Raw genomic sequence first — 72,089 nt, 5'->3', positions numbered from 1 at the left:
CTTTATAGAAGAACGTGTTGAATTATTGACAATGGGCTAAAAATGAGTCAGGGAAAATGGGATTCCTATCACACTTCAAGAGTGGATTATAACTGACTCAGGAGCTAATTCAGTTGCAGCTCAAAGACAGCTGGATCAGATTCTAACTCGGCTGAAATGAGCAATAAGAATTGTATTTTCATACTGCATTGCATGAGAAAATAAACTCTTTCCAAATATACTCCAAACAGAAACCTTCTGTAACAATCCAAATGCTTTGTTACAATCTTCACCTGTTTTTCCAAACCAGCACCAATTCCTATTGACTGAGGAATCGACTCAGGGCTCCCTGTACTGGAGCTTGTTTTATTCACGCTCTGAATCCAGGAGTATTAAGGAACTACAGAACTACCCTATTTATCAGGCTATTAATGTGTGTCATCAGACCACTCAGAGGCCACAAGTGCCAGGTCCCCATGGTGGTATCTCATACAGGCACAAAGCAAACAGATGGTGCCTCAAGGATAATACACACTCTTGCTTACAAGAACATGCAACAATGAGACATAATGCAAAACTGGGGAATAGGAGCAGGACAAAATGAGTGAGGAGAGCAAAGCAAATTCTCCATGGTTCCCTATGTCTTTATGTAATAAAACACATCTGCATATTAACATGAAATAACAGCTCTGGATGCATTTCTGTTTTCCTCCCTCTCCAATTTCGCCCTAATGTCCCTGTCCCTCTGACATGTGTTGCAACCCCATTGTGAAACCAGTTATTTTCTGAAATGCCTGAAAATAGCAGGTGGGCATGACATGAAATGACTGAACATCCATCACTTGGGACCGATTCCGAAGGAGATGTATATTGCACATTTGAAAAAAAAAAAAAAAAGGATAAAGGACAGTAAACAATGCAGAGTTTCTATTTACTTCTAAGATCTTACATACCCTGAATACTGCATCCTTCTGGACTGTCGCCAGGACAACCCCTGCTCCTGCTCCTCAGAGCTGCTGGGAGCCTGGCTGGTGCCAAGGCAAAGCCAAGGAGGTGTCTGTGCTGTTCTGGGGAACCAGCAGGGCACGCAGAGCCTGACACAATCAGCATAACACAGAGCAAAAGGCTTCGTTAGTGTGCGACAGTGCTGCAAGCTGAGAACCTCAGCTGCCCTCTCACCTGATTTACCCCTCAAAGCCCAGATTTAACCCTGGTGTTTGGCTTGTCTGCTTTTTATAGAGCTCCCTTTCCTTTCACTCTGTGAAACCACCCCATCTTTTGTACTCATTCTCTAAGCCACACAAGAGCACACGTCCAGTCGCGGAACACGCTTGTCTTCACGGCTGACAAAGTCAAAGGCACGGCAATTGCACTTTGGGACGTTGCTGGGAGTGCCATTTCCCAAAGATTTCATTTGTCTGAGGAAAAGTGTAGCACAATAAAGCTGCAACAGAGAAACCCAACATATCATGCAACTGGAAAACTTTGGGGAATTTCATGAAGCAACCAAGTGGGAAAGCTGAAGGGTTTAGCAGAATGCCCATAATTCCAGTCATTTTGTGAAAACACCCAAACATTTATCCTAAACAAAAATAAAAATTGAACAAGACTTAAAAATACTCTATTTTAACTCCAGTACTTCATGTTCCTATGACAGATTTTAAGATTATATAACTTCTCAAGTAACACAGTCCTTATCTTCGTCACACCACACCTGGTTTTCTGTACTAGCAGATGTCATGCGAGTATCAAAACATATGTATCAGGAAAAGAACCTAAAATGTCATCAGCGGAAAGATCAGCATAGTTGAGTCTCATGAGCTGGAAAAAAGTATCTCCAGAGATACTTTGCAAAGAAGCCCTCAGGATTGGCAGTGTGTAAGGACAGTGCTCATGGAGATGTCTGTGTCACCCTACTCTGCATCTGACCCCAAAAAAATCTTCATCCAAAGAGAGGAGTATCACAAAGGGGTTGGTTTTGTTTTAGTTGCTTAAAAGTTACTTTAAGTGACATATAGCATGTCTAATTGTAGATTAAGGAGAAAATAGAGTTTTCTTTCTGGTGTTATCAATGTTAAGCACTTGTCATCCAGGACAAGAAACAGAATACATAAGGAAATCGTGATCTTCTACTGAGGAACATTTTCATTCCTAAATCTCTCAGTTCCTAGTTTAGGCATTGGAGATACTGTTATCCTGGACATCTTCACATTGTAGTCAGCATTGCATGGCACTCACTGCTTTGTAGTCTCACTCCTGTTTTTACCATCACACCCACCATTAGTTCATTCCTGTGTTGTTTCAGCCCTTCTTCTGTTTTATCCAGGAAAGAGCCACAGCAAAGAGTAGGGAAGACTCCAAGCATCAGGACCCTTTAATTTTTCCTGCTATATTCTAAAACTGCAAAATCCTAAATGGAATAGTTTGATGGAAGAGGCCAAGAAACCAGCACGTGTGAGTGCTTAAATGGAGAGACAGCTGAACCTGCAGCATCTCTGCAAATAATTTCCCTGGCATGAAGGGAATGTAGTTTCAGAGATTATGGCTCATTTATTATTCCTATTAAATATATGAGAAACACAGCACCAATGGCCAGCCAGGTAGAATTTATGATTAAACAGGCAAACAAAGCAGTACTTACATTTCTGAGTCTACAACTCTGCTCAAGCACTGCTCAAGTAAGAGTGGCAACAACAAAGCCCATAAAGAAACCTATTCATAGGGAGCAGGGCAGAGAAAAGAAAAGTGGAGATTTTGCTGTCTGATTGGGAAGAAAGGACACAGAAGGCACATGCTCCTGTCCACACCATGCCAACCATGAACTGCCACAACTCCTGTGACAGAACAGGGCTGTAGAGAAACCTTGAACTAGATGTTAAGCAGCAAAATATGAGCTGCATGCTCATGCTATTGACCCAAGAACTCACACATCAACAAATAAGTTGGAGCAGTTAAAAATTCTTTGAGTAAAGGCACATTTGTGGCTCCCTTATTCCAGGAAACAGGAGAGGTCCTGGTTTGTAAAGCAGGCAGCTGAGATCCATCCCAAGGAAAAGCACAGAGACAGCAAGAGGAGATAAACTCGCAGGGAAAAAAAATCACACTCTGCACACACGCTTGCACAGAACAAGCTGAAGGACCAGCAGCTGGCTGGGAGGGGAGATGTTGCATTACAGAGCACCATCTGCACATGGTAGTACAAAAAGCCAGGTGAAAAACACCCTGCCCATGAGCAAGAGGGGCAAGGAGCCTCAATGACCTCCTCTGGTCAGAAGAGGCAGAGGCAGGCATAAAAGCAGGAGAGAGTCATCCTGAAACAACTATAACTTTCTTACTGGGAGGTTTTCTTAACTCAGCACTCCTGGGCTGTGGCCCCTTCTTAGGGGTGTATGGACTGCAATGTCAGGGTTTTGTCCCTCACCAGCAGAAGTCCCAGGTATAAGCGATCACTAGGATCCAGCACCAGCTGAGCCCCAGATACAAACATCACCCTACAGCAAAGGAGCCCCAGCCCCAGGACACTGCACAGAAATGGGAAACCTGAGTCCAGCAGGCACATGATGGAAAAACTGCCAGGTGAGTCTGCAGCAGCACACAGGTTACAGCAGGCAGCCACAGCAACTGCTGTTAGAAGTGAGGGCAACCGGAAAATGAAAACCATGGAGATTGAGCACATAGGCAGGCAGTCTGTGGAAAATGCCAAAGCCAGGGAAAGGCACCCCAGCTGCTCTGGGGTCAAAAGAAACAAGATGCATCAGCAACATGAGAGTTCTGCAGAAGGTGTGTCCTGAATGAAATCACAGCCAGTTTCCCGACCAGAAAAAAGAGAACAGGCAATCAGAAGTCTCCCTGCTGGAAAGAATAGGAAGATTTAAAAGCCCATAACAGAGGCAGAGTAAAAATCCACGTTCCTCAAGTCAACACTGTGCCCAAATACCAGGCAAACAGCAGCAAAGAAAAGCCCAGAGCACTATGAAAATCAGAAAGGTGATTTGAGGTATTTGGTTTTACCTTACTTCTTGCCTTCATTTAAATATTTAATCTTACTGTTTAATAGTCTATTACGGAAACAGTGGTTTTGGATAAGACACTGAACGAGGACTATGGTTCAATTTCTTATCTCTTCTATTGTCTTATAACACAACATTGGCAAAATATTTTCTTCTCTGCACCACTATTTCACCTCCTGAATTTGGCTATTCTTGCACATTTAGATAAGAGAAATTTCCAGGCAAGTTTCCCCTTATTGTGAGTTTTTACAGTGCCTGGTACAATGGGACTTTGACCCTCACTTAGACCTCTAGGTGCTACTAAATTTGAAAATGCTCACTTAAAGATTTTACAACACCTGAATGAATCCACTACTGCAGATGGAGCCTCATATTAATGTAGAAAAAGGAGGTAATTTTACTAAAGAAAGGTTATTTGTAAACCAAGGAGAACTAGGCAGCTGATGTGACAGAACACCACGACATGGGGTCTATCATGACTACATACACTAAAATGGTTATTATAGATTTAGGAGAGAAACTAGAAGCCTAGTCTTCTTCTGCTTGAACCACCATGAGGGTAATGATGTGGCAAAATGTGTTTGATTAAGGGTTAGTCTGTTATTAGTACTCAACTGTTTCCAGAATTGTTAACTTGCTTGTGGCAATAATATAACCTGTGTATTGCAGAAGGTACATGAAGATTTCCACTTACAAAAAGTGATGTCCAAAATCTGTTTTGACTGGAGAGTGGAACTGTTGATTTTAGCTGGTAATGGCCGAGTTGTGGTGGCTTTCTCATGACTTTCCTGCATGAGTGAGACTCCAAAATGCTTTTTGGAACAGAGACCTAATCACTATAAAGAAAAATGCTTTTAAAAATCTAAGTTTGTGTAAATCTTGGCCCAAGTCTTAATAGAGAGAAATAGATAGACAGATAGATAGATAGATAGATAGGTAGATAGATAGATAGATAGATATTCCTGTCAGTGCTAATGACTATTTTTCCACATAATTCTAGGAGAGAAGGTGCCAAGTATGAAACAGAGGGGGAGAGGGGAAGGCAGAGGGATCTGTGTGTTCCATCAGAAGGTAGAGAGGGTGGTACTTCTACCACTTCATTCATTCACCTTTGTGGAAACCTTCTACATAAAGATGTTCAGCAGCACTTCAAAATACCACCATGGAAGTTAGAAAAATGGGTGAGGAAACAAATATGGAATTGGAAGTAATTGGAAACCAGATGAAAAATCAATGTGAAAACACAGTATGCCTGTGGTCTCCACTGTTTCTATTCCTCTTACATATCTGTGACACCAGGTAAACTGATTTACAGTTCAATCTGTTCATTATTAAAGAAAATCAACCAAATTCCTGCTCTTAAAAAAAAGCCACCATCTCTATAAGTTAGGCCACTATAAAGTATCTCACTTTTTCCTCACTTTGGGGTTCATTTGTCTCTGATAAACAGTTATTGATGCAAGACAAATCCTCTATTCTTTCACACCTTTCCTAGATCACAGGGTTGCTGAAGAAAGAGGGGCAAGTGATAGGGCTAATGAACTGCAGCAGGTAAGTGAGCTCTCGTATTATGGCAGAAAGGGTATTTCCAGCTATGGTCCAATAATCAGAAATAAAAAGGGGATTTCTGGCATTGTGGATATCATTTCAAATCACCGTTGCATTTAGTTTTTGAAAAAAAAAAATCAACCACACAAAACTCAAGAGACCTTTAGGGCTGCCAAGGATTTATTCACTGTGTTACTCCAACCAAGTTCCTTCCCTTCCAGGTGCTTCTGTTTGCTTTGTCTTACTCATTTCATTTCTTTTGGGTAGGGAATATTTCCTTGTCTGTGTTTTCACAGAAATTAGAGCAAGGGCACTCCAGCCTTGAGTGATATCCCTTGCTGATATTTTAACAACGATACCTGAGGATTCATTTAGAGCAGATGGCCTCCAAATCTTCAAATAAGCAAGTATGTTAAATGGTGGTTTTGGTTAAGAGCACTTTGAATAAATGCAGGACTCTGAACCCACAGACAGCTCAACAGAACCAATTCAACCACTGGTAGTCTCTCAGGTGAGAAACATAAGCTGCTTCCACAAAAGCAGTTACAGAATTTCCTTCCACACAAAGCAGCCAGTTCTGCTGCCTAAAGCAATTCCTCTCCAGTCTGCACAAAGCACTGCTGACCTACAGATGCTGCCAAGTCTGGGGGTCAAGCAGGGAGGAAAGTGGCACTGAAGCAATTGCATGGAAGAAAAACTAAAAGGAGAAAACAGCAACTAACAGTTCAAGCAAGAAATAAAGATAAAATAAAATAAAATAAAAAACCACCAAAGTCAACACAAAACAAAACCAAAACCAACACCCTCCCCAAAAAAAACAAACAAAAAACCCCCACAAAAACCAACTAAAAACAAACAAGAAAATAAACAAACAAAAAAAAACAACCACCCCACAAAACCAAAACTCAACAAAACATGGACGTGGTGGGAAATGCAACATTCAAAGGGACATGTCCGAAGACAGGTAGAGCACATTCTTTTTTTCTAGTAAGCAAACTACTTCCAAGGATATACTTAAATAGTAACTCAATGCATCCTACATTTACTTGTTTTATGAAGTTGCCAAGCCCATCTATTTTATTCCCAATGGAAAAGTAATGTGATTTTCAACACTTAGTAGTTTTACCTTTAGAGAATAGTCATAGAGGTTTCTTTAAATAAAGTTTTGTGCCTCACAACTGATTCTTTAGCCTATGTAATATAGTCTGTTACTCAATAAATATACTAGTTCACAAATGACCACATATGCAACAAAGGGGGGGGAGAGGAAAATAAGATATTAAAGACCAATTGTCTATTTAGAATTAGTTTTCCTAGCCTAGGTTTGTCTCCCCATTTTCAACTGTTTTCCTTGTATAAATCCCTCTAGTTGCTCATCCCTAATCCCAAAGCAAATTCTGTACCCATTTCACTTAATTTCTTCACGTTTCTTCATTTTAAATACTATTTTTTTTTCACTTCTGACACTTTGCAAGATGTTTTCATTTTTTCAAGTGACATGAATCGTACCATTCATTCTGCTGACCTTTACAAAATAAGAGGAACCTTTATTTTTACAGGCCTCCCATTAACATTCAAAATGTCTGTGCCACATTTCCTATAGCCAGGTAAACGTGGCTGAGAAGATTAAATTGTCTGGTTAATTTGCTGATTCCAGCAGAATCAGTTAGACTTACTTAAGTTATCCACATTTAAACCAAATGATTCATACAGCGACAGTGAAAACCAGAGGAGTTCCTAATTATTAGTTGAAGTGTTAGTGGTAATGTAAAAAGATTATAGATGGTTTCTCTAGGAGTTTCAGCTTGTTGGGTCAGCCTTTTTGGGGGGTTAAAGCATCAAAACAAACCACAGCCAACAACTGTGCTTTATTAGCCACTTCTGGTTTTCAAATGCTGTAGGTTTTAGTCCTCAACATCCTTCCTTGCCCCATAGATTGAGGCTAAGTTGGACACTTGACAGAACAGACATTTACTTTTAGCTGCAGTTTTGAAAGAGTGACTGTATTATTTCCTATTTGTTTGCCTTATTCTGAAGTCCTTTCCTGGTTCTTTATTGGTTTTAAAATGACCAGTTTTTGAAAGAGTGACTGTATTATTTCGTATTTGTTTGCCTTATTCTGAAGTCCTTTCCTGGTTCTTTATTGGTTTTAAAATGACCAGTTTTCTAAAACCAGGTACCTCCATACTTTGGTCTGGAGACTTGCAATATCCCTGAGAATATAAAATACTCCTCAATTCCTATAGCATTTTCACAGGCATTAAAAAAAAAAAAAAAAAAAAAAAGAAAAGAAAAGAAAAAAAGAGCACACTTCACTGCAATATTAAATAAAATTATTATTAAACAGAAATTTGACTTCACTCTCTCCTGAACTTATAAGGAGTAGCTACAGCTAACTGCCCTTTCTTGATATCCACCAGTCAGTCTCTGGAGGATCAGATAACACTTTGGAGAATTATTTTTCTTTCCTGAAATGGTTTAGGAAAAGCTTCTAGGAGAAAGAGACAGACCATAGTCTTTGGTGACTTGATATTATTCCAATCTTATGCCCATATCTCACGCAGACAAACATCCCAGCTGGAAATTTGGCCGAAGTGACACACACAAGCCCCAAAGCCATGTCAATAATCAAGCAGAAATCCCTGGACTCTGTGCAAAGGGACAGCTGAAGCTGAGTGGTGTGTGTTTCACAGAGTCTCAGAGAAGGTGCTCTGATGGTTCAGATGTTCATGAGAAGACTGTATTAATGTCTTCACAGCCCTTTCTTTGAAGACAGGCACCAAATTTCTTGTCCTGGCCCTGGTCAGCTCTCAGGCAGAGGTGGCACATTTATAGGCTGGTGTGCTCAATCTAATAGCAACAAGCACAGACACCCAGCCACACACCCAGGCAGCCCTACATCCATGAAATCAAACCTATGGGCAGAAAAACCTCATTAATGTGAAATCCCACCAGAAGGATTATGAAGATGTCTGGAGTAAGACAGCTGTCACAATATTTACTTTACATATGACAGGAAAAAAAACCCAACACTTTTTAGACATTTTTAAATTGCAACAGCTTAATTTGATAATAGCAATTTATATTAAACATGCTGATAGAAGTTTGAGAACAGGATATTACAGAAAGAATCAGATTGCATCCAACATTACAGTTTCAATAGAAATAAAAGATTATTTAACAAATCTAAAGTAAATCAAGTCAATTTACCACTGAAGCCACATACAGTGTTTCAACAGAAAAAAATTTTCATAACTTCTTGGGGGAAAAAAACAAATTTTAGTAGATGCCCAAAGAGAACTGTCTCTTCTCCAGCACCCCCATTCTGGTTTAGTTTGTGCTAAACACATACATATATTTACAAAATAATACCACTGTCAAATACAGATACATTAAAGAGAATTTTTGGGGGGGAAGTCTTTGAAATACAGTACTCTAATTGAAATTGGTTTTGGCAGAATATAGGCAGGAAGCTTAATAGCACAGTATATACCACACAAGTCACATTTAATAAATTCCTTAAGTCTGGTAGGCAGATTTCAGCCAGTTCAGAATGTCAGCTGAGACAGACTCAGTTTGCTTTCTCCCATTTAACCCTGATGCAAAAACATCGAGACAAACCATTTCCCTGCCGAATATCATATTGGTGTATCTATACAAAGACTGATTACTTTCTCCTGGAAGGGAGTCTTACCACAGAATCAACCTCTCCTGTTTGGACTCATCAAAGAAACACCCAGAAATCGTAACAAGCACAAGCCAAATAAGCCATGTAAAATTGCCACTCTGGAAGTTTCTCATATACGGTTCCGATTTGACCGAGACTTGGAAAGCTCCAGGTTTTGTGCTCTAAAATAACTTCTCATCCAGGAAATATGAGGGTCTATAAATCTATCTATGAGGGTCTATCTATAAAAAATAGTACTTTTCAATACATATCTGTTACATGCATTTTGAAGACAATTACAGAGAAATAAAGACAAAAAGAAGTATTAGTTCCAACTCAGCATCAAGTATCTACCATTTATTCAAAATTTTTAACTTGTGTTTGGGGAAACCCTTCTGAGACAGACTAACCCCTTCCTTCCTTCTCCTGCTTTTCTACTGTCTAGAAGAAACTTCCACTCTGTTTTGCCATTACCAATGTTACTCCCAGGTACCTGAAAGTTCAAATGTTCTCATGCCATGAGATGTATTTTCTTCTTTCATCCCACCCTGAATAAGCAAATCCTTTGTCTGGTCTATAATATTCATTTTGGCTGAAGTTCTTACTTCCTATCTCCCCCTTCAGCACAGACACACTTTTCCTATGTTTCAGGTCTTAAAATCTTCCACTTAACAAAGAGCTGAGAACAGGAGAAAGGAAAGAATAAAAGATGGTTTGTTCCATTGTGGAAGTCCTTCATATTCTGTTCTAAGAGGGTCTCCTGCCTCAGATATTTACCAATTCCAGATGTTTCCGTGAGAAGATTAATCCTGCCCCACTATCCCCAATGAACTTAATTGTTCTATAGCATCCTGCAGGATATGGAGAGGGGAAAAAGAGGGTATTTTCTTCTTGACCCTTGGCTGCAAAACAATTTGTACCCTGAATTTTGGAACAGACAGCTTCTCCAGTGCTCCCATGGTGTAAACACACGAGCTATTCTCTGCCTTCAGACTGTCTCATTTCATTAAAGACATTAAATTGTTGTTATGCAATGATATAACAGGACTGAGCTCCTAAACTGCCCACTTGTGTTGGTTTCTCTCCTGAATTTTCTCAACATGCATTTGGGACATTCTTAAACTTCAGACATCTGCAATTTACTCTGTAAAGCAATAAAAAGGCACAGTAAGACAAACAAAGCAGTATATGAACAACATAAATCCGAGTGGCAGAGCTAGCTGGCAATGCATAATGCATTTTTTCAGCAGGTAGAGTCTAGAAAGCTTACTTCATTTATTTCAAGAATGCACTGTGAACTTATTGAAAGTAGCATGTATCTGGAGACAGAATACACTTCAGGAATAGCTTAAGTAGCTGTGCTGTTCAAAGATACAGATCAGTTCAAGAAAACCTTATGAAAAAAAACCCAGTGGTGAAATTTAAAGCACTAAAGGAAGGTACAGCATGCTTTGGTGAAGGCATTTTTCCCTCTAACACCTAAAGAGCATCATGTGCTGTGATGCCATAAACTGTTTATCACCAGATAATAGCTGAGGTACTTAAGCTACCTTCAGTGTTTTTAAAAACCTAATATCATTCCTCTACCTACAATCTATAAAACTTTGCTACATGCTCACTCTTCTGTGCTTCTTCAGCATACAGCTACCCTGTGTCCCCTCGAGCAGGAATCACACAACCCACTGGGATCACCTGAACTCCACAGGAATTCTTCTGCCAGCACAAATTCAAGATACCCATTTGCAAAACACATTGAAAGATCAGCCATATTCTGAAGACCAAAAAGCGAGCTTGTCACACACAGTAGGGGGTATAAGATCAGACTTCCTCAGTACAGACATTTCCTTTTAAAATTAACCTGCTTTCTACTTCCCAAGCAAGTAACCTGTGAGAAGCACACATGAAGTTATAGAACATGGCTTCTGGGAGAGCATCTGCCCCAGCAAACCACTTCCCAGAGAGTTTCAACTCTCTCACTCTCCCTCATCTGGCCTCCATTATTTCATCGGAATTTGCTTAAATGGAGGTTGATCAGTAATTTATTACCCTAATTTTTTATTCACCCTTAATTTCTCATGAATTAAGTGCAGAACTATAATCAGTTATAACCACTAAAGCATGGAATACTTGAGTTATCTTCTCTTCAAAAAAAGGGTTAGAAATAAAGAACTCAAGAGGCAGGATTGAAGAGTAATTAGTGACTTTGGGTTCCCAAGAGGAAAAAATTTAAAGTCTGTTATCAACTTCTTTTCTCTTTAAATCAGCCTCTTGGAAAATCCATCCAATTAGAAACATACACAGGTGGAAAACCTCCTCTCTTCCAGATTTATAAAAAACCACGCCTAGCTAGATCTACCTGTCTTTATCTCTCACCAGTAGAAACAGCTATTAGAAACAATCCAATTATTAACTAATTAACATAGTAGCTCACCACTAACAGAATTTTTAGTCTTACATTCAGAACTAACGGAGTGGAAAATTATCAGTCTGCTACCAGCAGAGCACCAGGAAGCTCAGTGTGAAATGCAAAAATTTACTTTCTGACCAGAGGGGTGTTTTTTTCCCCTCGCATCTCACGCTAGTCAGTACTGCAGAAGAGATAAACGTCTAAGAAACAGAACCATTATGTGGATGAACAGCAAGCAATCAGGCTGCAACTTCCTCAGTATGTTGCCATTCTACAATTGCATATTCGTGTTCCAGTTCTGATCTCACTGCTCAGGAGAAGCAGAAATGTCGTTAAAACCAGAGAAAATGTCCCAGCACAAACCAGAGAGAAGAACGTCCCTCCCTTGGTACCTAAAGGTACCTCCCTAGGCTGGGTGATGGTGACCAGATTCTCCTAGACTTGAGCACGGACTGTGAAGCGAGACAGCTTGGTGGGGAGTGTGGGCTGTTTTGATTTGCTGTGTAATTTGGAGCCCTTATGTTTCATACTTTCAAGAAAACCTGAGCATTTACATTTTCCTCCTTTAAATAGAAGATAAAATACACAATCACACGATACCACGTTTCTGACGCCATAGGTATCCTATGAAGTCATGAGAGCTGTCAACACTGTGCCATATTTGTACAAAACTAAAAAATAGCCTTTTACAGAAACATCCCACATTTTCACTGCCACCCAGCTCTTCTCCTTCTCTTTTATGAATACTAATATGCATAATTTATTTTTCCTATGCAAATAAATCCTAGCCTTTATTTAACCCCTCTGTTTGCTCCTATTTATAAGGGATTCATCCAAAGAAGTACAGCTTCCTTTTTCCCAATTTCTTGTTCAAAACCTCACTGTAACACCTTCTAAATGACAGCAAATAAGTTACAAAACACCTGCTTTTAAGCTTACACAAATTAAGCAGAAACACTACCACCCCTACAAATTAAACAGAAACAACACCACCTCCACACCTCATATATGTTTTTTTCCCTTGTATAAGGCAAACCCATTCAGCTTCTGAGCTGTCAAACAAGTAGAGTTTTTTGGTTAAGGAAGAAGTAATATAAAGATGCATTGTGTTTTGCCAGGATGGCAAAGCAGTGTGGTTCTCACCCTCTGTAAAACCGCAGTCCTAAAAACACTGTTGGCACTCTTTTTTTAACAGTTTTTAAGCATTTTATGATCAGCTGCTGACCAAAGGTGGAAATCACTTATTGTCTTACATATTTATATTCAACTACATTTTCTCCCTGAGGCAGGATGATCTTTGTAGGAAGTCCAGCAAAAGTCCACACTGGAAGAGCTCCTATATTGGGTTTTAAAGACAGTTTTATTTTCATTATGCCATTTAAATCACCCCTCTATTCGCTGCTCAGATTCTTGGATTACACTCCAAAGGACTCAACCAGTGGCAATAATACTTTGCAGCAATATAGAAGAGATTTGAGTAAACACAAATAAATACATGTTCTAGGAAAAAAAAGATTACTTTCCTTTTAGTTATATGTTTTTCTAATTGCCTGTAAGTGCCTAGGTTTGGAAGACCTGTCCAAGGAGAAGCCATAGATTGCCATCACTGCTGGCTGGGTCATCTTTGCTCCGCAGTCTTTAAAGGAAGTGGTGGAAGAGGACCAATCTGGGAATGATGAGCATTAGGACTTTAAATCAAAAGATGTGGTGAGGTGATTTACTCAATTCAGCTGTGACCCTTTGGATTTTTGCACCCATAATGACATCCAGCCAATCAAAATGGGTCTTGGCCTCATTTACCTCTCAATAGTTCCATTTTGTACCACTGCAAAAAGCCCATTGCTGAGCGATCCTGAAATGCATTTTTCTGGAGCCATTCTCTGCATTAAATCAGGGCTTCCTGGTGAAAAAGAGGGACTTGGGAGTGAAATATTGTAAAAAATACTGGTATTAATATAAAAACTAGTACTAAAACTGGTAGCGCATTTGCAACAGGATGCTCCTTATATAAACCAAAAAAGGCCAACATCATTAGTAACACTTACATTCCTTTTTTCAGAAATGTCTCAAGCCTAATAAATTAGGTGACATTGTTTATTGAATTTGAACAAGCTGAAACTCACCTGCCAATATCTCTGAATTCACAAGGATCATGAAGAACCATTATCTGTGATGTAGATCTTCATAGATGTTGTATATAGGTTGGAGCTCCACTTCTACTTTGCTTGGTTTGACATACTACTCCCCAGTGCTCTCCTGCTTTCTAAGCTGATTAAATCAGCGTGACTGATGGCAAAGGGGTTAGGACAGCAACACAGATATTAGTTAGATGGAGTAAAATTCACTGAAGGAACGTTTTGTGACACACCAAATACTGCCAATAGCGAATGCACACTACACTATGGTGTGAGTTAAAACTTTTAAAGTTGTATTTCTCAAACTTGCACATAAAATAGCTCTATTTCTGGTTGACAAAAAAGTTGGGTGTCATAAAAAGCCATTATAGGAATTATAAGAAGCTAAAGAAAAACATATGGCTCAGAAAAGCAACTCCTCAGACTCGCACAAATTACTGCTTAGGAGCACCAGAAGGGCAGATTGTGAGGAAGGGCAGCACCACAGAGTCAGAATTTGTGCTATTCCTTTACTGCATTATTCACTAACAGCTGAACTGCAAAGTCGAGGCACAGCCAGTGGATCTGTCGTGACACTGTCACAGAGGCTGCCAACACCACTCTGCCTCAGCCTGACGTTGCCAAGCCTCAGGTGAGAGGCAGCAGTTCATTGCACGACAATTCCTGCAAATAAAATAGGTTTTCTGCATCTACTGAAGATCAGGACTATACCCACCCTGCAACAAGCACATCTCAGTGAAGCTGACTGAGAGCATCTGTTTCACGGCCTTTTCATCAGGAATACACGTGTTCATCCAAAACAGTTTTAGTTAGCATTTACCTAAATTGCATGAGATGCAAAGAAAACCATCTGAGCTTCTGTGTAATTCTACTCTCTCTAGAGGAGTATGCAAGTAGAATCTACCTTCCACCACACCAGGTACACTAATGCTGTTTTAAATGGCATTGCCCTCGCTGTTTTTCTAACCCGCTGTCTGAATTTAACACCACACTTACAGCTACCACCACTTCGGCTTTGTGTTTGGATAAACCCACAGGTTATTTTTTTTGTGGTTTGTTTTCTAGTCAGTCTCATACCCCAGCTCCAGGAGGCACTTTGCTGAAAGAACGGAAACCACAAACAGCGGATGCTGCCAGAGACCGGGAGAAACCTCTGCATGTGGGGAGGGCAGACCTGGGGGAAAACTCCTGGGGTACAAGGTATGAGCAGAACTGGACACAACATGCCAGGATCCTGATGAAGATACAGTCTGAAGGAACAAGTTTCCAACAAAAACACAGCAATACAGGACTGGCAGGAACCCCCAACTAGTCAAACTCAGGTGCAGGCACCACAGAACAACACACCACTGAGGGGCCACAGGTCACCAGCTCCCTGTGCCACCCCATATCTGCAATAAAGTGCTAGAAAGGCAGGGTTGGGGTAATAACTAAGTTCCTTGGTGTCCTCTTCCTCCACCGAGGAGAGATCCTGCACACTCAGCATGTTTGCTAAACCTTCTTTTAAGATTCCTGTGAAGGGGATGCCATGGCAGGAGAAGATGAGAGGGCCCCAGTCAGTTGGGATGGTGGTGGTCCATGCAAGCAGCATCTCTATTCAGCCAGCAGGACTTCGACAGTGGGTGTCATAGCCTCCATTTGCCCCAAACACCCAACCGAAAATTCTGGGCTCCAAACCTGAACAGTGGGATGGGCATCCCAGAAGGCACATTCTGAGAGATACCTCCAGGGTTGTTGCAGTTCCCATTGATGGCACTTTTCTCCTTTCTTTTTCAGCCAGATCAGAATTCTCTTATTAGTGCCCAGAGATATCAGAACTCAACTCCTGTTCTCCAGCAGGAAACTAAACTCTTTAGTGGCTCTCCTTCAAACTCGAAGCTGAAGTTTCTCAAAATCTAGCATTTATTTCATGGGAATTTCCATCTTTTTCAACAAAGTTTTACTCCAAAAGGAAAAGGAAAAGAGGATTTCCAAATTTTCCAATGGAATAAAACCTCTGAAATTTTTTTCCTTAACAGAGAATAACTAGGAATTTTCAACTATGTTTTAGAAATCTTTACTGCTTAATTCTTATATACTGTTACTGCTTAATTCATATGTACTGATCTTATATTATTTCATTATATACCAGGAACTGAATATAACTCCCATTAATTCGTAAAACATTTAATTTTTTATTCAGTTTTGAAAATCATTAATGACCGTAGGGATTCAATACACACTGAAGGTTTTGCTCTTCTTTCTACTTAAAACTTCTTTCTCTATGCTGAAAGTTTCATTACATTTTTCTTAACAGAACATACATAAAAGATGAAATCAAACTTCAGGCAAAATATGCGGTTTCTTTTTTAACCTTTTTATTCTTTTCAAACATTTTCCAAAGTGGAAATAAATTTTTAAAAATTCTTTGTGAAAATGCTTGAAAAAGATACTACATGGGTATATTTCCGTATAGAAAATTCATCAGATTTTCCTGACTAATTGCATTTGGATTTTCATGAGGAGGGCCCCTAAAAACCTCACTGAGTTGAATATGGAATTTGGTTTCCTCTGTATACTTCCTTTTGGGATCTTGAGTGTACATACTTGCCCAGTATGGACTTTTCCTTTTAAAATTAACCTGTTCTCCATTTCTCAGATAAACAAACCATTAAGGGACATGTATTAGATCGCAGAAAGTGGTTGCTTTTATTGAAAATTCACATCCAGGAAAGTAGGTACCCCACCACGTCCCTGTACGACAGTTTCAATTCCTCCTCTCATTTGTTACATCCAGGTATTTGCTTCTGTGTATGCTGATCAGTAAGACCACTTCACTTTACTTTACTTTACTCCCAAAGTTTACCAAAGTGTTTATTTGATTAATTTTCTCCTTCTTTCTCTCAACATCAGAACTGGAGTGACCAGAAGTTCATGTTAATTGGCAATAAATTAGATGAAATAAAAATTCCCTGAGTAGAAACTCTCTTACCTGCAACAGTTGCCTCAGTCACTTAGGCTTCTCTGCCTGCACTGGAATTTATGGCAAATAAAACCAGCTTTATAAGCACAGTGAAAAAACAAATAATAATTTCACCAAGTAGATTCTCACCACTCTGCTAATAGCACTAATGTGCATGTGTTAAAATAAAGATTCTAGAGCTTTTACAGAAATATATTTCACAACCACCTACTGTAAACAACATCAGACTCTTTACACTACGACAAATCAAAGTTCACAGGATGCTTATTCTTAAAACAAACAGGTACTAACATTTCTGTCACAGATGATTAAACAAAATAATAGATCTAAACTTGCCACATATTCACATGGAACTATTTTTAATATTTGAACAGCCTTTTCTTACAGACAGAGTTCATTTTCCTACCTCTCTGCTTCCTTACTTGGCATTAATTCATGATCAAACTACCATAACCAACACTAAGAACTCAGCACACAACCAGGAGGCCCATAGAGGACTGAAGTCCAAACTTCATAAATACCATCTTTCATTTAAGGGATCCTGATGGTCTGAAGTCCATATTTGATATGTCAGAAAATCAGACTGCCACACACTGTCAGGCTGAGGACCTTAAAAGAGATTCCATCACCTCAGATCACTTCTCACAGAAGGCTGTCAGACTCAGTTATGTACAAACTGGACCAAAGCTGGAGTCTCCAGGACTGACCACCTGCAATGGATTACCTGCTTACAGGAACAAGGCAGGCATGGAGGAGTGAAGGGTGTCAAAATCTCAACCTATAGGGCAGCAAAAAAAAAAAAATCTTTGCTGCATTTTTTCTGTGCATTTTATCACGGTTACAAAGTTTTGATCAAGGCAGGAGCCTACAGCACGAAACAGACCCCATTGCCACCTCCCTCCTGGTGGCACAGGTTGCCCAGAGAAGCTGTGGCTGCCCCATCCCTGGAAGTGTTCAGTGCCAGTTTGGAAGGGGCTTTGAGCAATCTGGTCTAGGGGGGGCCATCCCTGCTAATGACAGGCAGTTTGGAACAAGATGATTTTTAAGGTCCCTTCCAACCCAAACCATTCTCTGATACTTTAAAAAGGCAGAGCTTGCATGAAGGAATGCTTTAGCTGAAATTTAAAATAGCACAGGTTCCAGGTCGGGACCAAAACAGGATTTCTCCGCTACCTCACAAAAGCTCAAAGATTATTCTGTGCAGGACAGTTCCTCAAGCTGGAAAACTGGATTTCATTTCACTGCAGGGGCATGCACATGAAGAGAAAAGCCCATCTTCCCTGACAGATACAGACAGGAAGAGGGGGAAGGCCATTCATGCAAGTCACACGTGGGTCAGCACAGCAGAGGGGCTGCACTTCCATCAACCACCAATGAGAAACCAAACTTCCACCCTGAACATCAAGCTTGAGTATGAGGTGAGGAAACTGTTCATTCCCATCATTTACACCCATTTATTCACTTTTCCTTCTAACATGAACTCCCCTGAAAGGAAGACACTTCAAATCTTAGTTGTTGGTGTCTAGAGAGAAAAGAGGAGGTGGCAAAGGAAAGGAAGGAAATATTAGTAAGTCAGAGAAAACTCTTCTACTTCCATACAAACTCCTTTATAGATTTCTTGAAAGAATCTTTTGTTAGCAAACTGATGGGTTTCCTACCTTTTTTTTACTGTGCCCTCATGTTTGTTTCTTGTGTTTTAGATGGTACAAAATTAGATTCTGCTTCCCTGGCCAGTAAGGAATTAGCAGACATTAACTGAGTCATGACACTTGTATTTGCTCATTTTTGTCATCAACTTGATATCCTCCCTTCCTCCTCCCATTCTCCAGGTCCATGAAGGAGGCCACTGTGTGGCAGCCCAGTACCAAAAACAGATGGATGACAGGGTCAGCAATCTCTCAATTAAAGTTTATCATGCCATTAAATACATAGGGAGCAAATATTCAACTATTTTTGGTGCGATTACTGATGGCAGCAGTGAGAGAGACATGATTACTTGCACTGTTACTGAAGGAGCCCGCTCCATGTAGGTGCAATCAAGTGCTACTTCAAAGATCTTCCCTCAGTCCCCTTTGCAGGGAAATATTTTGCAGAATAACAGATCTGACAATACTGCTTTGTGAAGTTCAACTTTAAATTGCCTTTTTCAGTACCATTCCTTTCTTTTAACGTGATATTTCCATACTGTGCATTCCCCATAATTCATTATATGACTTTTGCTTTAGAAAGGTGAGTAATGTACTGACTTTTACATAGCCATGAATTGACTTTTAGCACCTTCCACTACTCCCCATGAGTAGCATTGCAGCTGATATGATAACTTAAAAAAAAAATAAACAAGTCCACAAGACCCAAAAGCTACCATTGTGAAGGAGAGTCATGCAGGAAAAACAGCAGAATCTGAGTCAGTCAGAATAGTAGCATAATACTTCAATTACAAGACCCCAAAGTGTACCTCCATCTTCTCATTTCTGAAGTGTGAATGATGATTTCCCTTTAGAAAATTCTAAAAGAAGCATCCAGAGGGCTCCAGATCCAGGTGCCCTGCATCATACTTCCCTCTACATCCTGCACAAACAAGCAATTCTATGAAAATGTCCTTTTTTTCTCGTTACAAATATGCCCCGATGTGACTTTTGCCTCTTTAACTGTGATCTCATCTCACGTAGCAAGCTGAGTGGATTTACATGTCTGATCACTGTTTTGCTGGAGATAGCCAAGGAAAACACTGGCTTGTCCCACAGCTGTGTGGCTGATTCAGTGGATGGTACTTTCTCTTCTGAGTCAGCACTGAGTCACTGGTGGGGCTCAGTGCTGTGGGATGTGGTATTTCCAAAGGAGACATGTTTCGACTAAAATACAAACCAAGGGAGGTCTAAACACAGAACTGAGGACTAAACCCAGTTCTTTTCAGGCAGGACAGTGACTGCAACAGCTTTAAATGTGTAAAAATAAAGATAAACACTTTTTTATTTCTTGCATGACAGAGAAACTAGATTATTTCATCTAACTATGAAAATTAAAACCTTCACATCAAGCAGTAACATTGTTTTGTCTCCCCAGTGGATCAGTCTCCTCCTCACTTCCACATACAGAGAATTAGATCTCTAGTCTTACTCCTCCCACCCGTATTTGCCTTACCAAACAGAGCCATAAATAAGCCTTTTATTCCACCACAGCTCCTCTTCCCTCCCTGCCAAATGGAGCTGGAAGCACTGGATGTGTGTCCCAATGCAAACCCAGTTTTCCTCTAGAAAAGCCTGTGGCCACAGTAATGAGGCAGGATCTGATGTGAGGGCAAAGGTAGGAAAGGCTGCACAGTCTCCAGAGCTCGTTCAGGAGTTAAACCCTTTCCCACTTTACCTCATGTTTTTGTTTCTGCAGAGTTTTCTGAGAAAGAACAGGGTAGAAAGGTCTCCATGTACAAACTCCTGCAAGAGTTCATCTCTCTTTAACTGCCTGGGTGAAAAATTCATCTTTTGTGGGAGTTCAGGTCCCCAGGCACTGAATAGCACACAGATCCACAGACCTTTGTCCATTATGCCCGCCAGGACACCACAGGAGAAACAGCTTCAGCAGTTTTCTGGTGCCTGGGGCCAGACACTCTGTTTCTGCCCTGATTTCACCTAAGCCTCTCCATGTCCTCTCCTCTGGAATACCCAGTGGGAGTTCTCATGGGGCTGAACGTGGGCCATGCTACTCCACTCAGCCCCAAACCTTCCTCCTTCTCCCCACCACTCTGTGCCTCCTGTGGTCATCTGTGCCCATCACCAGCACAGGCTGCACGTTCTGGCACCACAGCAATTTGGCCACAGGCCTCCAAAGCATTGACAGGTCTCGGGAAAGCACAGCCCACAGGCTGCTGAGGTTGCAGCCAGTGCTCAGGACTTTGTGACTTGGTACCGACAACTGATGCTTAAATCCAGAACAGATACCAAGTTCCTTGAATCTTCCAGCTATTGGTACAATGGGATCAAACACACAAGCAGAAGGTTGTTTTAAAAGAATAAATTCCACAGGGAAATGCACAGGACTCACAGCTATCACATTAATTTGCTGAAACCATGCAAAGTTGAAGAGGGTACAGATGTTCTCACCATAACTGGCTTTGGCTTCTGCTTTGTCTGATAACCCATTTCCACACATCCTTGCCCTGCAAAGTAGGGAGGTATCCTGATGGTCTGCTCATTCCAATGCTAGCTTTAGATTGATAGATAACAATGCAAAAGTCCTTAAGGAGACTTTTGGGTCATTCATAGGCCCTATTTTAGGTGTCTGGTGTGGTTGCTTAACTTGTATGTTAGATTGGCATATATTTACATATATTTACAAAGCACATATGACTTGCTCACCACTGCAGCTAGGACTGACTGGAAAGCGTGCTCACCGATCTCCAATTTTAACTCAGTTAAAATCTTTTTCCATAGGAAAATGCCAGTTCCTGAAAAATATGCATATATATTCTACAGGAACAGATTGATTGAATCAGATCTTCTAACGCACTTCCTAGGGAAACCTGGCTGGTTTCCTGCTAGCTCGCTGGCCTCCCTGGAAGCCTCCCTGGTGAGCAGCATGTCTGGGTTCATGGGCTCCCTGCTGTGATCATCATGGGGAGCCCATTTAAAATTGCGAAATAAAATCTTTCTTCCATTAATTAAAGGAAATTTCATATTCTTGCTCTGTGGGAAGTGAAAAATTTCAAAATACCTAATTTCAATACAGAAAGAATGTGAGAGTGGCCATAAACTTGCCCATTTCTCCCTCTACAGGAATTTGAGGTTCTGATGAGCACTTCCTACACATTGGTGCTTACTCCATTGCCCAGCTCTGGCTGGGTAAAGACAACTGGTGGAAACCCAAACCTGATAAATTAACATTTGCAAAAAATTAAACTAACCAATTGCTGTGAGTTTAACAACAAGCAGGAGCCCAACTTCCCAAGAGATCAACCATGTGGAGTAGCTGGCAATAAAACTTGATTGCATGTGGAAGTGGTTAGGAAAACAAAACAACAATACAACTTCAGCACGCAAACTCAAACTTCTAATCTCACCCAGGCCTTGGAAAAAAAAGATAATCAAGTAGTAAAAAGACCAACTCAGTTTTTATGCAGTGCTTTCCGACTGTGAATCTTAGAAAGTTTAATAGAGAAGGTCCTGTTTCTCAAATAGAAAAGCACACATAAAAAATAAGCTCAATTAGCAGGCCAGCAGTAGGTTTTCATACCATCATCCAAATACTGAGCTGATACCAACATAATCATCTGCTTCATTCTAAAAGCCAGTGATATGCACTCTTCCTCTTTAGGAACATATTCTATGGCTGGTATCTGCATCCCTCTGGGTGAAGATGCAACCAAGACATACTTTTGGCCTGTGCTCCAACAGCACATGTCCTACATGGAGAGAGGTTTGTCTTTGCCCATCTCAAAGCACAGCCAGCCCAGAGACCTCCTCCCATAATCCTAAGAGAGCATTTTATCTTCAAGCATTATAACATCTAGGCCAGCCTGAGATAATATTTTGGCTATCTGATTGAGGTAATTTGCACAACAAGCATATGATTCTTTTGTGGCTGGTGTTAACGTTTCAGTTCAGGGCTGTAAAGGGTGTTAAGAGAAATGACATCTGGTCATACTGTAGGAATTTATGTGGGAAGTAAGAGAAGCATCTGCAAACCACTGAAAAACAAGTTTTAAACATAGAAAAGGGGAAAATATCATAGTTTAGCAGGCATGGATGGCAGGTAAGAGGAGGCTGCAACCAACACCACTGCTAGGCAGTGTAAGTGCAAGGAGCACTTACTTCTATATTAATTCTTCTATATTAAAAGATACAGAGGAATTCTCTAAACCACTCATGCAGAGAACAGTGTGATTAGATTTTGTATGGCAAGAAGCAGACTTCCAGAAGACATTAAAACAGCTCTTAATAGAACATAACCTTGACATAACCTTGCTACAAGCATGACACATCCACCCCTCCACGTAACAAATGCATTTGGGTGGGCATTGAAGGAAAGCTTGGTGTCAAAGATGAGCAAATTAATTTCTATCCTGATTTTTTTTTTTCTGCATTGAGAGTAATCACTTTTCAGTTTTGTTGCTGCCATTTCTTTGGTGCAATAGCTGGGAAACTCGTGGGAAGAGAACCCAGACTTTCTTGGTTCCAAGCCAACACATGAGCCACCAGATCATAGCACCTTTCTGCACAGATAGGACAGTTACAGGCACAAGGGAAATGTCCCATATGGAAAACAAATCAGAGAAGAAACTCAACGCTTACGAATTTTGCTGACAGAATTTTGTTGTCCATTTGATGGTAATAGAAAGATTTCTGAAGGAGGAAAATGTGGTGGATTACAAGGGCAGTATCATATATTTTTAATAATTCTCAGTTTGTTTAAAAGCTCAGTTCACACTGCTCAGAAAAGTGACAACTCCCTCAGTAGAGGCATCCTGCTATCCTAGACATTTACTGTAGGCATTATTTGTTGTTTTAAAAGAAAAATGTCTTCCACCAGAGGACATGCTGCTTCTTAAACTGAAGGAAGGGTTCCTCTGCAGCCCTAAGAAAATCTTATTTTTTAAACTGGCAGTACTACACATATCTGAGGTGGAGAAAATTAACCATGAAGACCTGTGCTTTGAATGATGCAGCATTTTCACCTGCAAGAAAACATCTCACACCTTTGGGAGTCACAGATCCAAATTCTTTTTTTTAAAATTAAGACTTGGCATGGCCACCTTTCTCACAAAATGGACTTGCAGGTTAGATAGCCAACACTAATAATTCTCAGACAGAGAAAAAATCTAGCACTTATAAAGCACTTAGGGTACTTCGAGAATTGAGTGGTCAGATCAAGCAAGAGCAGCCAGTAGCCATGAACTGTGAACAATGCCCAGTCAAACTGAAGACCAAAAAAAAAAAAAAAGTAGGCAGCAGAACATCTTATCTTTGCAATTTCCAATGAAATTCCAATTTCCCCAGTGCCAAAAGTGAGAGCTTGCAAAACTTAATATAAGAATCCTTTTCACTTTCCTATTTTACGGGGAGTTCCTGCTTTAGGAGCAGATGAATTTTGCAGATTTAAATCTTCGGGGTTTGACTGCTTAAGGTGCAGTTAAATACTTCCCACTGCTACTATTGTAATGAGCATATTTCACCAGTTAATAAGGTAACAAGCTTTGAAATGTAGGCATATGGGCAGCGTGGGAATTCAAGTGAACTCCTGTGTTTCTGTAGGATGGAACAGCCTTGTACCATCAAAGGTGAAAATTGCTAATGAGTAGAAGTCCAACAACTGTTACATCACCTTTACACACTTCCACGTGAAAACATACTCCATATGAAACCCTGGTAGGAAGCACGGCCTCGTGAGCTCTGTTCAGGCTGATGGGATGCCCTGACCATCCCTGCCTGGCACATGCCCAGCCTCCAATTTCACCTGTCAAATGAAGTAGTGCTGCACAGTACTTCAGTAAAACACCAACCTGACACCATCACAGAATCTTATACTTTTCCTGCTTTTAAGCTGCATCATTATTTAATATTTTAGGGAAAGACTATTTTTTTAATTAATATTGGTTTCTATTTTTCACTTATTACAGTAGAAAATTTTGAAAATGAGGCTGTTGCTGAGACATTTTGCTTTACCACCACTTGCTTTACCACCACTCTGTTTTATAAAAGATATTTGTTAAGAAAAAAAATCAGCTGTTTTGAATTTTATATCTATTCACTCTGATAACAATAGTCGAAATCTTCAACAAGCAGAAACAGATCCCTCTCACCCTGAAAAATTTGTATCAAATTTGCAACAATTTTTCTTCCAAGAACATCTACACTTTTTAATATATAAAGTAAACATTACAAACCCCTTGTCCTAATTAGAAAGGACCCTACCTCGCATCCCTTCATATTTTAGGAAGGGGAATTGTTAAAACTTGCACACTCTGGTGTCCTAATGAGGCTTAAGCCAGAGGTCAGTCCTCCAGCTGAGGTGACTGTAGCAGTCAGGGTATGTAAATACTTGCACAGATGTGTTGTTTGAAAACTTTTTGTGACATTTTAGTGCAGCCTCACCAGTGCTGGCCAGTTGTACAAATGTGCCTCCCTCCCACAAGGAAGAAGAAACCACACCTACATAACTCTGCTGGTTAAAAAAATCACCATACCCCTAATTAGTTCAAAAAAACATGCAAAGGCCAAGCCCCAGGAGAGAGCTGCAGAAACTGGGTTAACTAGTATTTGCACAGATAAAGTTCATCTTGAGTGTATATTCACTAAATAAATGTTGTGGGGTTTGGTCACCTGAGTCAGCATAGACTCTTCCATTCATGCTGTTGCCCAAGAACTATGTTATGATGTACTGGGAGAAACAGGTGCCTCTAGGATACAAATTCTCTCCTCCCAAGGCAGAAGGATAAAAGACATAAGGTGAATCACACCCTGCAATGCCTGTTCTCTCCACTGACTGTAACTGGAGCCCAGTAAGATCAGCTCTGATAAAGGCATCCTTTGCAAATGCCTGTAGACATGAAGAACATGCAAGATGATTCTCACCCCAGCTAAAGGCTCCAAGAGACCACAACAAAGCAAGTGTTGGTTTAAAACAGAAATGCCATACTTTAAAGCAAGAGCTACACCAATAATCAGCTGAAGTAGAGTTACCAGACTACTTGCTACATTCATAGGGCACAGCTCCTCCTGTTCCACAAGTAATCCCAAAGGCTTCTTACCAGACTGAGTGTGTGGCAAAAGGTTGGATGACTCCTGGTGTATATACCACATCCTGTCACTGGTGAGGAAGAAAACTGAGGACTTCCAAGTCCCTTGAGGACAAATTACTCAGAGAAAAATTTTTTAAGGGTTTTATTATTATTATTATTATTATTATCATTATCATTATTATTATTGTAATTTTAAATACTTAGTGCCTTAAAATAGCATGACCAGGAAGGGTGGGCTCAGGGAGCTGACATCTGACAGATGTTGGCAGTTAAGAAAAACTCTTGAATGCAGCCCAAAGACTCACTGACTGAAACAGGCTTGACACCCAGATCTAACCAGGGAAACAAATGCCCAAATCTGTCCATCCTCCAGTGCCTGGGTGCCAGATGTGTCAGTGTCTAGTCAACAGCACTGAGGCCACAAAGTACTTCCTCACCCTTATGGACAAAACCCAGTCCTGGCATGTGTCATTTAATAAATGTGCCTTTCAGTGCTTAATGTTGTGGTTCCCAAAACAGCCCCAGCAGCAGGAAAGGAAGATTAGTGTCTTTCCAGAAAGGATGCAGCAGTGAGTCACGATCTCAGCACTTCTGTGAGTCACTTTGACAGTGCTGCTGACTGGCTCAGCTATGAACATAAAGTGACAAAACATTCCCTTTGCATTAGAGATCACGGGCAAACCCCCAAATCCAGATTAGAAGATGTCTATGGTCCAACTCTGAATCCAGATAAGAACATCCCCTCTGCTTCTGCTCATTTTTGTGATGATAGGAAGTAGAGAGGAGCTGAAACATGAGACAACTGGACCACAGCTGTATTTGCAACTCTGCCCCATCACCCACTGAAGCAACGAGCTGCACCAAAGTCCTGACTTTTCACTTAGTGAAGTAGGTGCTGCTTCCTAAGATACAGCCTGTGGCAGTCCTTGACAGTCATCCCTGCACCTTCCTGGGAGGTGGCTTGTGTCAGGACAACCCTTCTCAGGCACAGGCTTATAGGGAACAGGCAGGATATTTTCCTTGCCTACCAGTGGGCAGCAAAAGCCGTCCTCATTGGGACAAATCCATAATAAATATCTCTTGGCCTAATCTCGGTAAAAACATTATACTGCAAACAGCTGACTTCCCTGATCAAAGGTTAGACCTTCACTGGAAAGCCCTCAGGTTTCAGGCAGCAATGTCCCATAATTTAAGCCCTGGGTACAGTTGGTAAGATGATCCCAGAAAAAGGTGATTCCAAAGACATTGCCTGCTGAGCCAACCACACCATTCATCCTGAGAGTGAAGTGAAACAAGACAGATAAACCTGGAGGTTTCCCAAACCCTGCTGTAACGGTGAAATGTGAAACGAGTCCTGGAGGCAAATCTAAACCCCTGCATCAAGACACCTCTGTTGTTTCTGAGAGGCTTTTGAGTATAGATAAAGCAGCAGCTCATAACTTAAAGAAATCACAGCAGTTCATGGCATGACATACTTCAACAGGATACCTAGCATTTAGATGGAGGCCAGAAAAAAACCTTTCATTATACAAAAAACTCAAGTCACAAACACTACCTCACACTTTCAGATTACATATTTTAATGAGTAAGCACAACTGAGAAGGGAGCAAACCCTTCTCACTAGTGAGAGACTTACCAGGATGTGTTATCCAGTTACTTCAGGATGTCTACAGTTTGAGAATCTCTTCATTGCATCTCAAACTCAGATTCCCTTGGAAGGTTGTGTGCAAGAAAAAGCATATCTAGAAAAACAAAGATTTGAATTCAGATTGTGCATGAGTTGCATTTTCCAGATGTTTCTGTCAGTATTTTGCTGCCAGAAAGCCCTAATTCTTTGACTCCACCTCTGAAATAATTTTTTTTTAATACAGACTGATGGAAAAGAGAAAGGGAAGAGCTTGTAAAACCTTTTCTTTAGTATTTAATTTTCAGCAAGGTACATAATAGTTCAGAGAAAATGGTATCCAAGCAACAGGTTTGAAAGGGGCAAAGTATTAAAAGATTGTTCAGTCAATTGTCTTAGCCTGAACATGCTGTTAACTGGCATAATTGCCTTTGATGCAAAACACACTTTTTATAGTTATGAATAACCACAGTATATCCAAAAGCTATATTAATAATGAAGAATACCATTTCTTAGATAATTTTTCTAGCATCCAGCACACACTCACATATGTATCTCCTCTAGCCAGAGCATCACATCTCAGAGAAACTAAAAGTTGCCTCCTTGAAGTAATATATTATTTTGATTTTCAGTTAACTATAGCCAGCAAAGTTATATCTCTTCAGTATTGAAAACATATTTAATGTCAGATCTATCTGTCTGAATGGACTAAAAATAATTTTCCACTCTTTTATTCCCTTAGCTCCATTGAACTAACATATCTGAAAGATCATGGGTGGGATTCTATACAGGCATTATTAAAGAAATAATGAGTAATGCAACATCATACTAGTGAATCTTTTTGATCAGAAGAATATATGTTAACCATGGCCTAAGTGTTCCCCTGTGATCGCTGAGTCAAGGTTAGGGGTGATGATTCATAAGCCAGAAAGAGCACAGTTTGACTTTCAGAGTTTCCAAGGCTGGCAGATAGTAAAAAGAAATCTTTCTATTCCTGCTGTGGATATAGTTGATGGAAAGACAGCAAATGGATAATCTTAGAATGCTGTATATGCAGAACCGGGCAACAGTCCTGGAAATATTCATATTTAACAAGCACAGCGCTGTTCACACACGTAAAATGGTGTGTATGTACTTGGAGCATTAGGCCTTGGTTCAAAAACCAGAAGTGCACCTTATGACACGACAACGCTCCTTCAAAACTGCCACAGACGTGGCTGTTTCCCATAAGGATTTTAAAATGAAAAGACTTCTCCCAGAGGAAGGTATGTGGCAGTGTAGAAATGAGCTGCCAGAAGATAGGTTAACAGGCAGCAAGAGGGCACCAGTGAGGAGATACAGCCATCAACCTTCTTTCCCCAGTCCAGAGCCACTCTGGCAGAACCTGAGCATTCACTGTGGCAAACCAACTACTTGGGCACAGTTTGTGAAAGCACAGAAATGAAGGAAGGCAAATGGCACCTGCCTGGTTCCTGGTAGAACTTTTCACCTCCAATCTCTTCCTGTCTGCACTCCCCTGTGCTAGAGAGATCCTGGACACAAGGTGCTGACAGGGACACTCTTCCCCATTTCTCCCAGCCTGCAGACCAACCTGTGCAGCTCAGGGCAGGAGCACTGCAGGGTCTTGGCAACCCCTCCATCTCAATCCTCCTACACCTGGCACCAGGTGATCCAATACACCTCTCTGATGATTCCACTGATCCTTTATGTATGAGGCAGTTGAAAAAAATCACCTGTCTCATCAAATAGGAGACAAAATTATGTGTCTTACATAAATACACAAAGTAAAAGGAATGAATTACACTTGGAGATGAATACAGAGAAATGAATGATCATGGGACAGCCTCACAGCTACCTCTCACTCTGGTTTGGCTCTGAGATGATTTCTGTTTTCCACTCAGCTAGTCCAAGTCAACCTAAGCCTCAAGACAATTCATGGTAATCAATTTGTGTGGCAAACAACCATTTTTGGAAGAAGCTTTCCAAAAAAAGAAATTTTTAGTGTGGCATAAAGGATTTCCTTCAGTCCTCCATTCTTACTTTAAACGGTTCCTTCCAAGTATTCTCAAATCTGATACTTGATTTAAAGAAGAAAATGCCTTAAAATGTTCCCTGGTGTAAAAATTCTGCCTATGACAGTTTTGATCATTGTTGAGTAAAATGCAAATTCATGAATGGAAGATTCAGTAAATCTTGCATCAGCCTGACAGCAAACAAACCTGTTCACACAAATCAAGTGCATTTTCTGTCAGGGAAGGTAGGTAAGGAGGGGTTGCATTACTTGTGTAACATACACTGACACCAACCTTCCTAAGGCATATCATCTCTCAAAAATCCTTTACACAAAAAAAATAATAAGAAAAGAGAAGATGATTCACTGTCAGGACTTGATAGAGATGAGACACGATGTTCAAAACAAAGCTGGGGACAACAATAACAGTGCAGTAGGTGACTGAAAAATGCAGATCAGTAGCAGGGGCTGAGGAGAGGGACCCATTGGTCAAGAACACATGTAAATAAAGCTATACAGGAATCATAAACTCACTTTGTCTTGTGATATCCAAAGTTGCAAGAACAAGAAAAGTGTTATCAGATAAGAGATTAATTTTTGCAGCCGTCGGCTAAGACACACTCTCTAAAAAGGTAATGGAAAATATTAAAGTAGTACACTTGTGTGCTCATCATCCTTGAAGCATAAGGGACTGTGCATTCTGATGAGAGTTCAGGGAATAAAGAAGAGGGCTCAATAAATATCTTAGGGGTACAACCCAGAAACTCTTGTTTTAAAGGTCAGTCTGAAAAATGTTAATACAATTCTTTAATGTCTCTTGTACACTCAATGGCTGATGCACTGCCTCTTTCATATATAATCTTGCCACCAAACTGTGCATTGGTAACTGATTTCAGAAGCAACTTTCTTTGTTAATTACAAAGTAATTTTAAATTAGAACTCCTGCTTTTGGGAACGTGAACTTTGTTCAACCTCAAATTTCACAATTTTTAATACCGTTCTTAAAGCAGATACAAAACAATACACAAAGTGGATGCTTCAGAGCTAAATGTAAACAGCTCTATCCTAAGCCAATAGGCAATAAGCAGTTGGCAGGTGCTGTTTGAGCCTGCCACCTACACACACAATATTTGACAGTGAATGAAAGACGAGTAACGCACTTGTGTTCAACCTCAAGCCCTCTGAATGGGACTGACATTTGGGAACAAATTTCCAAAAAAACCACTTGGAAGAGATAACTTTTCAGGCAAAAATACAGCACAATGAAGTATTCAAGGAGCTCAGCTGTACTTCACTCAGCTGAAGTGGCACAGCAAACTTTCTGTACTAAGAGAAGGAGGCTATAGCAAAGGCTTTATTGTGCAACTGGGACGTAGATGATACCTGTTCAATTCTCTCCTACATCTTAGACATCCTACCTGCTTGCACAAGCACCTCTATCCTTGAAACAGAGAGATCCCATCCTTAAATAATAACACCACCTCCCAGCAATGTTGTGAAATAAATACACACAATCTAACATGCAGCTGTCAAAACTATGGCAGCAGAGTCAATAACAGTATTTTATGTGGATTCACAAGCTGACATTCCATAGCCATCCTCCTGACAGATTCGCTGTTTCAGCCTACAAATTCCCTTTCCTTCTTTCTTGCTGTAGACGAATGCAGCTGACAAAGCTTCCTTGAAGCAAGATCTCACATCTTGCTGTTCAGGCTTAATTAAGTCTCTTAGGACTCCTGGACTGTGAGAACAATCCAGTCCCACAGGGTATCCCTGGAAGTCCAGACCAGCCAGGCTCAGACCTCTGTGCGGACGTGACGAGTTAAGTCCATTCTTGCAGCTCAGGACAATAACAGCGTAGTAACAACTGCAAGCTAGGGAAGAAGTGCCAAGGAAAATGGGAACACCTGGGTTTACTAGACCCACATGGGCCTGTTTGGGCAGGGAGTCAGAAGAGGAAGTGTACAAGGCATGGGGCTCCAATGCACTGCTGGCTAAGAGGCTCTGCTGGTTCAGACCCCAGTTACCAACATTCTCACCATCACCTTTTTTGCCAGACAACGTTTAGCTTACAATAATGGTTGTTTCAGAAGCCTCCTTTATTTCCTAGCCCCACATAAGCCTACACTCTAATTGTACTTCATTTCCTTAATGTAGTGTTAAGTTTTCAGGCTCATTTAAAGGCTGGAAAGAACATTAACTACTTTGTATGTATTTTTAGGAGACATTTTGATGGCATTTTATCATAGAGCTCAGACTTTTCTCTCTAAAAGGAACTAAGTTGTCAACATGATTAAAATATGAGTATTAAATCCTTTAAAGCATTTACATAAGTTTGTGGCTAGGAATAGGAGAACTGTTTGGTTTTTGGAGACACAGGACATCCAAAACTGTGCTATGGTTTAAAAGCTAAAAAAACCTTTTACTGAGAAAAGGTCATTGGACCTTCATAACCCACCTACAGGTGCAAGGGTAGAACCCACTAATAAAATCATAAATATTCTTTGACAACCTCAACACAAGTCAGATCTAAAATTATCTCATACATATAAATTTTAAAAATTTGGTCTTTTGTCACTGATTTCTCTCAAATGCAGCAAATTCATTCATGTTTATGAAAGAAATAAATTGCATTTGGGCAGGGAAGAGATGCAATAAAACATTAAAGACATAATTAAAAATCTGACAAATTTCACACAAAACCTGTCTAATGCATTCATTCAAATTTGGCACAGCCTCTTTCTCTGCAGAGCCACAAAGCTATGGAGGAGCTTACACAAAACTTCAGGGGTCAAGCCCACAAATCATCACTCAAACATTAGTCTCCATAATGCAAATATTCCTGTTCCTTTTAAGGGTTTTTATAAGTTATTCAAATAAGAATTACTCTCAGAAAACAGACTCTGGTCGGACGACTGGACACTAAACAGTGGTTTAGGTTTGGAAGTGCTACTGCAGCTTCAAAACACAACCAGGTTGCAAAGAATACCACCAGACCTCTACACTCCTCTGGAAAATAGAGAGGATCCCAGCTCTCCAGCAGCAGCCTACAGGACCCATGAAGTACCAGCAGATGGCGCTCTGAAAGCAGGCAGGTTTCAAATAAAAATCAGCTTTTATGAATCTAGTTTTGACAAGCACTAGCTAGAAAATATCTTCAGTAAGGATATCACAGTAATATAATAAATTATTCCTTCCTTCAGAGAAGAAGAATACAGCACAATAAAAGGGCAATTTCCTCCCTAACTCATCTGCTTTCAGGTGATGCTGCTTTCATTATAATAGCACTGCTTTGTTTCAAGAGCAAAAGTGCCAGTCATCATGCAGCAATCTCCTCCTTGCCCATCAAAATTTCTTCAAGATATCATTCCTTCTTGATATTTCACAGATTTGCCTTGGAGGCAAGAACAGTTCAAGTCATTCCTTTATGAAACCAAGGACATCTCAGTGTTGTCAGAAATTGTGAAAAATTTAGATACAAGATTCCAGTGCCTCCTCTCTTCCTCTTGCTCGGCAGCATAAAATCATATTGACTGAATTAATCTTACACTTTGTTTTTTTATATATATTCCCTATTTAACAGTTTTCAGAGTAGTACTCCTCCACACAGCAGGGTTTCAGCACATACAGGTGCAGTTACACAGCTGCAGGAACATGGAGCACCATGTAAAATGAGAGTGTAACACTGGAAAGCTGGGTGGGATCGCTAGAAGAAGAAATTGGCAATAAACCAAATCAAGCTATTCAATTTCATTTATACCAAGTAAGACAATTAGTGCTATATCAACATAATAGTGCTATAATCAATATAATATCAATATATCAATAGCATGAGTCTTACATTATAAGATTGCTATGAAAAATGACCATGGACTAAAACATAGACCACAGCTCTAGATGCTCTTCACAGAATGAAAATGCTTCTACCTGATGAAACTAATAATTTCTTTTAACTTCTGTCTTCACAAATTTCTACCTATGAAGCTTCATAAGCTGCTACATGAGCTTTTACCTTCCTTGCATAACAGGAATAACTAATTTTCAACCACACTGTTCTCCTGGAGCAGTAGCCCGAAAACATTCAGGACTCTGCTTTTTCTGGTTTTGTCGAAACAAAAAAGTTTTCTCTGGTTTTCTGACAGCAGGTAGAGAGGAAACAAGGCCCAGCACACCACCTCTGACCTGCCATCTACCATCACTGGGTCCCGAAGTCCCCAAAAAGGCATGGCAATCTGTCTCCTCACTGAGAGCAGGGGAGGGATCCCCACCATGGGAGCTGCACCAGGATGCACAACAGGAGTGTGCCAGGACCAGCCAATTGCTCTGGTCAGCCTGGGCAAGACTTCCTGATCCAATACAGGAATAAAACAAAAAAAGCCCGAAACCCAATATGTGTTTCTACATTTATTTCTACATTTATTTATTAACAGAAGTTTATTTCATAACATGTTCACTAAACCAGGGACCGAATCTGTGCTTCTCTCTTTGGCTTAGGAATCATGCCAGCCTTAATTAAATATTTAATCATTTGGTGCCTCTCTAAGGACTCAGAAGACCTGAGTTTCCTGGCTCATCTCAGGTTTTTGGTCCATGATTTATCCCAGCTGTCAGCAGGGAGATGTATCAGCAGCAGAGGGGAAGGAAGGGCACTGCAAAGCCCTGGAATGACCAGAGACAAGTTGCTGGGCTGGAGCAGCAAGGCAGACAGGACTGTGCTGGAGGAGAGGAATGAGGAAGGTCTGAGCTGCTGGTACCTAAGGCAGAGCTGCTGAGGGAGTGTCTGAGAAGAGGTGTGGAGGAAGCAATGAAGGATGGGAAAGAGAAGGGGAGTGCAGTATCCTAGATGGGTGCAGTCTGGGAACAACTGGAAACAAGAAACTCATTACACCACACCACTAATCCTAATTAACAACCTTGGATATCAAAGACTTAACTTGGGTAGAGTATAAGCTTGACACTCTTGTTGGTTTGGATGAGCTCAGGCCACCACTGCCTGTGCACAGAGCGGGATTTCAGCCTCCAGGACTGCAGCCACCCCTGACTCCACACCGGGTCAAATCAAAGCACAAGCCTCAGATACCAGATGTGGGTGTTTTTTCATACAGAGACCATCTCTGGTTTTGACAGAAGAATTTATTAGCAATGTTTCAGTTACCTCTTACAATTTAGTTCCTATTCACATTAAATACTTGTAACTTCTCTTTCTATTGATTTATGATCAATGTGAGAGAAGCAGAACACAACCTCACTCATTGCACCAGAATAATTCATGTTTTGGTTTAGTACTCATTAGTTTCTATGACCTCTCCCTCATCATTAAACTTCTCTCTGATGCCCTGCTGGATTTTAATGTGAGCTTAAATCAGTAAAGGACTGTGAACTCTAGGCCAGGTCTGGTTTTGCTAAGATTTTTTATACTATTGCCTGAAAAATGTTTCCATCTGTTTCAAAGTGAAAGGTCAAGAATTATCATGAGGTTATTTCCTCCTATTGAGGGACCAGTTTCCCACTAATTCATTGATTTGCATGCAATCTGAAAGTTCCCCTTGCTCAATATCTTTGTCAATCCCAAACCTTTCGTTACCTTGATGAAGAAAATACATGATCTATCATTTGATACTGTTCCTGGATTAATATTTCCATCATCTCCACTGCAGCTTATTGTCTACATTTTTTCTCTTGGAGTAGTGGCTAGAGACAACAGGTCACGTTGGAACATTGCATATGTGAGATATTATCTCAACTGGAACTGATGCAATAAATTGTCATTTGCTTTCTGCCTCAGTTTCTTGGATGAGGACGGGCATTAGGATCATAGATCGGCCTTAGGGTCTCAATATGTACCTTTCCCCCCTTATGAATAATCCTTCAGCTCTCCATCTATAACAGAAAAGTATTCTTTCATTCCACTAGAACATTCTACCTTTAGTTCTATTTTATTTTCAATCCTCTCTGACATCGTTGCTATCGACTCCTACTGGTACAACAGATCCCTCCAGCACAAAACCCTAGGACATGATGCAGAATATTAATTCCTTTTCTTACCACACAAAAAAGGAAAACCCTGAAGTGTGAGCAGCAGGCAGCAGATTTAGACAGTTTGTTCAATAAACAAGAGGAGCATTTTGCAGCTGCAGAGCACATTTCAGCTAAGGGTCTTAAACCATAAAATAAGTTTCTCAAGAGCCTTGCTGAGATAGGGTTATGTGAGGTTCATTTAATTAAGATTTAGTTGATAAATGACAGTAATGTTTGCATTTTTGCAGAGGAAATCATGACAGTGACAACCAACCATATTTCTCATTCATTATGTGAAATTTGTGATGCTTCTGGAGCAGAATTTTATAATAAGCTGTGAAGAGAGCCATGGACAAGCTTTTTCACAACAGACAATGTCCAAAAACCTGCAACTCCATTATGTCAATTCATAATTGATTTCATACTGACTAGTGGTGTCACAAATTTGTATCAAGGCACTGAGGTGCAAAACACACCACAAAAGCAGATGAGAGCAATTGTGTGGAAAATAAGTGACAGAATTATTGAAACAACTTTATCTGATATTTCATGGGAAGATTAGTTGCCATTCAGGCAGAAAATATATGCCAAAAAAATCCTTAAACTAGGAAAACAGTTAATTAATACGTTCACGTTCACAGATGGTTTAATCAAGTGCAGCCTAGATGATTGAGATTGTAACTGTTTGCTACTGTGAGTAAAAGACATCAAAATAAATCTTCAGCATTAAATCCTGACATGAATATGGACCTTCTAGTAAGGGAAAAGTTTACAATAAAATTAGCATAGGCATTTCTTGACAATTCAATTAGTTTAAAGAAAGCTATCGTTTTACAAAAATCACCAACAATCTATCACTTTTAGGAGCCAAAAACCCACTCAAATTTACCACTAAAAAATTTCATAGTGTATACATCAGGCAATACACAAATTCCAATAGCTCTATTCCCACAGAATATTACCAGATTACTAGTAAAATGCATGCTGATAAGTGCACAAATAGATAAATGGATATCAGCTTATTTTTAAAAAAATTTTAGGGACATTTGAAAATGTCTTTGACCATTTCACGCACTGATTTCATGTAAAGTCAATCTTCACCTCTAGTTAGGCTACATGCTACGTCTGCCTACACACCCCCTGCATAAACTGGGAACATCTCCAAGAGGGAAAATGTACCTTGTAAATAAATAACAAATAAATAAATCAATGTCAATCTCTCTCCCCTCTCCCAGCATCTCTGTTGTTGCTAACACAGGCAGAAAGCCTGTGCCCACTAGAAACAAATCTACAAATCCATCTGGGAGCTCCCTTTTTACCTTCCAGCACATCCGCTGGCATGGAGAGTCCACACCTTGGCATCCCAAACACTCTCCTAGCCCTGTAAACAGCGTGGAACAACTGGGGAGACAGAGCATCATGTCTCAGGTCAGCAAAAGAAACTGGGGCTTTCCAAATCCTTTTGGAAAGTGGAAAGCCTTTGGGAGAGCGAAATGGAAGATCAGGTTCTACTGCGTGATGCAGGCAGAGTGGATCTGCCTCAGGTCTGTCTTGGTGGTCTGAATAGTCCTGAGAGATTCATGGCAGCACCCCTTGAAATGGAAACATGGTTCTGTTGAGCTGTCCTGCAAACAGATGGAAACTCTTTGATTAAGGTGGTGGAAATACAGAATTTCCTCTTTGCTGCAGAAAACAGACACATGAATCTCAGTAGACTACAGTGGGTGTTAAAAACTGAGGCAATGAAAAGAGGGAAAGTTAAATCATGGAATCATAGAATGGCCTGGGTTGGAAGGGAAATCAAAGATCATTTAGCTCTAACCCCCCTGCCATGGGCAGGGACACCTTTCACCAGATCAGGTTGCTCAGAGCCCCTTCCACCCTAGCCTTGAGCACTTCCAGAGACGGGGCATCCACAGCTTCTCTGGGCTCACCACCCTCACAGTATCTTATCTAAATTCTGAGTTTGAGGTCATTCCCCCTTGTCCTGTCACCCTTGTAAATAGTGTCTCTCCATCTCTCTGCAGGGAGCACACAGGGCTGTGTTAGTGCTGTCCTGTCAGTCGAGGGCTCCCACTAGCGTTGCTCTTTATTTCAGCTCCATCACTTGAATAAGGAACTAAAAATAGGACATTATTAAAGAGAAGAAAAAGTACAGTAAGAAAAAGCAGCTGTCATAATGGTTAGGCTCCCAGATACTTTCACACTCAGTTTTAAACTCATCAGTTTTAAACCTGATCCATGCTGTCAGTTCCTCAAAGCTTCCACAATCTGGTAATTTCCTGGTGAAAATATTCAGATGCCATTGTCAGCACCCAGTGAAGAACTGCAACACTTTGTGAAGAACTATCAGCGAGGTAGGTTTTAGCTGACACCCTATGGTGGAGATGGAGATGGATGGAGTTCGAGGTCATTTGTCACCGCTGCCTGTGGCTCCATTTAGGGGTATCCATGAGCATGCTATGCCTGCTCCTCAAAATACATGGTGGTGGGATACAGAAAGGATATCCGGAGCCAAGGGCAAATCCATCTGGCTAAAACATTTAATGTGTGGGGTTTGCTGGTTTTTTCTTCAAATCAAAGCTCGAAGTTGAAGATCCTCCTCTTAAAAACAAGTCATTCAGAACTGACTGTTGGATTGGGCAACAGCAGGTGACATTAGAAGGTGAAGGTCCTGGGAGCAGAGTTAAAGCTAGAAAGATAGATTTTTCCATAACTGACTGCTAAGGATGGTTTGTATTAGATAGTCAGCAATTTGCATTGCTTGATAATAATACGTACTTTTCTCCAGATATTTTTGTGTAGCACTGGGAATTTTGACTGTTGGAGCCTTTGTAATGGTCCAGCAAAGTCCACAGCTTCAGAATTATATCTTCTAACACACTGAAGTACATCCCTGACTTGGATTTTCTTTTCTAGCAAACATGATGAGCATGCAAATAATAAGTGCTACTAACTGGGGAACTTTGAGCTTTTTGGTCTGCGTGTACAAAAATTAAATATCTGAATGGAAGGGACCACAGGAAGAAATTTTTTACTTTTGGACTAGATAAAGACGTGAGGCACAATTAATTTCTTTGTATTTTCATTGAAATCTGCATCTAGTCTGGAAATTTCCAGGCTCATATCCTGGATCCTTTATTAAACAGATACTTTTTTCACTGTGCATCATGAGTGGCTAGCATGACTTGAGAGAGCTACCAAACTGCTTTTTGCTAGTACTCAGGAGACCACTGAGTAAATTGGGAAATACCAACTATTTTACATTTTAAAATTCTGGGTAAAAAAGCCCTGAGATAAAAACACTAGAATGTACAAGAGAAAGATTTCTGACTCTTCATCTCTCTTGGCACGAGAGCACAACCAAATGCACAGTTCAGAAAGAGAAAGCCACACAAATCCAGATGAAAGACAAACATTTTGTGTATAAACACACAGAAACAACCTACCTAATACATGGTTAATTTTCTGATTTATTTTTCATTAAACCTTTAATTCAGGTTTGTGTACATACATATTTTTAAGTACCTGGTATTTACCAAATATATTAGGACAAATTATCTATGAAACAGCAGGTAGGTGAGAACTGGGGAAGAAGTCGTGACTTTAAAACACCAATTCCTTTCTCAGTAAAAAATGGAATTCTACAAGTAAGTGCCAGGCCAACATTTACAGCATGGATACTGTAGATGCTGCCTCATTCATTTTTCTGTTGGGGACATTAATTTTCAGTTAGGTATTAAAATAACGGAAATGATTTCAACCTGTTTAAAAGATGAGAAGAAAGAAGACTTATGGGCCCCAGGAAATCCACCAGCTCTGCCTGGGGTAACCTTTGGACGTGCCAAAATCAGTGGCAAACCTTTGATTACTTACTACTGGAGGGGTGGCACAATGTTGAGAACCATTAATCTTCCTAGATGCCCTACATAGGGTGCAGCCTTTATTGCCCTGATTAAAATATTTTCTTTTTTAAAAAAAAAAAAATATTTTCTGTCCCTTGAACCACGAAGAAATGCTGTTTGTTCTCTTGATACATTTAGACCCTAGTCTACTGCACTTTTGAGACAGTCAGAGCTCTTTTTCTTACTTTTCTGGAAGCTGTCTTAGAAAATAATATAAGGCATATAAGTAGATTTATGGACATATGTAGCATTGCTGCCATTAATAAAAGTACAAAAGTTTCTTGTGCCTCCAGGCCTACCACATGCCAAGTTTTGCATAAACAAATAGTAGTTTCTTTTTTAATCTTTCTGAACTGGTGTTCATTTAAAGTTATGCGCTTTATCAGAGGAGGGATATGTACCAGCTGCTTTAAAAAAGAGAAATCCGAGAGAAAAAGGTCATTCTCTTGAATTTGATTTAAAGGAGGAGGAGTAAAAAATTAAGTTGAACTTCATGGAAATGAACCTGTACAACACTGAAACTTTTCTGTTTCATAGGAAGAGGTGCTACTGCCTCAAGTGATTATGTGCTCTTGACACTTCCATGAGTGTTAAAGCCACGAGTAACCAGCTATGTCTTCTGTATCTGTGCTTGAGCACTCACAGGCTACTAAAAGGAAATAAGAAATAACATGCACAGCTGACATGCTGCTGCCTCAGGCATGAAGTTCCATTGTCTTTTGATAGATTAAGTGAAAAGTGTGATGTTATTACTGAACCAGATCAATACTACACACTGTCTTCCTTTGTCCACGTCTTTATAATAACACATGCTTTTTTTTTTTTTCCCAAAATAGATCTTGCACTTTTTCTTCTAAAAAGGGAATCAAGATCAATTAGCCTTGAACTTTCAAATCACTTTTTTTCAACCCTTAAAGGGATTTTTTAAGTTCAAGAAGGCAAAGTGTGACCCAGAATATAACTTCTTTATTAGGTGTACACAGGGTTTCTATTTACAGCAGCAGACCAATGAAGATTATCACCAGCGATCATTTCAAAACAGGAATCGTGGGCTTTGATGACTAGACTCTAATTATTTTTTTAATAGAGATAAAACCACTATTATAGCAGGTTTCGTCCTGTTGCAACAGGTTTACTTTTCCAAATCACCTTGCCCCTCCCGTTAGGAGAGGCGTTAGGAGCACAAAGACAGAAATGTCCAGAGCTGAGCAGTTAAAAACCGGTTTCACAGTGGAGCAACGGGAGGAGGAAAAGCCTCTGCCTGCTCCTGCCCATTCACTCTGTCCCCAGGAGGGGGAGGCCGAGCTCCACTAGTTGCAGAATTAAAGTTTCAGTGGACTGAAGTGTGGGTAGGTTTTTATTCCAGTAACATCAACTATTCTTATGCTTGCTCCCATGAATGGAGTTAATATGCTCTGAGTGTTTCTGCCCAGGCTCCCCCACCGTGGGTCAGCATCTTTTTGTCCTCACTGAGAATGCTCAAAATTTTGAGTCAAAGAGGATTTTTTAATTTTTTTTTCTAGGAAATTTTGCTCTTGAGCAATAGGAGGATGAAGCTGTCGTGAACCACACTGTCTTTCTGGTTCTCCTCTGACGTACACAAATGCACTGCTCAGAGCTTTAATGAGGACTCCCGAGCCCAAACATCAGCTTCCATTAACATGAAATGCAACTGTTAAATTATCCAAGGCCAGCAGCCTGTCTGGAGGGTTCTTCTCCATAATGAGGAGGATCGTGCTACTTTGAGCTAAGGCCACTTCACTGCTGGAAATGAGGAGGATGATTCAATTACCAGAACACTTTCAGGCCACTGGAGACACCTTGGTCCCCAGGTCCACCTTGCACCTCCAGACCTGTCTCCAATGCCCAGGGCATCCATCCCGGCCCCACTGCCCACCTTTGGGCAGCCAAATCCTCCACTTGCACATGAAGGCTGCCCTCCCTGCACGGCAGGGTTTGGTCTGTGGGCAGGTGTAAGGTGTGAGCAGCACACAGGGTGGAGGCTGAAGCGTGGGATTCAGCTCAGAAAACGAAACCTTCTCATGAAGTACTGCAACCACAACGGAGTGCTGGCTGTTTGTGTATCTGCAGGGTGTAAAACCATTAACTCTGAAGCTGTTACCTACAGTTTCAGCTGCTCCAGGGATTCAAAGCTCTTGTCACTGTATTAGGAGCTTCTCAGGCCTCAAGGAGCTTGGAGTAACAAAGGACAACTGTGTTGGGTGGATCATTTATTTTTCTAAGGGAGGGCAGGCTGCCTGCAGACAGGGAGTGACTTCCCCACACAGAGGAGCAGCCCCACTCCCAAGCAGTGACTCAACCTCCACAGCAAGTACTGCTTCAGACCTGTCCCCCTGGGAAATCTAAGCCAAAAGCTCATGCCAAATAAGCACATATTCTTGTCCTCAGTGGATAACTTCAAATGCTTAGACAATTATGCAAAGCAATTTTTTAGTTCAGAGCAGAATCATCTTTGAGAGGTACCTACTTTGATCTGCCTGAGGGACAAAATCTGTGTCCTTTCCCTTTTGATATTACCGCCAAAGGTGATCACACCTGGGAAGCCTTAAGGTCAGCAAACAAACATGGTATGAAATCATGGATTGACTGAGCAAACACTGCCCAACGGTTTTAACGAGGAAATAGCACAAGCAGTAGAAGTAGATATTACTCCTGCTACACTGTGGTATGCCCACAGAGCTGCCCCTTTTCTAACGCATTACAGTCAGCCTAAAATTTTGACAAGAAATCACATAGACTTTTTAACAAAGAACTATTTAGCAAAAGATATCCAAGTTCTCTTGCAATATATACTATTTCTCATCGGCTGTGTTAGTCCTGAACTTTTAATTCATCCTAGTTCCAAGCCTTCCTCAAAACGACCAAAAACAAGCAAAGCAAAAGACATAAAAAGCTTTTTTTGTATCAAATACTTGGAAAACATTTTTTGCTTCCTAGTTCTCTGTTGTGTCTTTCTGTACACTTGTATGATGCACAGAGTTTTGGTTCTGGTGGGAAAGGCAAGTACACAAGCAGTACATAGTATTGTTGACCCAGTAGTATTGTTGCATTTTCCTAATGGAAAAAAAAAAAAAGTCTCCTTATTGAGTATAACACATCAGGGAGCAGAAAGCTGATTCTGTGCATGCCAATTGTTGCACAAAATGAAATAAAATTTGGCACTCTGATTTAAATTTCCAATATAGAAGCAATTGCTTGAATAAAAGGGTCTCTAAGAGTATACATGATTTAATGATATACAGGGCTCACTGCAACTGCCTCCATTCCAGGAGCCTGTATTTCCCATCATGAACTGCTGAATATTTTCTTCCACATTAATGCAATTCAATGCAACACAAATTATTCTATTAGACTATTTTTAAATTATGCCTGTTGGAAAAATCCTTACATATATGGAAGCTATGTTAACATTCTGCAATTCAGTGTCTGACTGCATCCATGCTCATTTCCCTGCCAGTGCCAGTGCCAACGCCAATAACAGCTCTGTGGTGTAAACCCTGTGCATTTGATTCTACAGCACAGTAATTCAAAATCTGGGGCTCTGGGTATTGGAAATTATTTTTATGCTAGTCCTTCTACCAGTTCTATGTTTTTAAACTAAAAAGAGGGTCAATTTATATTAGATACAAGGAACAAGTGTTTTACAAGTGGTTTTGTGGTCAAAAAATGACTGGATGTGGCACTTAATGCCATGGTGCAATAGTTGACAAGAAGGTGTTTTGTCAAAGGTTGGACACGATGACCTTAGAGGTGTTTTCCAACCTTAATGATTCTATGATATGATGAGGGTGATGAAACACTGGAACACATTGCCCATGTAGGTGGTAGATGTCCCATCCCTGGAAAACATGACTCCAAGCAATGGGATTTATTTGAAGGTGTCCCTACTTGTTGCAGAGGGTTGGACAAGATGACCCATAAAGGTCCCTTCTGCCCAAATTATTCTATGTGATTCCATGACTCCATACCTTTCCTGGTTATGTCAACAAAAAGATGGAAAGACTGGGTTTGTGATGCCAAACACATTAACCCTTCACACAGGCATATTCTTCACCACTGGGGTTGGTAAGTGCTGCACAGACAACCTGGTTTGGGGTTGGCAACTGTGGGAATGGCAGCAGAGCCACAACACACAGTCCTCTCTCTCCCTTATTTTTCTTTATTTTCAGGGTCTCTCTGGAGTGACCTATGTACAGACTTGATTAAACTTATGCAAATTTTTCCTCGTGTGTTCTTTTTGTATTTGCATTTTTATTAATTTTTTGTGTGTGTGTGTGCATCTATAGACACCACCAGATTTCAAGAGAGGGTGTGCTCTCTGCCACGGTACCATACCTCAAGAACCCTGTGCCACTTACAAATACTGAGCACATCCGAAAATTCATCTCAGCCTGTTCCTGGATCTCATCCAGACCCAGAGCCTTAAAGAGACTTGGTGAAAGTAGCTGCTTGTTCTGGTCTTGAATGTCCCCCCAGCATTCTCTCTCTGACACGTATCATTAAGCCAAACCTACAAAAATCCTTATACACGTTAGAAGCGGCATATTCACTCTCAAACAACTTCCATTGATGCATCTTTCTATACTCAAAAGAGAAGATTTGGGAGACTCTTTTTGTGAGCTCAAGCCAGTGAGCCCTTGTGTTCCCTGTGCCTTTCCTCCCTCCTCCCCGTGGCCTGGAGTGTCTACCAGTGCTAACAGCTCCTGGCAGTGTTGGGGGGCCACTCCTCTGGGTAAAAACAAGAAGTTTCTTGTCTCTTTAAACTACTCAATACTCTAAAGTACTCAGAAAACTCACTGCTTCCCCTCGTTACTCATGCTCAGAGTTTGGAGAGGTCTTTCCCAACTGAAGCACATTTTGTCCTTTAGGGTGACAATGTTTTCTCTCCCTTAAAGGCTGCCCCAGTTTATTTCCCTGCTCTTTAAGCCTCTCAGCTCCTGGCCTAGGTGGGGACAGCAGCCCTTGCAGTGTCTCTCCAGCTTAAAACATCAACCACTCATTAGATTAAAGACGAAGGGTGGATCTCAGCTTGAACCTACCCAAAGTTTGGAGCAGAGGGCCTACAGCGATGAGAGAAAGAGTAAACAGCTAACGCTGAAAGCCTGGAATCCCTCTTGCACAAATTAAACACAGTATATTACACCAGAATTCAGATCTGAAATCCCCTGTAGTTGTGGGAAGTCCTAGACAAAGTTCTCGGCCTAAGTCTGTAATGGATTAATGCTAAATGACTTTAAAACAGCACACATGCAGCCATGGAGTCCGTGCATGCCACAGGCATCTGACTGTGCTTCTTGTTTTGATGTACTAATCATTGCATATGAACTAATAAAGTGAAAATACTCAGATTTTACTATGCCTTGTGTTTATCGCTTTACAACATCTATTTCTTCAAGAATTTCAATGCTTTTGCAAGGAATAGGTGATCCTAATTACAAGTCTTTGCAATTTCAACTCTTCAAAACCAGGAACAGTTCTGTATCTGATTAAAAGAACTATAAACCATCCATGTAAGTTAAAGCATTGTAACTTTATTCCTGCTATTACAGTATTGTTTGCTGGAGAAGCCCAACCTCACAGAGTTGGGATGTTGATTCTCAGAAAGCTTGAGAGCCATCTGCTCATGTTGGCTTCAGCAGAAATCTCTTCACCAGAGAAGGTGGCTGCCCCATCTAGCTCACAATACAAAGATTATGTCAAATGGCATCACTGCCCCCACACAAACCTGGCTGACACTGTAGCCTGAATATTGCACACAATTGTGTATTTTTCTCTTTTTAAAGGAAAGGGCTTGACCATACAGAGGTGTCATGCAGATAAAATCCAAACTTGATAATCATGGGAAACAACATATCATCGGTTAAGAGGTGACCAGTCTGGGGGTTTATGTATGTTTAGGAATCCTCCAGGCACCTACACGCCTGTTATTGTACCTAGAGCCATCGTGTATTTGAGGTCAAACTTGGGTTTATAGTTTGGCACCCCTAAGAAGCAGTTTAAATGTGGATAAAATGGCTTGTCATTACTTCAGTGGCTTAGTTCAAAGCTACTCCTGTAAGACAGCACCAGAGCAGCTGCTCAGCCATAGGGGCTAAGTGTCCAGAGCCAACAGAGTGGGCTGTCTCACTTCTGACCCTAGTTTTTGTGAGGAAACAGCCAGCTCTTCCCACCATCTTCTTAGCTTACTATTGAAGAATAATGCCTACCCTTTTATCTGTAGGTACTTTAGCACTGTATTAGGATCTGATCCTCTTGTTGACCTTGGTTTGGGACTTTAAAAATTTTTCCACCCGATCTGAAACTTCAAAATATTGTCCCCAAGCTAAAAGAACCAAAGACATCTCTCAAGTTGGCAGAGATATTAATAATGTCCTAGACAGGATTGCCTCACACTTCCTGCATTCCTAGAATTTATTTTTTTTTCCTTAAGAAAAGTCTCTTCCCAGAAACACATCTCATAATGAATGAAATTATCACATAAACTGCAAAGAGTTTCTTCACAATTGCCCTAAGCTTGGTATACAATGAAAATATGCTAAAACATTTCAAACTCTTCCCTTGACAAATAAAATATGCTTATTTTAATTCTTCAAAGCTGATGGAAGATGATAAGGTCACATACTTGTTTAGCTAAATCACAAGCAGACAGTGCTTGTTTGGGCACAATCATGACTAAGTTTCAGTATCTACTTCTGCCACAGTCACTATAAAAACATTCTTTTAAAATGTGCTAAAAAACATGGTAAACATTCCTAATACAATAGAGTTGTATTTGATAAGACTGTCTACTGGCATGCTTGAAAAATAGACCTAACAAATTCTTCCCTGGTTTGGACCAATGATCCCCCCCAGTTCTATGGAAACTGCTCAATTAACATTTGCAAGTGTATGGTAGATATATAAAGGCTGCAGCCAGCACTGACTAAAACACACTGCCTCTCAGGTCAGGGGCTATCCGAAATATATGAGATTTCTGAGGTATTTCACTATTATGTCCCAGTTCAGTTCTCATTGAAGTAAATAAGATCTCAATGACTCTCAAGGGTCTTGATTTAGGTCTAGACTGCAGCTTTGCTTATTCATATTTCTTCCATGGTGCTGTAAAAAAACCACACCTTTTTTTCCTCCCACAACCATTTTATTGTCTTTTTTTGACATGAGGTTGAGATTGTTTTTGTGCTATTTCATTAGCTACACAGAGACAGAATTTATGCTAATCTTTGTGGTGATTTAGTAGACCACTGAGGTCCTGATTCTGTAAAGAACTTATTGAGGTAGTCCCACTGAACCCTGTATGTACTCAGTTATAGAACCTACTTGCCTGGAGGATGGAAACTTCCATCATTACCCATCAGGTCTTTTACATAAACATGAGCATAAAAAACTATTTTTCTCCTTAATATTTTCAAACACTTACCTAAACAATGATTAGTTATAACTAAGAATAGCTAAAAGCCTCTCATTTCAAGAAGGCCATACAGGATTGTGAATCTGAGAAAGGAGCATGATTTCTCAGTCCACAAGTTTAAAGCTTTGAGTCTTGGTGAATTAAGAGAAAAATCATTCTGTAAACATACTTCAAAGTATTTAATCTTGTTTCTGATGGTGTAGTTGCAAGGTTTTTCATATCTGAATAGAAACAGGATAATAAAAAGAAAATACAGTCTCCTGAGAGCTGACAGGAAAACAAAAAATTATGTCAGTGTAACCAGTACAATTCCACCTGTATGTCACTGTTTTGTTTTGGGCAACCTCAATTGCCATCCAGTCTAACAGATGAGAAGCAGATACTGAACCAAAACAACCACGTTAAATTACAGCTACGCTATTATTTTACTGGATAATTGCAAGAGGTAGTTGCTTTCAGCACTTCAGGAAAGGCCATACAAAGCACTCTCAAAGCACCATGGCCAGCTGGGAGGAGACTGAGCTCTGCTGGCACCATCTCGATGTCAGACCCGGACTAATTCACCTTTGGCCTTGTCCTTGGCTCAAAGTCTGTCACCTTTTCAGCAAAGCCTGTTGCTGAGGCATCTGTGCAGACAGTAACCAGCCTCACAAACCTTTCTCCTCTCAGCATGCTACACCCCATCAGCAGAGTAATAACCCTGCCTGTCTCTGAATGCGACTTCAAAGGCATCCCAGCCATACAGCCAACCATATATTCAATAGCTGGACTTCATCATAGTGCACAAATCCAGTGAAACACCACCAATTTCTGTAACAACCTCATAACATGCTCTTTAGACACTTTCTCAGTCTGCCACTGGTCAGCAGAAAGTCAATCTTTTCTACAGAATATGACTCAGACAGAAAATGCTCGAGGCCATGACACTGGAGTGACAGATATCCTTCCCCACAGGACTCACTTTCCTTTTAATGACTTCCCAAAGATTTTTTTCCTTCCAGTGGGAACAAGAATACTGCCAGATGGATTCTTCTTGGGCAAGACCATACCAGACTAACTCCACACGAAACCACAGTCAGAGAATGAATCAAAGATAAAATTCTTGATTACAATTAAAGCACAGTTAGGTGGTAATACAGGAAGAAATATGTCTAGGAGACATGATAATATAAACAGTCCAGACAACTTACTGAAGTATGAGGTTGGCTGGAAGGAAAAGCTACTGGACGGAGTCTTATTTAGAAATGGAGAGACTAATGACTTGATTAATCCCCGGGAGGTAGTAAAGTTACAAGTATTTGGAATACATGTCAGATGCATATCTAACATTGCAGTCTAAGTAGCAGAAATTTCAGGGACAAAAATATCCCAGATACTCTTAAATGATTTGCACTGCTGGCAAAGCTAGCAACATTCCCATTAGGAAGGGGTGCTGTCCATCAGTCTCACAAGGAATGATTTGGGCACTCGGGTGCTTTCACAGACCCTTGCAGCCGGTGGCTGTGCTGTGCTCACTCGGAAGTGCACAATGCTCTGTTCAACATTTTCCATCGTGTTGCAGAGTAGCTGCTACACGATTTTCGCCCGTGTTCTCACAGCCTGTTCTGCTTTTGTGGCTGTGTGGGTGGACAGGCATGGGCAGCCCCTGAGAGAGGCGCGGCGAGGAGCCCGTGCGCGGTGCGAGCGCCGGCAGAGGAAGTCGCTCCGCGTCCACGCTCCACTGAGACCCTTCCAACTGTGATTCCAGGAAAACCTTGTGTGGCCCTGCGTGGAAAAACAGGTGTTTGGCCAGCTGAACGCTCTTACCTCACGTGCTCTCACACTTTTTATCCCAGCAGATTAAAATCGGTACAGCAAGCAGAGAACAAAGTAAGAGATAAAAGTCTGCTGAATTCCGAGTTGCTTCAGTGATGTGTGTTGTGTTGCCAAGGTATTCCTGTGGTTTTCGTTCCCAGTGCTTTCTTCCCTAACCTTCTGTGCTCCCGGGTGGAGGTTTTCATAGAGGAAATGGTCAAGAGAAAGACGCAGGTTTTTAACAACATGTCATCTTACATTTCTTGTGGATCCATGCTGGCCTCATGCACATGAATACATACGTGCATTTCCCTTGCCATAGTCCTGATATTCTGAAAGCAGAGCTCAGTGTGGATTGCACAGGCTGTGTAGATATATGAGCAGCAGGCAGAAGAACTGGGATTCCTTCCCTCCCCTAAAATACAATTAATGCACAATCTGGTCCATTTGAAAAGCAAAAATTAAAACAAAACAAAACAAACAGACAAAATAGGAACACCTTAAACCCCTTCCAATATTTTCTCTAAAGCAGTCTTATGAGCTGTAAGGGCAATGCTTCTTTCCTTCAAGGTTGATGTGTTATACACTGAGTGGGCAAGAAAAATAATCTCGACCTTTCTTTTAGTTCGTAGACAAGTTGCAAATTCCTCCCAGAAAAGTTCTTAATCATCTGTTGTCTTGTCTCCCACAGCCAAAATATGCTAAATCCTAATAACAGACATTAAACAAACACAACTCTTTGGGAAGATGTGCGACAGCACAAACTCTCAGGTGTCCTATTATGGGAAATGAAATAAAACTGAATGCAACAAGGGAAAAGACCACTGCTGAGAGGAGATGTGTCAGTCCCTGAAACAGTCACTCACAGAAGTCCAAACACCACTTAGCAGCTTTTTTCTCCTAAGGAAACTCCCAAGGATTTGAGAGGGAGGACAGACAAGGGACACTAGCAGGAGCAGGCAGTGTGTTAATCCTGTTTGTTGCAGAATGGCAGATTTAGAACCTGCCAATATAAACATACTTAAAGAGAGGAATAAAAGGGATTACAACTCCTCATTCACACTACAGGAAAACAACTCTCAACAAGTGCTCCAGAAAACGAGGCCTGTAATCTCTTAAACATTCAGAATAGGACCTTAATTATCTGGTGGAAGCCATCTCTCAGCAAACTCAGACCTCAAAGGCTGAACGACTGGCACAGAGCTTTCAACAATAAAACAAATATTTGTCTTTACAAGGGCAACATTTCCCTGTTTCCACTTAAAGCATGAACTAGCACACTGAGGCATAGTAAAAGTGTAAAGATGATAGAAGAAAGCATGAATTCTGGCCAATCCTTCTTTTTTTTTTCTCTTTTCAAAAGATCAGTTCCTACAGTGTTTAACTTGGGGCTTAATTTGGATTTATTTATGTCAGTCATCTGGTCTTAAAAATGGGTTTACCAGGGGTTTGTATACCTGCCTGCATTTCTGTGCTTCTTTTAACATTTTCTAATTAACATTTTGGGAAGAGTCAGTCTGTTAACTGTGCAATGAAAACAGCACTTTCAATGCCATGCAAAAAATACACAGAAGTGTTCATGGAATAAAAATTTGTAAGATATGCAGCTCTTATGGAGCAGAGGTAAAAGACCAGATTCTGCACTTTTAAAATCCATCCATCCTTTTGTACTGGCTCATTAATCGTACTGCCTTTGAATTTGGTTTCTATTCCAGCACTCATTGCACTGCTGTACAGTTGAAGAACAGGAGGTCATGTTAATAATTCATCAAACTGCAGAAAAGCAAGAAACAAGAAACATAATGAAAGGTCAGTGTTCACAAACACATTTCAGAGCAATGCTGTGGCACAAAGCCTATCAAATGGCTGGCTAAGGGAGAGCAGGGAGGAGGTAGCCAGTCTAACAAGGCTCTTCACTGCAGCACAGAAATGAGAAGGGAAGCCAAAGACTGGAAGCAAATCCAGGCCACTGCCACGGGAGAGTGAGTAGGAAGCTGTTAAGAGTAAGAACGATGAGCTCTGCAAATGAACCACCAACTGACATGAAATGCCACGTGGATCTGTTTGTCTTGGATATCTTTTTGGAGGCAATGCTCTAACCAAGCATTTGGTGGAGAGCTTTGTTCATCTGGTGGCTTACAGGAGTCAACACAGCAGGTTCAATGGTCTCTGCAAAGTCAGCATGTCAAACACAGATCCTAAACAAGAAAGGAGATGAGTGGGGTACCCGTGGGGGCAAATATGTTGGAGTCCCCTATCCGCTGTTGCCTCTGCCACTGCCTTTGGGATCAAAACGACGGTGTCTGAAGGGAGCCTGGGTGGAGGTGGCAGGGAAGTCTCAGACTTGGGGGCCAGCCAGCTTTCTTACCATTCTAGTGCAGCATATTCAAAAAGCAAATTTAGGGAGTTTTCTTTGTTCTCTGTGGCAAAGGGAATTTTGTGGCTGAAACCAACTGCCCCAGGAGCTGTGGTCACGTCAGGTCCCAGAAGTGCTGACCCCTGGGGAAGCCGAGGGGCTGGAGCCAGATGGCAGAGCAGGGAGTACTGTGTCCAGCTCTCTCTTGAACAAGGTCCCCTCAACTGTCGTAAAGTCAGGGATCAACATTTGCTTTGCAGTGCTGGCTGTGCAACACAACCACTCAAATGTCAGCACATCAGCTCTTTGCTTACTACTGCGAGCTTGTACCCCATGTTCCTGCGTTGCCCAAAACAATGGAGTTCCAGTCTTCTCTGGGATCAGGCTCTGGTACAGATCATGAGTGGGTCAAAAACCTGGAGGTGGCCACAATGGTCTGATGAGGGCTCACACTGGCCCTGGGAGCTTTTGGAGAGTGCAGCTCCCTGCGGAAGTCCATGCCCTTGCTCCTTTGCCCATCCCTGCTCAGTGTGTGGCCCTGGAGACTGGAGCAACTACCCCCCTATGGTTTGGGCAAATGAGAAAATCACTCTGAGGAAAGCTGGAGTACTTTCAGTGCGCCAGTGACACGGTAAGAATCTCCCAGGAGTGTGCTGACACGTGGCAAAGTTCATCTCCTTTTCTGGAGTAGTTCAGGGAAGGAGCATGAGAATGGGAAGTGTCCACAGAGCAGCTGATGCCCTGCCAGATCACATTCTTCTTTACCCCAGGAAAAATGATATCTGCGTCATTAAAGACAAAAACTCATCGTAAATATCATCAATATGGTAGATCATGACTTCTTTTCATAGAAAAGAGCAGCGTCCTCAAAATTTCTCCTTCAGAAATGAAAGTCAGAGCAAATTATCTCTGAAATTTGTCTAGACCAAGATCACATTATTATCTTTAACAGTCACAGGAGCACATATAGCTCTCTGTGATGCAGATCTTACTTTCCAAATCTCTCTTTTTTATTCTTCCTTTCTCTCACATTTTTCCCTGCTAAACTCCATGACTAAGAAATACATCAGATAACCTCAAAGGACAAAGTGGCAATCCTGATAAACAATACTGAGAAATAAAAAGTCACGAGTGGCGGTCTGAAAAATAAAAGCTAAACACGATCCCAGTATGGGGAAACTGGAATCGTTTATTGAACACGAGAACACTATTTTAAAGGCATCTGAGGTTGGACATGTTAATGAAGGGGACGAGTTATGTTAATTATGGAATTACACAAGTTTTTACTGCAATTTCTAAATAGTTAATTTTTCTTCTAGTAGGATTACATGGGGGATAGAGGAATTACAGGGGTTTAGACATGGTTTGATACAATCATCTCAAAAGTCTTTTCTGATATCTGCTGGAGCCAGGCTTGATCCATAAGGTAGAACTTTAACAGGTCTTGTGAGAAGGGTCCAGCTCCTTCCGATCACGAGGTTTTTGTCAGCCCTTGTTTTCCTTTGCTGAAAGCTGGGTTTGGGCTCCCACAGTCACGTGTCTCAATCTGAGCTATAACTGGTACAGCAGTGTAAATTGCTTCACCAAAGCTTGCCTGCATTACATCACACCAACATCCATGATAGGAAAATGACAAAGAGAACATATTGCAATATGTGCTAGAGACAAGTGGAAGGAAAAAAGAAGTAAAGAGGTCAAGAGAGACAGAATTGAAACATTACGAAGTATTACATGTATGTAATCAATGGTGCAAGAAGTTCAGCACCGGGGGCCGAAGGAAGATGTTGGAGAGCTGATCACCAGCTGATGAGCCATGCAGTGTTGCTTCTTGTCTGCATTCTGGGGCAATTCTGGTGTGAAAGGAAGAAAGAGACTGCACAGCCATGGCTGCATTTCATGGCACGACAGCTCACAAAAAACCAGACAGTATTCACAGGCAGAGCCCCCCACCTGTACTCACCATAAGACTGACAGCTAAAGACATGCCTCTAACCCATTATGGAATCAGTCTTAATACCCTGACCACTGCATCTCCCAAAAGACTGGGCTTTTAGGGGAATTCAGCCAAACCACTTGTCTGTCCAGCAACCACATTTTCCAAAGCCAAACGCCACATTACACTGTATCTACACTTTGTATTTCAAGTGGTATCAGAGGGAATTTTTTGAGCCATATAAGGGCCAGAACAGTTTTTTACGTTAAAATGAAACTGCAGTTCTCATCAAATCCTAGGAATAGTAACGTTTTCTTATCAAATAATTCAATAAACAGCATTAAGTCATACTGATTTCAGTTCCTGTTTCTCACTGCTTGGCACCCATATCATATCCTGTTGCATTACATGGTTTGCTATTTGACTGTGCCACGAGGAGAAATAAACACTTTCCTAAATGTTCTAATTTTCAAGACAATGTTAAAACATTATTTTAGGTATGTGATGGGCACTGTTTTGCTCTGACATTAATGTCTCCAGGAATACAGCTGTGTTTTTCTTCAAGAAGGAATATTTTCACATCAGAGATTAGTTTCCAAAATTTGCTAGATTCTTTAGTTCATGGCAATGGCTTATAGAAGGACAGATGCATATTTTCTTTCTAATGCTGTTTTAAGAATATTGTTTATTATACCTTTGTATAAGGTCAATTTAGACTGTTAGCTTGGAACACTGTATCAGTTTCCAAACCCATGCTTAATACGTTTTATAATTTCAAATCAGAGCTCATTTACTTTAACAATGTAATGTTGGTATAATCAAAAGCATAGACAATTTAAAATTACGTCTATAAAATTATGGATAATATTATTTTGCTTTAATCTGCTCCTTAAAATTCTTGATGCTCAGTGAGATATATAACAAAAATGTTCAATTTGTACAATAAATACCTCTACTGCATTTTATACTTATGATCTTGGAGTAAATTTTAGTCTTGAGACTTTACATAAGTGTATTTGTATTTGAGAAATATTTCACCTGTTCAGCTATTGCCGAGAAGGCTCTTGAGTATTTTCTCTGAAAATTTCATTAGCTCTTTCCACGGAATATCATGATGATCAGAAACAAAGAGATCTTAATTGTATGGCATTTTATGAGTCTAATCTTACCACAGTTTGGGAAGGCTGAGGTTTGAAATTGGTTTTGGAAGGTTCTATCTACCTTTATTCCTGTATATATATACCTCTATATATCTTGCTTTAGTTCAAACAAGAGATCAGTCATTTATGCATCAGAAACTCCTTCATGCTCTCTGCAGAGAGTCACTGGGATTCAGGCTTAGCTGTGATTGATTTTTTTTTTTTTTGATTGCTCAGAGGATTTTCATTGTGCTGTGTGTTATGTAGGATAAGAAATCCCATGCTGGAGAAGTCACCCTAAAAACCAACATATTCCTTTTGGAGAAAGAAAATTTCTGCTGGATGGTCTCAGACAACCTGCTCCTTCTCTTCCTTAGCTAAAGGCAGCTGCATATGACTTGATTCTGAATTTGTTTTTCAGCTGTGCTTGCTCTCATGTCATTCTTATGGTTAATGTAATGAACCTGGGCAAAAGAAAAATAATCTCCTTCTCCAGAAGGCATTTCACACTCTAAAATCTGTGAACTCCATTTCCACAACAGTTTCTTTGATCCATTATCAAGTGTCCTTAGCAGAGGAGCTTTTGCCACTTGTGATCAGAGAAAAGTGTATTTGGCAGAAATGAAGCTGAGCAAAAGAGCAGAGGGCAATTCAGACATTTTCAGCAATTATATTCTGTTGTCAATCCTTTTTTTGTTGTTGTTTTCAACACACCCAAACACAGTGAGCAGGGAAAAGTATTGCAAAATTATTTTTTCCCTTGCTTTTCTTAAATCAACAGGAAATTAACTACTGAATATGCACAACCAATAAAGAACTCTGAATACCAGTCCTCTTTTCTAACAACATAACTAAATGTAACATAGTCCTTTCTTTTTCTGGGTATAAATAAACGGGTTGCCATTGCTGCCATGTACACAGAGCACGTGTTTCCCAAAACAGGTATCTTACAGGGCTACAAGTTTCCTCTTTTTCATGGAACAGTCTTGGAATTTAGGTGTTAAAAGTGATATTTTTGGCCTGAGTGTGACAATAAAATGGGAGATAGAGAGCAAATAGACAGACTATTGTTTTCTCTTAGTTCATTCACTTCTGTCAAGAGTATTTCTTGGTAGTTCTTTTGCATTTCATCAGGCCAAGCTCACCATCTCAAAGGATCTTAGAATCACAAAACATTTTATTTTGTAATAACATCTTTTCCCTTGTTTCATCACCACTCTGTTTGTTAGCACTCAGTTTTGCTATTTTACCCCAGATGTCTCCCCTAGTTCAAGGAAACTATTGCTTTTGTGCACTGTCCTCCCTTCATCCTCTATTTTTAAGACCCATTGTCTCTATTCCATTTGCAACTTTGGTTAGCTCTTCTGTAGACAGAGTGTTGCAAAAGTGCTGTAAAATCATTTATGCCTTGTACCATCTTTTGTTCTTTACTCACACATAAAACTGCACAAGTGGCCAGAGCTACTGTCATTTTTCTCTTGACTTTTTTCTCAGTTGCAAGTCATGCTTTGTTAGCTTTAGTGTCATGCACTGAAGTCTCCACAGTGCGAAAGCCAGAGACTTGTGGAGACCATTCCATAAGGATGTGGTGTATTTCAAGTGTCACAGCATTTCCTTCATGGCTGTCTGACTCCAAATATGGTTTAAGTTCTCCACATCACATACAGCCATGTCACCCCTTTTTCCTATCCCCAAAGGTTTCAATTTGTCTGAGATTGTCTGTTCTTCTATGTATAAAGAGAGAGGTATGTCTCTGTTTCAAAAAGTTCAGTCACTGTATCCTCAATAACTGTGTTAATGAGCTCAACACTGAAGGTGTTTTGCATCCTCTTTGAATGACATCCATTTGAAAACAAACAGCTCTCCTACTCTCTGCTACGTAGATCACTTCTCTGTCTCACAGCCCAGAAAAACCGAAGTACTGTTTTCTTCCTCTTTTTTCCCCAATTCTTCCTAGTGTTTCTAGTTTCAGAGTCCAGAGGCAACACATCTGCCAAGCACAAGATTTAGGAGTTTGTTTCTTCTCGTGACAGCTTTAAATGCCTGAATTGGTGTCAAGTGGTGTGACCACACAAAAGAGAGGACAAATCAGCTGTCAACAACTTGGGTGTTTTTAAAAATACTCTGAGAACTAAGGACCTGCCTAAGGCTGGGCCTTAATGAACATCATTTAGAAGGGAAATAGAATACAATGTTGCCTTATAGAATTAAAATTCACTAGGAGTTCAGGCAACACGAATTCAAAAGCCTGGTGCAGCCAGTGAAGAGGTTTGCACCTCATCTTTCTAAATCCCAAAGAGTCTCCTGGCTATGGAGACACATTTGTCTTTCTTGCTTATTGGGAAACTCCTTTCCACCAGAACTGGTATGCAGGTGTAGTAGTAGGCTTGCTCTTATTCATCGTGTGTGAAAAAAGCATGATAGAAACCACTGCAAAGAACAGCAGAAAAGTGCAGTTTAGAGAGAACAAATTTATATCCGGGTGTCTAAAAATTCACTTATAAAGTTAAGCCACAGGCTTTTAAAGTCAGGAAGCTTTTAGCCACAAAGAACTGACTCCATGTGCATCCCTGTTCACCAAGTGACTGTTATTAAAGCACTCAAAATAACAAAAGAGTAGTTCCCAAACTAGGATATCCCATCAGGAAATACTTCAGTGAAAGACATGAATTGGCTGCTGCGAACATGTTCTGATTCAGCAATAATTCCATAAGAATGTTTATCTTCCTTTAAATTTAGAATAAATTCAAGTCTGCCCTCCCAACCCTGTTACTAATTTGAAGTGTATCAGTGATACACAGAGAGGCTGAAGTAATGCAGCTTTAAGACCCAAAACTGAGAGAACCTCTTCTTGCTGCTCGCTGGCAGCGGAAACGGCATCGAGACCTGCAGTCTTGCACAACCCTGAAGTTTCGTGCTCATCGTGCACAGAGTAATTGGTTATTCCCAGGGGGACTAGAACAAAGGAGAAATAAAACACGAATGTGGCAGATCTCAGCCACTGACGCGGTGCCGCTCGTTTGCAGCGCGGCTGTGACAGCTTCGTGCTGCGGGTCACAAACGCTGGCCAAGGAGTCCCAGCTGGGCTGGGGGGCCTGACAGAAAACAAGCCAAACACAGCCACGGAACCAGAAACGAAACGGCTGAGACACTGAACCACAGCTTTCAAACAGCCTGCCGGTGCTTCAACACCTCTCACCAGCGCTGCTCTGCCAGAATTCTTACCTACGGCACCTTCGGGTGCAGCTGTGCTCTCTACCAAACCCCATTTAGCTATTTACCAAATAAAAATATGTAACAAATATATTATTTATGTGATCATAGACCCAGTGTACTTCGAAACACATCATCACCGGTTCCCCGGACCCCTGAGAGCTGGCGAGTGCAGTACCCTGCCCACCCCCGGGAGCCGTGGGACCGGTCTCCACCTCGCAGGGCCAAGAAGATGCCGCTCTTTCTGTGCTATCTCTAAACCCGGCCCCCAGCACTGACTCCCCAGTCCTCCCCGGTAGCTCCAGAGAAGGCATTGAGAGGCGCAGGCGGTGATTCCGCAGGACCGGGAGCTCCTGCCAAGTGGTCCTGGCGAGGCTCTGGGAAAGGGTCGGTGGGGATGGGCCAGTGCCCGAGACCCTCCGCATCGCCAGCGCCGGGGGTCCCAGGTTTGCACAGCCCCCGGTATCTGGGCTGGCCGTGCCCCGGCTCCGAGCGCACAGAGACGGAAATCCCCGGCGGGAGGAGGCGTGGAGAGAGAAAGGAGAACGGCCCCCGGCGGGCAGCTGCCGGCTTGGCTTAGCTCAGCTCAGCTCAGCTCGGCTCAGCTCCGCACGATGAAGCCGCCAGGGTGAGTAGTGACCCGGGGCCGCGGAAAAAGGGGACCTGCCGCCCCCCTCATTCATCGCTGGGGCACGGGGGGAACTCCCCGGCTGGCTCCGGGACAGGGATGCGCATCCCCCTTTTAGGGAAACCCGAGCTTCGCTGTGCAGCGGGCAGGGAAAGCGCTGGCGCGGGTGGGCTGCTTGGCTGGAATCAGGGGCGAGGGGAACCCTCCTGATCCCTGGACAGCTGTTGCAACCATAAAGGTTCCCGGAGGCAGCTCCCGTCGGCAGCTCCCGTCCGCCGGCGGGTCCCGCAGCGCTCCCGGTTCTCGGAGCCGCGGGACCGGAGCCGAGGGGATGAGGATGTTCCCAGAACCTCCTCCCCCCGTCAGCCGGGCTGGAACCCCTTGTCTCTCCGCGTTCGAGGGCTACAGGCAATTAACGGGCATTTTATAGAGATTTTTAGCCGAAAGTGAACGATGGGAGATGACTCAGCTGGGTTTTTATTGCCCAGGTTGGCGTTTCTTTAGGGCAAGTGTTAGAAAAGCTCCGCAGGTAACTTATTTGGGGCACCTGCTGATGCGAGAAGAGCCGTGTCGCTCCAAGGGTAGGGGGTAAATGGATCTCAAAGGGGTAAAGTGGATCTCAAGGGGGTAAAGTGGATCTCACATGGTTGTTGTAACTGAAAGCATCGGGACATCTTTTGCCTGGCAGGGTTGTGCCAGAGCAGCAACCTTCCATGGCTCTAAGATGAGCAGTCATGGAAAAAATGCTGGTAGGAAGAATGATCTCATCAAATAAGAATGTATGAAAAGGGAACTGCAACTTTCTCCTGTTTCATATGGCATTTTAAAAAAAATTTGCAGAAGAGGGAAGGTGTGGGAAAGACTTGAGAAAGGAAAAAATAATTAAAGTTAAAATATCTTTTAAAAATCAGAGAGAACCTAAGAAACTTACTGGAGCTCACTGCTAGTGTGGGGGACACAGGAGCTGAGTGTACATAAAGGACAAAACAGAGGTTTTGCTGCAGGCAAGAGCGTTTCTCCCTTTTTCCAATAGAAGCTGGGAATTAATGCTATTCCAGAGGAACACGGTGGGTTGACACTGCCCCCACACCTGCACAGCTGCAACCTCCTCCAAGAGGATGAGATCTGTCCAATCTTGGCTGTGTATCATTTATTAAAATAAGAAATCAGGATCTGCTTCGTGTACATACATATGGGAATCAGTTCTGGCTGACTATTTGAATGTTTGTTGGCATTAGCAAAAGCCTACCATGGGAAATTCCCTAAGGAGTCCCTTAAAGATAAGTCAGTTACTTTTTGTATTTCATTCAAAGGAGTTGCTATATCCATAGTTTCCACTTGGGTGGGGATTGATAAAACAAACACAGGATTAAGAAAAATTAAAGACTACATTAAACTGAGGTTATCAAGACAGATCTCTAGAAACCTGGCACAAAAGTGATGACTCCTGCACTGTATAAAAATACAACAGGAATACAATACAAAGCCATGTGCAAAAGCCACCAAAAGTCACTGACAGAGACAGAACAGAGCAGAGCTGCCTCTCTGGAATGTTTAGGTACAATTACTTAGGAGAGTTCCTTTAAGCCTGATGGCAGATTCACTAAAATAATAATAGAGCAGAAATGTTCTACACTGGTCATCCACTTAAACATTTGAAACCTCATCTATGAAACCATTTCAAAGGACACAGAAAAGAAAAATGAAGTGTTTCCTTCATATAAAAGAAATACAGTTCAGAGTGCTTCTCCCCAAAACTTTCTCCATCTCAGTCTCTTGAGATGGGGCTTCAAGTGGAGGTAGATTTTGTGTCAGGAATGTTCTGTGATTTCTCCGTAGGAAGCCAAATATGTTTGGGGGGATTATAACTTTGGGGGAGGCAGGTGGGAATTAGAGACACTCCTCCGCAGCAGAGGAGCCCCAAGCTGTGCCTGGGGAAGCTGGTAGGAGTAAAGCTGGGCAGAAGTGATGCTGTGCCTGGGAAGCGGAGTATGAATTCCTATGCTTGGCTGGACAAAGGAGCAGATGCTGTGGGGAAAGGGCAGAAAGCTTGGAAGAGAGAGAGAGAAGGGATGTTGTAAAGCATAGCTGATGGGGAAAAGCAAGGGGAGAAATGGCTGCTGGGGGAGTGAGCTTAGGTTAGGGCTTGGAGGGAGGAGGGTCAGGACTGGGAGGGAAGGCAGTGAGTGATCTGTGTGGGAGATCCTGGAGCTCGATCCTGGCTGGACATGGACTGCTGGAGACAGCTCTACTCATTGCCCCCAGCCCTTGGCTCAGTGTTGGACCTGGCTGAGGGTTGAGAACAACTGAGGAAGGGAGCTGTACCCAAGTAGTGTGGCCTCACAGTCCTGCTTGCTTGCAAGAGTGAGCTGGGTAAACCAGCAATGAGCCAGTGCTCGTGTCCCTCTGCCCATCAGCTCAGCTTTGCAACCTTATTGTACCTGGGGCAATATCAAGGTGGGCAACTGCAGCCAGAAAAGTCTCATTGCAAAACCTTTCCAGCATTCCAAAACCTTTCCTTTCCCTTCCCACAGCACTCTGGAGGAAGGAGAGCACAATGTGTAACTAGGCATGGTGGTGACAGGCTACTTTAAAGTAACTCCTAAGAAAGTGCTGTGCATTTATCTTCCTTAAAGCCTTGTGTGATGACAGTTAAGTCACTTGGACTTTGTAGACAGGTTAAACTGGGTTTTCCTACAGCACCTATCTCCTATAAACCCTCGGGTAACTCTTGCATAGGTTTGCCCCTCCTGAGTAATCAAACACACCGAATTCTTTCCAGCAAAACCTTTGCACTCCACTCCAGTGCTCTCTACTCTCAGCACGTTTCCTGTTTACACAATTTTACTGAGTGCACAAACGGGTGGGCAATGTGGTCAGCTGCTCTTTGACCTTTACCCAGACAAAACCATAACTCCCTGAGTTACAGCAAAAGTATGAAAAACCTGGGTTTCGACCTGGGCATCCATTGTCCTTCCCAGTGACTCAGATAGCCTCCAGGGCCTGTTTGTCCATCTTTGGCCCATTTGTCAATCCAGTTTGTTTTTCACAAAAGAGACAGGCACAACACCAGCTTCATGCCCTCTGCTCTGATTCCAATATTAGTGCATTTTGCTGCTATTCATGGCCTTGGCCACCTACCCACAGTTATGAACAGAAGTTTTGCAGCTGTCAAAAATGCAAATACTTAATGGGGCATTACACAGTAGCAGTACCTAATTTACCTACTTCTGCCACTGTACTAAAACAATCAATATTGGGTTTATTGCTTATCTAAACAAGAGAGACTCTAAAGTCAATCATGTAACGCTCTTGTTTGCTTTTATTTTTAGTTATGGATTTCTGTTACTGCTCCTTCATCTCCTGAGAGCTGGTAAGTGCAGAACACTTCAGTTAAAAACTGAGCTTTCCTCCCTTTATTGCGTTTATTATGTTTGGCCAAATACACAAAGGTACAATATAATCATCTGCCTGTTTTCAGCAAGATACTTCAGAATTCCTCAGTGTGAAAAGTTTCTCTGACATGCATCAGGGAAAGAAGAAACAATCGATTTTTATCAGTTTCACTGCAGAGAACAGCAAGGGACCTTATGGATGCCCTTGCTCAGATTGCTTTGCTTGCTTCAGAGATATCCCTGCTTACTTATCTCTGCCAACAAAAGGCCTTCGAAGTGGACTAATAAAGGCTGTTGATAAGCAGATCTAATGTGCCTGGATACTCATGACTAGAATAATACATCATAGTGCCCAGCAGCCAATACTAGTAAGTCTTTTACTACAGTTCCAAAATGTCCCTTGTAAAACAAAGGTAGGGTTAAGCGACATCACCTGGTGATATTTAAGTGTTTTTAGAGTTGTCTCTCCTCAGTTCTTGCTTAATCACTGAGCAGGACCTCAAAAAAATCATCAAGGAAACTCCCTGGCCCCAGCATCAAGACAAACTGTACCAGCTTCAGTCTCAGTAGATGCCAGCTGGTCTGTTCTTGCAGAACGCCATTGGCGGTTACCTCATCTTCCCTGGGTGTCACTTCTCCTGCTATTGAAGGGGGTTTCCCGAAGTCTGAGCCACAGCATCTGTGTTGCAGTTCAAGCCTGTAGCTTCTTGTCTGACTCCTTGGAGGATAAGGGCCTGGAAAACATCCCACCTTCCTCCCTGCAATCTGCTTCATTGGTGTTTTAAAGCCAGGGTGCCCAACTCAGATGTGTAAATGAGCTATTTCTGAGTTCAGTGCACTCTGACAAACACAGGTCCCCCTTTAATACTGATGCCTCCCTCTCACCTCACCATGCCCTGTTTCCACATTTCCAAACCTTCAGTCCTGTCATCTTTCTTTCCCAAATCATCCACCCACATAATCCCTTCCCTCAGATGTAATCTCTCCCATTCAACCCCATGCCTGACCCTCTCTCACTCCCTTGCCTGACACTTACAACATATACACTGCTTTGGTGTCAGCAACCAGTTACACCAAGGAGGTTTTGGCTGCTGGGGTGAAGAAGTGGTGCATCCTCAGCAGGAAAGCTGTGGGCAGAGCTGCCCTGGCCCTCTTGGTGTCACTGTGCTTTCTGCATCACTTGTCAGTCAGGTCACACCTCCCCCTTGCTCACCAGGAGGAGAGGCTGCCTTTCTCCAGTCTGGAAGGCAGAAAAAGCGTTCTGAAAGCCAAATACGGTCCTGACCTACCTCGTGACCCTTAAGTTTTAAATGTCTAATGGATGTGTCACTGGAGTCATCTGGCCAGGCTGGTTTGCCATCTGTATGTGTTTATTGAGAGGGTGTCACCGATAGTAGCAATTAAATGTGATTTCTATGGCATGCCTGCTTTGAGAAACACTGGTTTTAGTCCCCTTCTTAATATTTTGGGTCTCAAAATAATGCTAGCGCTCTTTTTCTCATCAGTGTTTTCCCTTCTCGTGATTTACCTCATGTTACTTGGAATTTTTCTTAATTAAAAAAAAAACCCAAGTGATTATTAAAGCATTAGGGCTTGAATATGTGTCTGCAGTCAGTGGGCAAAGTGCAGCATGTGGATATCCATGGGGCTGGGAACGCTTAAGACTGGTTGGTCCTCAGAGAAATGGTCCCTTTGGACAATATACAGAAAAATGGACGTGGAGACAATTAGCCACTGGCAAGTCATGTGGTAGGAATGACTATGAAATGAGCACACACACACCTGTTATAAATACTAATACTGGAGTCTGTATGTGGTAGAATGTACTTGAAAATAATGACCCTTTTTCCACATAACCTCCCTTATTTCTCTCTCTCTTTTGATCCTGCAGTTATTGCACTAGAGAAGAAGGACGTCATCAGTAAACTCGGAGACAACGCTACACTGAGTTGCATTTATAACAAAAGAGACTTGCAATTAAAAAATCTACGGGTATATTGGCAAATCGCCGATCAAGTGAAGTGTTCAGTTGTGCATGCACTGGTCTCTGGTCGAGATAACTACAGCAATCAGTGTATTCACTTTAAAAACAGGACTCAATTATTCTGGGACAGATTGGAAAACGGTGATTTTTCTCTACTACTACTCAATGTCAGCCAGAGTGATAAACATACATACAAATGTATAGTCCAGGAGAAAAAAGAATTTCCCAAAGTGGTTCACCAGACAGAAGTGGTTCTCAGTTTAGCAGGTAAGAACTTGTGTCACTTACACATATTTGCCCAAATTCTCATCTCAGTTTTTCAAATTCATGCTATTTCAATATTATATTTAAGCACACCCTTGGAAACACACTTCAGCCCTTTGCTGAAATGATGTGTGCTTAACTTAAATATTACAGACAGGGAATCTAAACCTGGAAGAATACCTGCAACAACTGTTTACCCAGTGTGTGTTTCTTTTCATCTTGTTTTTCATTAATATTAAGACTCTTGCAGGTGACTGGGTGACAACAGCTTAAGAAGTTGCTTTCTTCCTCTGGGTTTGGCTTTAGCTTTCTACCCTTCCAGTAATTCTCAGCTCTCCGGGCTGAGAGAACCTGCAGGTGTTTCCCTTTCAAGTTATGAAGGCCGTGTGAAACCCAGGAGTTCTGCTTCAGAGCCCACGTCAGAATTTTGTCTTCTCAATATGTTTCAAAATATCAACGACTCTTTCTTCTTCTCTTGCCCTCCAGCTAGTTACAGCCAACCAGTACTCAGTGGACCAATAAGAAACAGTACTGGAGAGGAGGTGACTTTCAGCTGCAGGTCTGGCAATGGATACCCAAAGCCCAATGTTTACTGGATAAATAAAATGAACAACAGTCTCCTGAACGCATCAACGCTGGAGATCATCTCCCACACTGACGGCACCTACAGCGTTTTCAGCACACTGACGGTGAAAGCCACTTCCAACATGCAAATAGAGTGCTCCATAGAAAATGAAATGCTGCAGGAAAATCTATCAGCCAACTGTAAGTCCCTTCACGCTGCTCCATGTTTTCTAGATAGCAGGAACATCAACCAGTGTGTCTCTGTCCGTAGATACACACTAACAAGGCCTATGTGTTGATTCAGTAGTTCCAAGAGGTGCTGAGAAGAGCTCAGGTTTTGTTTCAAGCTAATTATGCCTAGCCATGCATTTTATGTTTACTTCTTTCACATTGAAGTGAATACCCCATAAAGTGTATGATGACAACAGCTCTGAGGAGCTCTTGTATGTCAGGCAGTCACTGCGCTTTACCCTTTGGTTCCTCGGGAACGTGCTGACTTGGGGAATTAAGTTATTTTTCAAGGGCCACCATACAGCAGATCCATGATTTCTGACCGCCCACCCAACTGCTTTGCAGCTCTCATATTTGCTTTTTACTCTGCCTAGTTTCAAAGTTCAGTTTTCAGTCTCCAAAACTCAATTCATTACAGTGCACTATTTAAAGTAGGCTTGCAGAAATGTGGGTAATGTTAGCTGAACAGAACAATACACCTAATAGCACAAGTATAATATGCTATTTGTTGCTGATGAGAGTGATCAATAGTAAAACAAGTATTTAGCACTCAACTCTTCACAAAACCAGAAAGCTATTAAAAAGAAAAAAAAAAGAAAACTATAAAATTAGAGCTATAGTACCACTGCTGGAGTTCATTATTTCAAACAAAACTGTGTAGAGAAGCTGTCTGGAGTGGGAAGGCTTACCTGGAGGTGGCTCTTTGATCTCACTGCAGTTCCTGGTCCTACCTCCAGCCACCCCTTTCTCTCACAGGTTTCTGCACCCTGGTGCAAGGAGGTTGGACTGTTTGCATAACTGTACCTGGATACCCACAAATTGTGTACCTGAACACTCCAAGGAATCACATACTCTGGACTTAACAACCCTGATCCCACAAACATAGGCAAACTACATAAACTATTTCCAGGAACAGAAACTGTGCACACGAGCAAAAGTTGCACACTAGAGTGTTTAAATGATAATATACCATGCTGTCATCCCAAATTAAAGGAAAACTGAGTAACTTTGTCATTAGTTTCCTAATGGCATTCTGTCATATTGTCTTCTGGGGGAACAGACCTTCATATTACTAGTTTTTGTTTGTTTTTAAAAGCACATCACACTTGAAATAGTTAAGGGATGCAATATAAAACCTTCAGTTTGCAGCAGTAGGTGAAGATTCTCCATTAATTTCAGGGAAACAGGTTTTCACTCACTTTTCTGAATACATTCAGATTTACATTATAAATTCTGTATAGATTTATTTTTAACTGAGTTTAAGTACAAACCCAAACATAAAGTCTCTCAAGGCTGGCAGGAAAGAACAAAAAAGAAGAAAGAAGGATGGATGCAGTGTGATGACAGGGAAGAGTAAACTGGTATTGTATTATTAGTCATTATTAGCTGGAGATGTGCCTTGCTCAGAAGAAATAACCAGTATCACAGTGATACAAATAGCACAAATATTTAATCCTTCAGAATTTTTTTATATATGTAAAATTTGGTGAAATATTTGCCTGGTATGAAATATGAACATTTACACCTTATTACATCCCCTTTCTATTTTATTCTAGACACCCAGCAGAAGCAAAGCAATGGTTCTAGCACAGAAAACCTGGGAAAAAAAGGAAGACTTGCTCAAGCAGCTGGCATCATTTGCATTGTCATTCTGATAGGCCTTCTAGTTGTTTTAATCTGCTGGCTGTGGAGACGGAGGTCCTCCCATCTGGTGTCCTATACAGGTAATGAGACACTTCATTTGCACGACCAAATATCTCAAGAATTCTTTTTCACTTACAAATATACTTCATGTTATCCATTGTGTCACTGGTAGGTACGACTAAGCTGCCTGCACACAGGGAAATGCATGCTGTAGGAAATCACGCTGTTTTCAAAAACCTGTGGTTTTTCTTTGTGTTATTCTTTATGGTTTTCTGCTCTTGTGCCTGAGCCTCACAGGAGTTAGCTGCTGGATGTGAGAGTAACTCAGACTTTGTGCCTGTTCAGGCCACAGTTTTTCAGCTGTGATCCCTGCAGGCTGTTACTGGACAGATGGAAGGGATACTTCTCCATGGAATAGAACTGGGTTCAGTAGCTCTCTCTGCTTAGCACAGCCTGAAGCAGAAATCAGAGCATAATTCAACCCTGAGAGTTTTAGAGTCACTGGCTGGAAAATTAAGGGTCAGGATCCCACCAGGATCAAGTGGATTTCTACAGAAATATAGCTTGTCTCACTGTCACACGTGTACCCTCGTTGCTGCATAACATCAATGCTGGGCTTAACAGAACAAAAGGGAGCTCTAAAAGAGGTCTTGTGAACCAGATTGACTCTGCCAAGCTATCTGAGTACTTGCTGTAAGCCACTTTGCAGCTGTATAGGAGCTAACACCTGAGAAAAGGGAGCAGGGACAACCAGACTTTTCATGGACAAGGACAATCCTCATTTTCAATCCATGCCCTCTTCCTCCATGCTAGCAAGCCTGGGTGCCTCAGAAAAGAGCAGGGGAAAGCAGGGTAGTGATCTTGTCCAGCATCTGCAGCAGCTGTTCTAGAAGTCATGTCCTTCCCTCAGAAACAACCCAAGGTTCCAGGGGTGTAGGACTCTGTCCCAAGACATGGAGCAGGGCTATTACCTCATTATTTTATTATCCAAATCTGTCCTTCCTGAAATAGTAACCTATATTGTAAGGCAATGGAGTAAGGACTACATTTTGCTCTTCAAAGAGCATTTAGCACATTGAACCCTTAGCACTGGTGGATGTTGCTTAATATTATTCTGGATAAACACTATAGTTATCTACCCTACATGCTTAAACCTGTGAATTTGTTTTAACAGATGTCCCACCAAATGAATACAAAGAAGGACCCAACCGTAAGTATTAAAAATATATTACTGTATTTGTCTTAAGAGTGACTTAACTTCAAAGCTTTGGTACTCAAGTTTAGCACAAAGCCTTTAGATTAGACTTGCTGGATGTTATAACTCAAGCATGTAAAGTAGGAGCCCTACTTCTTCTGTCAGCCCTTTCCTTGAGGTCTGTAAGTATTGACAAAGGCAGCCTGAGATTCTTAGTTCTCAAAAGTTCCTTCAACAGACCAGGCCAAAGGACATGACAAATCAACAGGGAATGTGGAGCATACAGGCTGAAGCCACCCTCCCTTCTTGTTCTACAACAAAGCTTCATTGCCACAAACTTGGAAAATCTATCTTAAATGCCGATTTTCGAGTCTGGACAACACTGACCATTTATCACTTCATATCACTGCAATGCAAATCACCAACTGGTTGTTCCCCGACTTTTTAGGCACAACATCCTAGTAGGTCTTTAACTGGGATACAGGAACATAATTTTCTTTATGTCTTAGAACCTGAGCCTTTATACACCCAACTAAAATAAAATACTAAGCACTCTCCTAAAAAAAAATTACACAATTCAGACCTTCAACATGTTCATATTTTTTACGAGCAATAATGCAATATTGCAGGCCAGCTGGTTTACAAATTCATTTACCACTTATAGTGGGAGAAAAATAAAAATAGGGCAAAAAATGAAGACAGATTTGGAAAAACAAACTCAGAACAGGGGACTTTGAGAGTATAGAGAGGCTGAAATATCTGCCTATGTTATAATTCCTTTGGTAGTTTCTATTTGAGCAAATGACTGTTGTCTGTGTGTCTCTGCAGAACAGGCAGAAAATACTCTGATTCCACCAAAGCTCTAATAGTTAAAGCATAGCTTGCTGTAGCAGATGCTGTGAATGTACCCAATTCATAGTATCAAGCAGAAGCAATATAACCCCATAAATTAAAAAACTTTCTCAGGAACTTCTTTTGTGGTCATGGAAACTGGGTTAATGGTCAGTTATTTTCCAGACCACAGCCTGATCCCCAACATTTGTGTTTGCTAAACAACGAAAGGCATTGCACTCTTTCCAGCAGAGCATAATGTAGAGAGGAGGATGGATTTTCTCCTTAAAACAAAGAGAGTTTCTCATTTTGTTCCTGTGGACTACATTAACATAATATAAACAGTTCATTTAAGGTCAACTTCCTTTACAGACTGATTTATAGAAGGCCCTACTTATACAAGGGCCTTGACTTTGCTCATAAATAGAAAAATCTCTGTGACGTAAGTAAGAGTAAATATTTGTCTTATTTTGAAGGCTGCTGTAGCATGATTTGTTCACTATGAACAAAGTAAAGACACTTGCCTTCCAGACACTGTCTTTTCCTTGGCATGTCTCTGCACCATTTGTGGAAGAGGAGGTGGGACAGCAGATTTGGTGGCTCACTGCAATCAGCTGTCCCACCATCTTCTGGGCATCCTAATTTAAGGGCAACTTGGACTAACACCAGAGAAATGAGAATGATCTAGGGATGTGATGGAAGATTGGTTATGTTTGTTTAGGCTGATTAAGGACACAATAAATAACCCTCTTCAGAGCATCCTTAGAGAGAATGGGACAAGTTATTTATTGTGCTAACCCGGCTGACACAGCACTTAAGGTCCAACAGATTTAAACAAAGGAGACTTAAGCTGGATTTTAGGAAGAAATGTGTAATGGTAGTTGAGCATTGAGATAGAGAGTTTGTCCAGGCTGTCAAGTCTCCATCTCTCCCAAGTTGTTGCTATTCTGGTTTTTTTGTTTGTTTGTTTTTAACAAAAGAGAAAACCAGTATCTGTCAGAAATTATTTAGTAATATAGCTGGTACTACACTGGGGAAAAAAGATGGCTCTTGGAGAAACTTCAGCCTAATTCAGTCATCATTTCAATACTTTCAAGCAGGTTGTGTGTGGTAGATGGGGAATAAGGCACCGTGGAGGTGCACCCGGGGGGATGCTCTGCCTTGCATTTTGCTTTTCAATATTGATGGGAATGTGCTTCTGATGGTTTCACTTTATGAAGAAGGTCAGATTGCTTCATGGGCAGTGGGAATGCCAAATACTGCAAAGCAAAAAGGGATTACTGAAACTAGCTTTTCTGTTAAAAGGGGGGAAAAAAAGGGTTGGAAACTGTGAGGAAGGCAGGTTGTAAAGAAGAGTAATTCCATCCTGGTGGGGTTAGTCTCTCCAGACACCCATTATAGAGCATGGCAGAGTGCTCTGGTGAGGAGAAAGTCTGAGCTGGAACAATTCTGAACTGGTCCCTGGAGGGATCCCCTCACTTCCTTAGAGGAGCCTTGGGAAGCTGTTTTCCCTCAACCACAGACAGGATTTGTGCTTCTCATTCTCTGAAGTAGTTTAAAATGAACCCAAGGTGACACTGGTATCCCCTCACAAGGGAGGGGGATGTTAGCAGGAGTGCCCTTCTTGCATTTGCACAGAGGCACTTCCAGGCTGTGGAACAAGGACAGAAAGCCTCCAGTTTCTTGGGTACCCAGGCAGAGACAGGGCTTCACCCCAGCCAGTTCTCTCTCAGCAGCATGAATACCTCTTTTCCATAGCTTTGTTCCACTAATTACATAGAAAAAGCAATGCTAGGACATGATTATTTTGTGGAGAGTTTTTTTCTTTTTTCTTTTTTTTCTTTTTTTTTTTTTTTGATGAAAAGAAATTTTTCTGTTTTTACAGCGCCTGCCTAAATGGGAAGTCTGCCAACAATTTGGGCAGCTGGAGATGTGTCAAGAGAAGCATCACTCCCTGTCTCAATGGCAGCACTGTTTGTAATACAAGTGACAGATTTCTGCCAAGAGAGATGGCAAAAAAACCCCAAAACAACCGAACCACAAAACCAAAAACAAAACAAAACAAGCTTCTCCAACACAAGAGACAGGAAATCTGCTGGATTTTCATTTCAGCCACTGACTGTGTCCACACAGCAATTGTGTGACCACTCCAGTTAACCACTTTGGACAGTCCTCTGTGATTGTCAGTGATTTGAGTACCTGCACTGAGGAATGCAGTGAGCCTGGGACTAAACTGCTCTGTGCCAGAGCACTGGAAGTTGGTGACTGTCCAGTCTCTCATCATCATCTTTGAGGATTTTGCTGGGAGCAGAAACAGCTGCATTTCAGGAGCATGGGAAGTTCTTGCTGTGTCACCTCACCCTGATGACGACTACTGGATGTGAAGAAAGGCAGCTAAAATAAAGAAATAAAACTGAAGGATTCTGCAAAGTGAGAATTTTAACTAACCCTTTCCATGTTTCTCTGTCTACAGTACATCCTTTTCATTGTCTGGTTTCACCAGCTGCATGATATTGTGTACAGAACTAGACAGAATGCTTTGACCCAGGCCTCCAAAACTGATGGGATTAAGCACTGAATGTTTTAACATAAGAGTGCCTTCTTTAAATGCACTTGATAGCAACATTTTGGTTTTTACCAAATATTCCACCGAAAAGGGGATTTTCACTTTTTACAGGAGTCAGAGCATACTGTGCAAAAGAACAGGCTGTGGAATTCTGACCAATTAAAAATAGTGCTTTCTGTTATGTTAATGTTGGGTTACCTGGACTTACCCTTTTCGGGATGAAACAAAAACCACGGTCAAGTTCTGCTTGATTCAACCGAATCTTTATTTAAGCACACTCCTGTGGCTTCAGATCCTCCTTTCAGGGAGGATTTTAAACTGAAGTTTTTAAACTGTACCTCTGCTTGTATCTCATCCCTCCACCTACACAACAACAAAAAAAAAAAAAAGCACCAGAACAAAACAAAACAAAAAAAAGTGCTGTCAGGCTGTTGTCCATGAATGTCCAGAAAGCCAAGAACTGCAGTTTCCTTGTGCCAGTGCATGTGCCTTGCTGTTTCAGCCCCCAAGAGAAACTGGCTGCAGCAAACTTTGCTGATGGTATGAGATTTTGAAAGAGGAGGAATCTATATTAGCTCACTTGCTCAGGTGAGACAGTTTCCCCATCTTGTCACAGGGGGATGGAGATTACAATTTTAGACTGAGTTCTGGAAGTACTCGGCTTCCCCTGCACTGGTTGCTAGACAAAAATTGTACCATTTTTGTGAATAAGTCACAGCCTTGTTTGCCCTTGTTCTGTGTGTGGGAGGCACTCTGGGGTCAACCGTGAGTTGGGACATTGATTTTTCATATCAAGATCAGCTGTCAAGTCCCAGCCAAGTGAAAATTTTGTTGTCCTGTTCTCCCACCACGTGGAACCAGAATCATTTGGCAATAGTGCAGCAGTTAGCTTTTGTTGAAGCAATACCCCCAAGGAGGCTCCAAGCTGGATAGCTGTGCTTCTCTCGCGTCCAGGAGAAGTGTTAGATATTTTCTGAGTCCAGATCTAGTCTTCAGTAAACCATAAGGGGAACTTGCTTGAAGAAAGCTTGCAGGCACCTTAAAAATGTGAATAACACCCGTGCAGATGTGCAGGATAACCATTTCCTAGTGGTTCAGTAAGAAGTCCTGTGGACCTTTCCCTGCTATCTATCACATGAAGTTGTTTTGTGCAGTCTCTTTGGTGCTGCTGTAACTGACAGAAGCCTTTTTCCTAAACAGTTTTACAACTTTTATAACTTTCATATGCTACAACTGCAAGAAGCTGTAAGGGTTCAGAGATGTAAGAAATGACCAAGCAGTCACTCCACAATATGTTGTTAAACTAATCTACACTGCTTGGATTTTCTTACCTCTGTGCTGCTTCATGGATACATCTAAATGCAAAAGCCTGTTCTTGCAAAATCTGTGCTTTCAATTGGTTTGGAGTTCCAGCTATTTTTAGAGGGTCCCAGTTGTTTGTTACCATTCAAAGGACGTAGAAGTTTTGTAATAACAGAGTTTTTGTCTTCATGTGCCATGTTTATATTTTAAATAAAATCCATTCATTCTTCTGGGTGTTTGACTAAATCTTCCAGCACACACACACAAGTCACTCCAAACCATTGCCCCCAGCCCAAGTGGCAGTTTTGCTTTCAGCCACATCCCTCAGGGCATACGAGTGCTCCTTCCCAAAGCCCTCAGATGAGGAGACATTTTTGCTTTTTTTGTCTCACGCAACAAAATACCTTGAGCAAACTCGGTGAAAGCCATGCAGTAGCCTGAAGGCAGCACTAAGCCCAGGCTGATACATCCATTTCTCACCCAAATTTACAACCCCAAGCAGAGCAGAGGTACAACACTCCCACATCCAGAACTGAAACCAGCTCATTACACCATCCCAGTTCAGTGCTGCACTTGAGCATCAGCATCCCTCTGTTTGTCTTCATTAAAGGTAGCAGCTCACAG

General features: G+C 41.4%; 1 protein-coding gene across 1 annotated transcript; it reads left to right on the top strand.

Moving 5' to 3' along the window:
- The first annotated feature begins 57,234 nt into the window (after positions 1-57,234).
- On the top strand, positions 57,235-71,694 carry ICOSLG (inducible T cell costimulator ligand). Its single transcript, XM_032680471.1, has 7 exons — positions 57,235-57,489; positions 60,822-60,862; positions 62,776-63,135; positions 63,619-63,897; positions 65,484-65,651; positions 66,746-66,781; positions 69,483-71,694. The coding sequence occupies exons 1-7, from the start codon at positions 57,476-57,478 to the stop codon at positions 69,491-69,493; spliced, it is 909 nt and encodes a 302-aa protein (XP_032536362.1). The 5' UTR covers positions 57,235-57,475; the 3' UTR covers positions 69,494-71,694.
- The last annotated feature ends 395 nt before the right edge of the window (positions 71,695-72,089 follow it).

The sequence above is a fragment of the Chiroxiphia lanceolata genome, chromosome 2 (genome assembly GCF_009829145.1).
Source record: "Chiroxiphia lanceolata isolate bChiLan1 chromosome 2, bChiLan1.pri, whole genome shotgun sequence".
NCBI lineage: Eukaryota > Metazoa > Chordata > Aves > Passeriformes > Pipridae > Chiroxiphia > Chiroxiphia lanceolata.
This window is presented reverse-complemented; position numbering and strand designations above follow the sequence as displayed.

Excerpts from the sequence above, each read along its gene's own strand:
- ICOSLG (XM_032680471.1), top strand. Across the intron at positions 60,863-62,775 it reads CCTTCATCTCCTGAGAGCTG|TTATTGCACTAGAGAAGAAG; the intron begins GTAAGTGCAGAA and ends TTGATCCTGCAG. Across the intron at positions 63,898-65,483 it reads GGAAAATCTATCAGCCAACT|ACACCCAGCAGAAGCAAAGC; the intron begins GTAAGTCCCTTC and ends ATTTTATTCTAG.